Source organism: Hyposmocoma kahamanoa, unplaced genomic scaffold (assembly GCF_003589595.1).
Source record: "Hyposmocoma kahamanoa isolate Upper Pololo Valley unplaced genomic scaffold, ASM358959v1 78, whole genome shotgun sequence".
NCBI classification, from domain to species: domain Eukaryota; kingdom Metazoa; phylum Arthropoda; class Insecta; order Lepidoptera; family Cosmopterigidae; genus Hyposmocoma; species Hyposmocoma kahamanoa.
In genome coordinates, this window is record NW_020653945.1 from 17,794,548 (window position 1) to 17,859,104 (window position 64,557).

The 64,557-nt window shown below is 35.5% G+C and overlaps 4 protein-coding genes across 8 annotated transcripts in view; 3 read left to right on the forward strand and 1 right to left on the reverse strand.

Annotated features, from left to right (window-relative positions):
- LOC113233413 overlaps positions 1–12,194 on the forward strand; it is a 24,164-nt gene extending 11,970 nt beyond the window's left edge. The window contains exons 8-14 of the mRNA XM_026468543.1: positions 77–317; positions 1,258–1,398; positions 2,779–2,947; positions 10,162–10,299; positions 10,523–10,679; positions 10,829–11,015; positions 11,117–12,194. Coding sequence (XP_026324328.1) covers positions 77–317; positions 1,258–1,398; positions 2,779–2,947; positions 10,162–10,299; positions 10,523–10,679; positions 10,829–11,015; positions 11,117–12,056 — 1,973 coding nt within the window. The 3' untranslated portion in view covers positions 12,057–12,194. The remainder of the gene's footprint in view (positions 1–76; positions 318–1,257; positions 1,399–2,778; positions 2,948–10,161; positions 10,300–10,522; positions 10,680–10,828; positions 11,016–11,116) is intronic.
- Positions 12,195–18,766: 6,572 nt separating this feature from the next.
- LOC113232988 (homeobox protein aristaless-like 3) lies at positions 18,767–24,897 on the forward strand. Its single transcript, XM_026467914.1, has 3 exons — positions 18,767–19,650; positions 23,110–23,233; positions 23,409–24,897. The coding sequence occupies exons 1-3, from the start codon at positions 19,289–19,291 to the stop codon at positions 24,036–24,038; spliced, it is 1,116 nt and encodes a 371-aa protein (XP_026323699.1). The 5' UTR covers positions 18,767–19,288; the 3' UTR covers positions 24,039–24,897.
- Positions 24,898–32,894: 7,997 nt separating this feature from the next.
- LOC113233414 (transcription termination factor 5, mitochondrial-like) lies at positions 32,895–46,061 on the reverse strand. The gene is made up of 8 exons (XM_026468544.1): positions 45,956–46,061; positions 44,209–44,455; positions 42,836–42,996; positions 41,059–41,399; positions 40,459–40,590; positions 39,540–39,658; positions 35,703–35,948; positions 32,895–33,160 (listed from the first exon to the last, which is right to left on the reverse strand). The coding sequence occupies exons 1-8, from the start codon at positions 46,059–46,061 to the stop codon at positions 32,929–32,931; spliced, it is 1,584 nt and encodes a 527-aa protein (XP_026324329.1). The 3' UTR covers positions 32,895–32,928.
- Positions 46,062–46,771: 710 nt separating this feature from the next.
- Positions 46,772–59,550, forward strand: LOC113233132 (transmembrane protein 43 homolog). Of its 5 annotated transcripts, none has more exons than XM_026468129.1 (9): positions 47,920–47,972; positions 48,377–48,530; positions 48,679–48,783; positions 52,176–52,402; positions 52,672–52,865; positions 55,013–55,188; positions 56,052–56,280; positions 57,743–57,848; positions 58,526–59,550. In XM_026468129.1, exons 2-9 carry the CDS (start codon positions 48,525–48,527, stop codon positions 58,671–58,673), a joined length of 1,191 nt encoding a protein of 396 aa, XP_026323914.1. In that variant the 5' UTR covers positions 47,920–47,972; positions 48,377–48,524; the 3' UTR covers positions 58,674–59,550. The 5 variants fall into 5 exon arrangements, with proteins under 5 accessions (XP_026323917.1, XP_026323916.1, XP_026323914.1 ...); XM_026468128.1 differs by having other exon boundaries at positions 47,932–47,972; positions 48,455–48,530; XM_026468130.1 differs by having other exon boundaries at positions 47,953–47,972; positions 48,250–48,530.
- Positions 59,551–64,557: the final 5,007 nt, after the last annotated feature.

Here is a 64,557-nt window from a genome sequence, read left to right on the forward strand (position 1 = left end):
ATAAATAATATGTTACCGGTAGCTGTATAACTTACAGAAACCACGTTCACGTCTACATTAGAATTTTCAATTACAGAAACTCACGTTACGCCAACGAAAAACGTTAACACGGAAAACGAAGCTAGAATTACAACAATAGATGAACTTGATGAATTAGTAGACAGAAGAGCATTTAATCCTTTGACGTATGACAAAGAAGGGACTTTAATACCTCCAAATATAGATGTAACAAGTAAAATAGTGACTAAAGTTACCACTATCAACAACTCTACTTTTTTACATGTTACGAAAAATACAAAGAAGTCTGATGAGAAGAGGCAAGTAGACATATTTCGTACTAAAACATTTAGTTAACACTCTTCGGATTGAATTAAAATTCAAAGAATTGTTTTAAATATTTACGAAGAAATGACTCTTTAAATAATTGAGTTATTCTGTTTTCTGTAGCCTGACAATAACATACCTTTAATGTTTTTGTACAAATAGTTTACGTGACGGCAGTGTGCCGAATATTTTATTAATAAATAAGACAATTACAAATATTATAAAATTAAAACTGCTTACTTCTTGGTGCAAGCTTTCCTGTCATATGGTTTTCAAAAGCATTAAATATTGACACACATGCAGTCCATCACGCCCTTCTCCCTCTGGGGTAGACATCTTCTACTCATATCAATCTTTTCATATACATCCGTTTATTATTGATACTTTTGGCCCGACCTTTTTAAGAACATTCTAAATTTGGCTGAAATATGTACGCCTAGAGCGAGCTTTTCGTCATGTCCCTTGATGTATTTGTCCTTAAATTTTTTTTAGTTAGTCTGTTGTATTCAACTGCTGGGAAAAAGCCTCTCGACTTCCGCAGCTCCCGGTCTGACGTAATGTTAGGCCCGTCCTTTATAGATGCATCCAAGTCATCCCATTTCTTCTTGGTCCACCTCGTCGTCACCGGCCGTTCTCTGGCATCCACCAAGTGGCTGTATGAGCCATCGCTGTGGGTGCTTGCGACAGACGTGTCAAGCCAAGTCCCATTTCCGCTTTGCAGTCTTTTTTCCAACATTGAGTTAGATAGCTTGTTAGCTGGCCGAGTATTTGCATTGTTAACACCATTCTGTTATCTTTGAAGCAACAATTAAAAACAGTCCTAGTTGAGAAAGCATCAAATGAGTATTAAACGATTTGATTGTCCAAGAAGCTCTAGGAGCGAATAGGAATTATTTTACCTACACTATTTTGTAATATTATCTTTACGTTTAGACAAACTGGACCAATGGTAGATCACAAATCATTTGAAAACGTGGTGAAAGCAGCGCCAGTAATGGCCGACATTTTGGCCACCAATGCTGGATCAACCACACCCTTCGATCAAAATCAAATTCGGAGAAAGAAAAGGCGCGGGTAAGTTAGAAATTACCTACAGCTTCTACGTCACATTACAACATACAATTCTGAACAGAGCTACGCAGACCTCCTTGTCATAACTAACGCATTTGCATTTTGCTAACTTTCGAGATATTACCTAGAGTTTTTTTATTTGTAAAATATCATTTACGTTACACTGATTTTGCTTAACCATAAAACAGAAGCTAAATAAAATACAAAAAACCACTTATAAGAGGTTGTAGATCTCGTTCCGCAGATTCCATAACATATGTCAATGACTCAATTTCGCCAAAAATGTCGGTACGACTCTGGAAAGGTAAAACGTCTTTTTTTAAGAAAAAAAAATTATGACTTATTTTACTTCTTACATGGAAAACTAGGTTTGCCATATAACAAAAAAAAATTAGAGATTTTTCTTTCTTAAAAATAATATTTTAAAGCGCTCTCCTGTAATATTTTCATAATGCACGATAGACGTTTTACCTTTTCAGCGTAGATTAGCTAGTTGTAATAAGGAGGGCTATACATAACATTTTACCATCGTCATTGTTTTTTACGTCCATTCACGCTAAAGAGGATGTTTTATCAAATTCGGTCAAAAAGTTACCGAAAATATACATATTATTGTATCATATACAGTAATTGTAGCGCGATTGTTCGTAGTATAATCCGTCAAATAAATATACCAGGCGCACGATTTTTTCGTCTCGTTACTTGATATTATATAAAAAAGTTCGATGTTGCTACATGAATTATAAATTAAAACTAAAATTACACTCTTGGTGTAATAAGGTCACATAGGCAAAAAGATAAATTTTCAGGAGAGAGGTTTAAAGATTTTTCAAGCGAAATTAGTTGATAACTTTTTATGCTGAAATAGGAGATTATTAGAGACTTAATCGTGTATAAAAAAAACATATTTTATTTACCTCGACGTTTCGGACGTAATGCAACGTCCATGGTCTCGAAGGGACTGGAAGTAAGGAAGGGATCTTCCTTACTCACTTGATGTCCCTTACGTTGCCGGATATCGTCAGTGTTGTGTGTCGGTCTAGTGACGACCCCAGTGCACAAATATCAAGTGCGGATAGTTAGAAAAACTCGCACAGCTAGAAGATGTTGATACCCGCCTCTTCAGACCCTTCGAGACCATGGATATTGCAATAGGTACGTGCGAAACGTCGAGGTAAATAAAATGTTTTTATACACGGTTAAGTCCCGAATTTAAAATCAAATAATGTGTGAAAGAATAAAATTTCACATAAAAATAATTTGTTTAACGTAGTTCGTATTCTTTTTTTAAATTTCATGAGATAAACGCTCTTTTGACGTGGGCACACTTGACTTTATATTAAGAGTACGAAATGATTAAAATTGCTCTCTCCCATGTTGAAGGGCTACAAAATCTGCGAGACCAAAACGATACGTGAGTGTGATTCCTATCGAGGGTGCTCGTCCACATAGCTTGACTCAGGGACCCATAAAAGGTACCACCATGGAGTCGGTTTATCATTTCTACGATCGCCAGGATTTCGAACAGTTAGTCGAGTTGCAGGATGATGGGGTACGTGTTTCTGTCTACATTAGCACTTAGTAATCTGATGACTTGTTCTTTTAAAAAGATGAAGAAGCGTTTATATATGGAGTTATATCCGAACGTTTTGCTTAAAAAATATTTTGTGAAAAAATATTTTGACAATATGTTGTCATATTGTATTGTATGTTTTTTTTTTAAATTTTTTTATATCATCAAGTGACGGGACGAACAAGTCGTGCGCCTGATGGTAAGCTACACGCCTGTCCATAACGGTTGCAGTGCCACTCAGAGTTTTAAATTGCAAAGATCTAAGGGGCACTACCACTGCGCCCGTTCATCCTGAGACATAAGTTGACCAGTCTCATATGCCTGTAATTTCACCAGCACCCTTACCATTCAAAATCGGAACACAGTAATGTTGATATTACTGCTTGGCGGCAGAAATAGGTAAGGTGGCACTACTACCCTGGATGAACTCTTCCACAAGGAGCTCTGCTGCTACTAAATTTTATTGAATACCATGATGTTTCTACTAACCATGATTTTTTTTTGAAATTAATAATAACGCACACACTTATAGCCCACATATACATTCAACATAGCCCCGCACTAGGGAAACCCTGTGTCGCAGGGGCCATGGACACACACATAGACAACCACAAATTACACCGAAACTCACGAGAGAAATAAATTATGTAGGCCATACAAACATTTATCCCGGTCCGGGAATCGAACCCGCGACCGCGACGATGGCAGATCAGCATGGTAACCGTTCGGCCACGAAGGCAGTTATATTCCACTATAGTGCATTTGTTTAGGTTAGCGATGAAAGAGATTCAGTCTTTTAAGGCGTTTTATAACGACTCGACTCCATTTTACAGTACTCGACTCTAAAATTAAGACTGGAGGTTCGAGTTCTTATTAATAAGACTCAGTCGTTATACCAAAAGACTTAAAAGACTTATACGACTTAAACGACTTGAACGACTTAAACGACTCGAGTTGTTTGCAATGGACTTATACCTATTTTATGTCTTATTAAATCCGAAGTTTATGAATAAAAATGACGTAGTATGTAGTAAATAATCATGTTTATTTACTTATAATAAAAATTAGTATTAAAAGAGTGATTTAAGCACTAGGTACAAGATTTTAAGACCTAAATTATTAATTATTGCATACAATACTTTTTCTGCGAGTAAATTAAAATAATGAAATACATACATTCCGTAGACTTTTAAATATTTATATTTAAAAGTCTACGGAAATCCAGTTCCGACGTGCTCTTTTTTTTATTTAGTGTAATACTGGTCTGTAACCAATTATCTTATTATGAAGTCCTGGTATTTTTGTTTAAACTTCTTAAGAAATCCGTGCACAGTAGTGCGATACAATTTATCTGTAATACATATAACAAATATATACATAAAAATCTCGCCTGCCACCCATTCAGGGGTAGGCAGAGACTGTGGACCTCCACTTAATACGTTCATAAATAAATACATGTTTCATTCGTTATTTTGGTCAAACGACAGTATCAGACACTAAAATTTGATAAAATACTTTGACTATTGGGTTCTGTGTCCACTCATTTTTATATTAAAGAAACAAATAATTCCCAAAAAAACAAATTCTTGAATTGGTTATAGTTAACTGACTTCTGTGACCAAAGCTACGTTAACGTCATCCATCAAGCGTAAAATAAATATCTTGTGGGTAGAAATAAAATCACGCCATACGGCTCATGACTCGCGACTCCCCAGGCTATAAGGACCAGTAGTTTTAGTCGTTTTAGTCCTATAAATCTTTTAAGCTTCCTAGGGTTTAGTCTTCAATTTTAGTTTTATGACTCAGACGTGAGGGTTAAAAGACTAGACAAGTCGCGAGGCGTTAAAAATTAGTCGAGGTTTTTTAAAATGCCTTAAAAGACTGAGTCTCTTTCATCGCTAGTTTAGGTACTTAACTAAATGTAAACAATCTTGAGATGTCTATTTAATGAAATATACAATAATAAAATGATTTTTACTTACTTTGAAATACAAAATACATCTTAGCTTCATATGAAATTGCATGCCTATTTTTATATCTATTGATTTGTAAAGCATATGATTCATTAAAAAGATGTATCAAGATTGTTTACATTTAGTTAAGTACTTAAACAAATGGATTATAGTTTTGAGTGATTATTGATATGAAGATTGAACAAACACAAAAATACCTTCGAACCGATTGTGCCAAACCGAGTCTAACTCAATTAATTATGAATATTGATATCCAATTAAGTTTTTATGTACTGTATTAGGTTTAATGTCTCGTACATGGTTATATACGAGACGAGACATATTCCTGGGCATACTTTTATCGCAGGGTCAGTGTTTTAAAAGTCGTTGTTTACGAGTTATGCGACCTATATGACCACCGCTTGCCATCCTACGCTTCCGTAGAAGTTAAATCCACACCTAGACGCAAATGTTCTACATACAGAAGTTGTGTGATGATTATTATTGTACCATTAGTAAATGGTGGTTGAGAGGTGAAACACAAAAACACAATTTTTTTAAATTTTATTTTGTACAAAGTTAAAAATTTCTTGAAAATATTATTATAATATAATTATAATATATATAAAATAAATATACTTAATTTACTTTAATTGCTTAACCTCCTAAGATTCAGACAACTACAACGAGAAAAGTGCTAAACGCCCAGAATGTTTAAATGATTTAATTTAATTACATGCTCCCGACACAAGCAAGTATGCCCTCAGTTTTGTACGAAAAACTTATTTTTATAGACACCCTATGGTCATACACAATATATTTATTTATTTATTCATTTGCATTAAATAATAAAAAAAATAAAGAAATAAAAATCATTTATTTCAGACAATGTAGTCCATATACAAGTTAGTAAGTTAGTAACATGACACCTTATAACTATGTTAGTATTAGGATTAGTAGTCAATCACAAAAATAGTACCTAATAATTAGTTACAAATATAACAAATATAACAAACAGGACGAACCCAACCACCCAGATGGTCCACTGACTCACACGTAGAACATGCAACTGAGTGAACCTCCGGAACATAGCTGCATCCATCCTGTCTGCTATCATCTTCAGGATGTCGTTGTTGCTACCCCTCACCCTTCGTACTAACGAAGTGGACATTTTGCACATGATGTCATAGAAATCATCCATGCTAGCACGCGCAAACATGCCAGATGCGCTACAGAAACGGGGAAGCTTCAACAAGGCCCTGATACTGGACTCGCAATGTGCCGTACGATTTCAGCGTAAAGTTGGACCATAGAGCACATGTGTAGAAGCTTTGGCAGTATGCTCTAAAGAGTGTGAGCTTCACTCCAGTCGTACACTTTGTGAATCTATGAGCCAACATATTGCCTCCAACAGACAACGCCCTGCGCTCCCTCTCTGTCTCCCTCGTCTTTAGGTCCTCTGTCACAATTACTACGACCCAGACCCAAATACCTAAACTGTGCAACACGCCTCAAAGGTACCCCATTTAAAAGTATTGGTGGTATATAGGCTGGTTCTTTAATTTTACCCTTAAACAGCAAGAACTCACTCTTTTTCTCGTTGTACTTTAAACCGTGTTGCACAGCATAGGTCTCACAATGACATATAAGTCGTCTTATACCACTGATTGAAGGGCTGAGCAACACCATATCGTCCGCATAGCTAATGTTATTAACGCTTGTGTTGTCAATACGGCATCCGACATACAGCTCCCCAATCAGGTTATTAACAAACAAATTAAAAAGTCTAGGCGAGGTTAATCCCCTTGCCTAACGCCACAGCTCAAAACATACTCATCAGATTTAGCATTTGCCCATTTTACTACATTCTTTTGATTACTATACCAATGTGAGAAAATACCAACTACTTCAGGTGATATGCCCGCTTTCTTCAATTTTGTCCAGAGCATATCATATGACACTATGTCAAAAGCTTTTCAAAGGTCTAAAAAGCAGGCATATACCGGGGTTTCTCTTTTGATCAGCATATTTTAGTGACAAAATGGCAGTCTCGGTTGATAAACCCTCTTTAAAGCCGAATTGCGAGTCGTGCAATAGTATTTGGCCATTTAGGTGAACATCTAATATCCTGTCCAGAAATTTAGCTGTCACTGTCGCTAGTGAGATTGGTCTATAGTTGGATTTATCAGCCGTGTTACCAGTACGGTTCTTAACAAGCGGGATAACTACAGTCTTCATCAGATCCGGTGGTAAATATGAGTGTCTTACACAGAAAGTAAATAACAAAGACAAAACTCTGTTAATGTGTGGCCCTGCATGTTTCAGGTGCTCAATACTGAGCTCATCATATCCCGGAGACTTGCCTCTTTTCATATTATTAATTGCCAATCTCACATCTTTGGCAGTGATTTTGATAGGCTGCTCCACATGACAGGGCTCAGCATCAGACACCCCAGAGCTTGGCAAAAACTGTTCAATTTTAAAGTGATCTTTAAACATATTCGCAACACTCTTTGGATCGCTTATGCTTTCTACACTTACCGGTATTCCACCCTACCATTAAGGTTTTTTGTGCTTTTCCAAAATTTGTCAAACTCTTTAGCTGAGTGCTGCGATACAAGTATGTCCATTTTGATTTGATCTTGTTTTTGCTGACAGTACCTAAGCTTTGATTTAAATATTTTACGACTTAATATCATTTTTTCAAATATGGGTCCACTCTCAGGCTTCCCATAGAGGATATACACTTGAAAATCCAATCGAGCTTGCTTATGTGCTGTGTCAACGTTCGTGCGGGAACGTTGTTCCACCCCAAAACACATTTATATTTATTACAGTTTTTTGCCTCTCCATTACGACTAGTCATGGATGCTTGTCTTATAATAGAAATAATATTTTCTTAGAACTTATCTATAACATGTCTGTGACTGACTCACATTACACATTCTGTCTGCACATTTTTGAAATTCACAGGGAAAGTCTACACACTTTAATTGAGTATTACAAATGTCTAAATATTTAGCAATTTCTTCTGGGCTCCTAAGCCCCCATCTAACACTATTTGAACTCTCATAGGTTACATTAGGTCTAGATCTAATTAAACCAAGACTACATTCTATTATTAAAGGGTAATGGTCGGACCAGTACACATCATATACTATATTAACACTTGTAACTGTAAGTCATGCAGCCTGATTAGTTAGACAGTGATCCAACCACCTACTGCTACCTGTGGCCTGACAGACAAAGTGTGCGCGTTCAGTACACTATTTAGCTTTTCCTTGTCCGCAACACCTATTGTCTTTCAGAGCAAAAACACATAAGTTCCCTATAAAATAGTGTCTTTGTGTGAGCATTAAAATCGCCTAATATTTAAAAATTATACATTATACATTAAAATCGCCTACTATATTTGTTAACATTCCGTAAACACAGGCAAATTCACGGCCTTATTAACAGGCATATAAACACACACGAACACAATGTCGCGAAGATCACTTGTAGTTGCTTTAATAGCAATAATACGTTCACTATTACACCAATCGACTGACACATATTGAAACGCACATTTTCGCCACAATAAAGTCACGCGACCACACTGACGACCTTGTATTATGCCCGCTGTTGGCTCCATCCCGGACTTTCCAGTATAGCTGAAATCTCTGTCAATTAAGAAATGGTAGATTCTTCGGCAGCAACCAATGTTCCTGTAACGCCACCACATCGGCATCCTTGCACAAAGATCTTACACATTCGGCGCTACGTTTTACGTTCTTACAATTGTAACTTACTATTTTAATGAGTTTTTTTCCATACAGTAGGTATTAAAATGTCACTCACTGATTCCGTAGTATCCTGTGCTGGCGGTCTTCTCCTACTAAGGTGAACGAACTCTCTAAATGTCATCCCATCTGGCCAGAAAGCATTGGTAGACTCGTATACATTTAAAATATTACATGCACCCAGTAAGGGTGTAATAAAGGATAATTCTTAAGAGCTAAAATTAAAATTAATAATACAATTTGGTTACAAGTTATTTCGGTGAAGTAAATAATTGTTAATATTACTGAAGAGAGTTATATAAACTCGCGATTGCATCGCTACATTTGTGGTTTATAAGATTACATCTATGTGGGTAGATTTAAAAGTTTAGAGAGGCGGACAGTAATAGTTTTTCATACTTACTTTGCAGACTTTGGCCGTATTCGTTTTCCAAGCATGTTTGAGAAAAAGAATTTACAAATGAAGCTATCGCAAAATGGATGTAATGCCTATGCGTTTGTCGAGTCTTTGTTATGTACATTCAAGGACGAAGTTAATGAAACAAAAAAATTAGACTCCCCGGAATTCCTAACACTGTACGATAATTTATTACGTTTCACTCCGTGCTTTCACGATGCGACGTCGTCTCGTGGAAATCTACGACGAGCTACGTAAAAATAAACAACACGATATCGCAACGTGCCATGACGCACGGCCCAACGTCGTATCGTAGAAACTCACGGTGCGCTCCCCAGTACCGCATCAATTTCTTATTCAATATTCAAAGATGACAGATGATGCAAACGCCTATACATCGCAAGTGTAGTGATGTAATTTTGCGTTTGCATCACTGCTAAAAGTCACCGTGTGTAACCACTCTTAGTTGTAGCAGAGTTCTTGTGAAAAAGTTCGTCCAGAGAAGTACTGCCACCTTACCTATTTCTGCCAATTCCGTTACGGTTTTGAAAGGTAAGGGTGCTGGTGAAAACAGGCACATGGGACTTGTCTACTTATGTCTCAGGGTGTAGAGCGCAGTGGCAGTACCCTTCAGATTTTTGTGATTTGAAGCTCTGAATGCCACTGCAACTGTTATGGACAGACGTGTCGCGTACCACCAGGCCCACGACTTGTTCGTCGCGTCACTTGGTAAACGTTACTTGGTTAACGGGTAATTATGAGATTAGTTTTCTCTACCTCATTTACGATGGCAATTTTTATAATTTGAATATTCTAAAATATTATCATGAAATATTATTTAATATTTCAATATAATTTATCATGAAATAAAAATATTATCGCGAAATATTAATTAATATTTCAAGATAATATACTCGAATACTTAAATAATGAAAATAATAATTGCCACCGAGAGCAGGTTCATTTTAGTAGTTTTAGTAGTAATTAGAGCAGGAGATTTTTGTGTTTGTAAAGTTAATTTTGTTGACATTACGTACTTAATGCGTTGGTATTCGTCATCAGATATACGGGCACATGGTTCTGCGGTACATGCGCCGCTACGTTGGTGCTGTGCTTTTTAACCTATGCAAGGAGCACGCCGAGTTCAATGTATACCTTTTCAATGCTTCGAGGATTGTTCTTGCCATTAACAATTTTACGGTATTGTATTTAAGATGGATTTTATTAAGTAAAAAGTGAAGCGATGATACTAATACTAGTACAATCAAGATAACAAGAAATAATGGTTTCGGACTGGATACTGAATTGGTTTGTTTTGGGTTAAAGTATGCTGGTGGTACATTCGCTGTATGTGTACATTGGTTTAATATTTTATAGATCCAGGTTACGTACGTTAAGATAAACTTCCTCTGTTTATGTCCAGTTGAAGCGCATGACGGTGGTAGCGACCCCTGCACGTACAATGGTCAACAGCGGCGGACATTGCCCTGATCTCTATCTAGAATGTCAGATTAAGGGAGCTCGCGTATGCGTCGATACAGTGACGGCCTGTGACGGTGTGCCTAATTGTGGTGCCTGGGGTAAGAACCAACAGTTAAATTATTGTACTTTTATGATTAAATCGTCGCGTTTTATGGTTACTTCACGATATAAACGAAAGGTAAAATATTATCGTGACATTTCGCGTGTTCTTGTCGTATACTTTATTGGAAGTAATTTTATTTCATAGAAATTTACGACGAAGACAGGCTCTACTGTGGAGCAGACAAAGGGAATCAGCAGAACGTATACCTGACGGCATTAACATTTCTTGCCGTTATGATGACATCATCGTATACGGTGTACTATTGGCTGAGGCGGTGCGTGCCGAAGGTTTCTGATGCCTTCTTTATTTACACTGATGGCATCGAAAATGTGTAAGTAAACGTAGTTATTTAAGTTTACAAAGCATTTCATTTTAGTTTCAGGTCGGGGTATAAATTTATGTATATTATTCACCAAAATTGATGATTTTCAGGCTCTATTTAGATACAGTGATGCGGTCCCACAATGATATCGAAAACGCCTCAAAAATAATGCCCAATTTCTACTATTACACCGATCTCGACATGGTGGGATTGAAACCAAAAGAAACAACGATACAGAAAATAATAAGCTTTTTCAGAAACTGCTGTAGGAAGAAAACAACATTTCGTGACTCTGGGGCAGTCGTCCGAACAGACTCTTTTCTGTCAAGACAAATGAAAATGTTCTCATTTTCTGAAGTTGAACTTAAGAAAATGAATACAAATTTATCTGAAATAGGCGTACAAACGGGAGATAGTTTGGAAATGCAATTGAATTCGAAAGCGACGTACGGAAGGTTGAAACGCCAGCGTCACATCTCACTGCAGCCTTACCAAGCGCCCCCAATTATGACTGCTAAATGCAAAATGGAACCTGTTTGTTCTAAAATGAGAAGAAATAAAGAAATATTTAACGAGGATTTCGAAACAGGTTCCGAACATTTAACGAGTATAACGGAAGGGGTGCCACAACATGCGAGTCAAGTCAGTGAGTTGAACATGATGAAGTTTTTCAAGGCTGTTAGGTCTGGGTCTATCCAGGGGAGTATGCCATCGGAGCCGTATGATTTGCGGCTTGGCAGCGTTGCATTTGATGCTGAGACTGAGTTGAGAAACACTATTTTTGACCAAATGCAGTCGATACGTGATGATAAGCTCGAAAAACGTAAACAGCGCTTACGTTCTTCATTTAGTTCCTTCACGCAAACCGAACCAGTTGCCGGGCCATCTGGAAACGTTTCCAAAAGATTAAGGTTCGTAGAGCAGCAGCCCTCTGATCAAGAGCACGACGATGAAGATCACGAGCACGGAAAAGATTTACCGAGGCGATTTTGGGGTGTAGGGAAACCAAAAGCAAAGAAGAAAACAACTTTGCCGTTTATGCCTAGATAATTGAAAAAATGGCGGCTGATTGGCTAGTAATTATACGAGTCTTTTACACTTAATTGTATTTTTTAGTTCGACATTGTACCTATACTATTAAGGTGTCATTGGAATTTAATAAAAACAAGAAAAATCTTTATTTCATAGGTACGTTAACAAATTGAAATAGTTAAATTTACAACAAAAGATCATCATTAGGCTTCGTCAATAGTAGAAGTACTTATTATATACAAGGTCAACAGTAGTATCTATTAAAACACAAAAACTCTGATCAACAAGAGATTTCGTCAAATATTCTTATATAACCTAAAAAAATCCCGCCCTGATAGTGCCCGGTTCAAAAGTTCCCATTACGAGTATATTGGCAGTATTGCCTCACTGGATTTTATAAAACAAATTTCGAATGTTTAGGCTTTATTGATAAATTTCTGATCTAAATCGCGTATATTGTATTTTTCAATCAAGGCAAGCCAGCCCATTACAACTCTCATGGTCACAGCTGACTGGATTTTAAAGTTATCAACAAGTTATGGGTAATATTAATTAAAACCATCCTATTCTGAATCTATATTTATATTCCTTATTATTCAATTTAGCTTGGAATATTCCATTTACAGTATAAACGATTTCAAAATATTTTATCAGTATGAATTTTTGACTAAATTAAAATTCTAAATTCAAAGGAAAATAGAAATAAAACAAAATAAAATAAAACTAATAAGTACTGCAATCTCATGTCTGCTAGGGATTTTTCACCAGAGGATTAAAAGCAGAATTTGTTAGAGAAAGTCATAAAATGTTTACTGTTGTGTTAAGTTTAGTATATTGTCTGGTGTTCTAAAACGATACGAAGCTGATAATTTAAAATTTTAATAAAATAACTATTTCTAAAATGCATTTTTTTAAATTTTGATCTTCTAAGACCTAGCATATTACTATGAAAAAAGCGCTAAACGCCCAATGTACAATGTCGTAATATACCTGACCCCTGAGTAGAAACATAAAGAAAAGTGTTAAACAAACTTAACCTATGAGCCGTATTCATTTTGGTAGGACTTTCTCTGGATGATGAGAATGATTGGATGTGTAAGAAACAATGCTCAGGCTCAAAAGATATAGATTAGAATCAAAAGATCGGCAAGGGAGCCAGATATCTTAGAGCATCGACTGTACATTAAAACGCACTAAATACATATAATCACAGCCCCAGGCAAATTTGCTCACAATTTCTATTGCAATACTCCCCACAGTATGCGTAAAATAGCAGAACCTGTAAACACCCCTAAAATGACTAAGCTTAAACTCGATTCTGGCAAAAACTAAAAAGGGCATCACCAATAAGCAAAAAGAAGAAGATAAATGCCATGCATGGACAATATCTATCGCTTATTTGGTTTAAAAATTATTTATTTTTAATCTTACATATGAATTGCAAAACGGTGCAATTTAAAGACGCACCCCCCGCACCCCGTTCCTCGGCCATTTCCTAATTAAGCTCAATTGAGCACCGGACGCCACACGTGCCAAAATGTATGTCTTTTACGACCATGCAGTCATTGTGTACTTTTATAATTTATATCTTTATTACGTTCAATTATACTTTGTACCAGGTATCGTTTTAGGTAGGTATACCACGAATTTTGTATAGATATAGGTATGAAAAACTATAGCACGAAACTATGAATGAATACCAAATGGAGTACAATTGGTACTTATAATAAAGCCACTTGTAAACCTCTATTATACAGGGTTATTTTTAAAATACTAATAAGCTTGCAGGGCTAGATTGGCTAAATTGGTACATTTGAAATTCGAACTTGACGATGGTCTATGGTGCACCTAACTTTTTCTGTGTGTATTCCGCTTGACAGCAAAGTTGTTTTGCGTCTCGTGCCTTGAAACCCTCGCTACGCTCAGGAATCTATTTTTTACGCCCAATCGTTTCGCTCGGGGTTCAATCTTGGCTTCCTTCGCTTGCTCAGGTTTGAATACAAGCACTCGCACCAAACAACAAGAACAACTTTGCAGCCTTGCATAACAAATAACTATTGTTCCATTACTTTTGATAAAATATAATGAATGTACCTAAAATGAAACTTTTCTCATAGGTGACGCTACTCCTAAAAAGTCGTTGAAAACCAAATACAAAGATCCGACAACAAGCACATAGAAAAATTCATGAGGTCCGCTGGTTCGTTCCAAGGTTTAGCGTCTGACACGGTTTGCTAGAAGACGTCGGTTCGAATCCGGCCGGATCGAAGGGTTTTTTCTAAGTGTTCGATCTTTGTATTAAGAATTATAACAAACTAGTGAAGTAATTTTACAAACAATAATTGAATATCAATTGCCTCCGAGGCCGAACGGTTGACTATCACGAAGTGGTTCCAGTTCGATTCCTGGGCCGGGAGAAATATTTGTATGGCCTACATTTATTTCTCTCGTGAGTTTGGGTGTAATTTGTGGTTGTCTATGTGTGTGTTCATGGCACCCGTGACACAGGGTTTCCCTACTGCAGGGCTATGTTGAGTGTGTGCGTTATTATTATTATTATGATGGTTAAACATTCTAAAATTAAAAAATAATAATGAACTTTAAAATTTTTGTTTTTGTGTTGTACTGTCTGAGACTTTTTACATCTGTATTAATAAGTCGAACGTGCAAGCGTCCTCCCCGATGACCCCTACCCGCGCTTTTGCGTTTTACACAGAGTTATCACTGATTAGTGCGATCTATTTACAATTTTTATTTTTATATCGAAGTAAAGTGTGATGAATTCTAAAAAGTCATGAAATGTTTATGATGTTAAGAATATAGTCCTGTGAGGTTATTAGTATTTTACAAATTAACCCTATATACATACATGTCAAAGGTGCTTTTATCACATGGAATTCACAAAAATAATACGAAGTAGATAAAAAAACATATGTGAAATTTTATAACTCCAATTTTAGCTTAAAAAAAGTTAACGGCTGATTTAGTTCGTACAATCTTAAACCACTCTCTTGAGAAATTGCCATATGGCTAATGCGGCCTTTTTATTTTTATTTTTTTATAACACCAAGTGACGAGACGCATAAGCGACACGCCTATTCATAACAGTTGCTGTGCCACTCGGAGCTTTAAATCGCAAAGATTACTGATTACATTACTGCTTGGCGGCAGAAAAAGGTATGGTGGCAGTACTACCCTGGATGGACTCTTTCACAAGGAGCTCTACTCATACTAAAACCTTTAGTTCTATGCGACGTACATTTCAGGATGCCCCTGGTTTTGCCAAATTTGCCAATTTAATCATTAAAATTTGAAAGAAAAATAAAATAAAGATAATTTTAGGCAACGACGTTTTGTAATTGAAATATTTCGTAAAGTCTTATTGGGTCTGATACAGGCGTGAATCCAATCTTTACATTAGGAGGTGTAACGTATGCATAGTAAACAGCAGAACAAAGCCATGATGCCTACACCAGTCAAGGGCGGGCTCCAGCGTTTCTGAACGAAATGACACGTTACCGAACGAAATACAGTCTCGAAGTTTCATTTTCTTTTAATTTTTTTAATAACAAGTGACGGGACGAACAACTGTTACGCCTATCCATAACAGTTGCAGTGCAACTCGGAGATTTAAATTGCAAAGATCTTTGGGGCACTGCCACTGCGCCAGTCACCCCGAGACATAAGTTGACAAGCCTCACGCGCCTGTAATTTCACCAAAACCTATTAAATATTTTCTTACCAATGAAACCATTTTAATACTTGAAAACGATTGTGAACTTCTCCACTTTTTCCGTGGTGAACCATCAATTTTACTAATTTTCCCGGATCAGCTTGAGCAGTCACATTCAAAATATCTAAAGATTTTTTTTACGTACCTAAGCAAATTATACTTGAAATCGTGAAAATGATTAAACATTGCAAGTACCTAATTCGTATCTAAATAAGACTCCCTTTAGAAGCTTGAGTAAAAACCTCTAAGGTTTGCTTTTTTGTAAATAGACATTGTTCACATTCATGTCTATTATTCCATTCCATCCAAAACCATTCTAAATAGTTCAACGGATAATTCCATGAGTTTTTCGTGAATGGACACCCTGAAGTCATACCACCTGCTTTTATGTACAGCTGTTTTACAACAGCCTTACGGCAAGCTGTAGCTACGACGCGTTACATTTTGGTATCTGGCTATAAAAACTAGTTATAGATGGGCAATGGATACACAACCAAATTGATCGTTAACGCGTTTATGTCAGCTCCAAAAAAGATAGATGTAAAAGTGTCAGGCTAGAAGCGGGAGCGCGCGAGGTCATATCAATTGAAGTCAATTAAAGCCAATTGGAGCCAATTGAACGAGCGGCGGATTCTGCGTCGCCCGTCGTCGGCGGAGAGATTTTATGTGAAGCGCCTACGCGTCACATGACTCACTGGAATATGCCATGTAAATAAGATTCCAGGAAAATTCCGAGATGACTTTGAGCCTTTACAAATCGTCTACTATTCTCTATTTCGTGTTTGATGGTGGGCCAAAATCTACATTTAGGTTCATTGATACAGTAAAGCTAAAGGTGTGTACTGACTTTCCGAAGATATTTCAAAATAGGAAGACTACATGGATCGACGTGTCTTGAGAATGGCAATGACCAAACTACATTTCGTCGTGGATAGTGCAATAACGCGTAACTAGCATTTGGTTATGAGTCTCCATTTCGGTAATTTAGTCGACAAATCTAGTCCGCGTAAATGTTGTGTAAAACAAATTAGCGTGATTTACGGAAATCTATTATTAATAGTCCGTAGACAACATAAATAAATGCTTACTGTGCGAAAATGAAAGTCGTAGCCACTGAAATAACAAAGTAATAACGTTAAATCCCTCTCCTGTGAAATTTGTTTTGGTGCTTTTGCGCTTGCTTTGCGTTTGCGCGCTTTTTACCAATACAACATACGCGGATTTGCATTATCCCCGACGATTAATAATGCCTTTATGCAAGGTAATGTAGTATTCGTAGTAAATAAAAATGGGAACTTACAGGGTTCAAAATGACACGAAATAACACTTAGTACAAGAATTATGAGTATCATAATTAAGACGGAGAAAATTGATCTCGGCTAACGTCCACACCGGTATTTCCAAAGCCGACGGCATTGAAAAAAAAACATCGCAATGAGACTGCCTATTAAGGATATCAATAAACCAGCAATATGCGGTAAAAATTACTTACTTTATTTTATAAAAGGTAAATGGCACGACACAATGAATTTTGGAATAATATTTATAATTTAATATGAGATTACGTTGATCACAATCTTGCCTAACAGAAACTGAAGACAATATGAACGAGGAAGGCTTGCCGGCGACTCTTTCTAGTTCATATTGTCTTCAGTTTATTGTTTTGGACAACAGAACACGACAAAGCGTTACATATCCTAACTTTTCGCATGAGGGTAGGTATATGAACTCGTATACTGGACTATCTCAAACAAACATCTTTACAATAAAATGGTTGTTGAAAAAAATAAGCAGTTTTAGTTTTACAGATCAATGATCGGCGGCCATTTTTTAGAGTTGGCTCTCGTGAAGTATAATATCAATATACGCACCTTACGTTTCAGTAATGACCTCGGCCAATAAGACAATTGGTAGTGAGTTTTACGTAACATTAAAATTAATGAGGCCAGACGATCGTTCCGTCATAATGCCGCTGACACGACCTGCTGTCGACCGGAGGATCACCAGCGTCGCACACGCAACTTAACACGTATATGTTGCATTTGTTCACTGCACTCACTACTATTAAACACTATTCTTGCCTATAGCACTAAATCTTTCATGTCACCTCTTTTATGCTGAGTCAGCAGGATATAACTTTAAACCGCCTGAACATCGTATCGAAATGTTAGGACGCAATTTCCATGGCACAACAAACTGCAAATGCGTCGAGAAGTGCATCAGAGAGTGCAATTCGTGTTGTCTGAAAGTCACCAATAAGCCCAATGAAGCAGTGATCCCGCTGGCGAGCGCCAGCACCAACCTAAATAGACTCTGATCATCTAAATTGACTTCAATTAAATAACAACCGAAATTGTTGAAATGCGCCATTACTCCCTCGGCGCTAATCTAAGTGCCAATAGTGGAGGGCGAATGTTTTAATAATAATTCCAACAATAACTGTTAATTGATAATTAAGCGATCATTGCGGTGATCGGCGGCATCAGTGCGCGCGCGGCTGTGCAGGCGTGAGCTGCCATGCTGCACGCGAGCCGCAGCCTCAGTTGCAGTGAGATCCGCAACTTCAGCTGCAGGGTTTTCCTTCTTACGCTTGTAGAAGTGCATTACACCTACATATGTTCCATATTTAACGACTTTTGATTGGATTAATTGCAATCACGTAAACAATTTGGATATCTCGGTCATTTGAAATTTCTCAGTGAATCATGTTTTACCTAAATAGTAAAAATATTATTTTTAAATATCATCATAATCTTCTCATACCGTGATTCTAATCCAGAAATTCTCACGACTATAAATCACGGATCGGACATATGAGTGGTGTTGATACGGATTTACAATGAAACGCTATGAACTTTCGAAATAATGATGTGGGCGTTCGCGCCCTATAATATAATACCATACAGACAAACAAATATCGGGTGGATTTGTGGGAATCCCGCATGGTTGCACGGCGGCGATGACGGCCGCGGCGACCCCAGCGCTGCGGGTACCAGGCGTGGGGCTCAAAGGGCCGCCGCTACAGCGTAGCGCACTGACGAGAGCGCCACTCCCCTGTGACCCTCTCGCACTGCCATTGGCTCCCCGTCAACTCAGTGCCACGATCGTAAGCGCCCGGTGTGCTCATTCTAACATCCCGACTCGGCCGCTGCGATACGAATGAAAATAGCGTATTCACGTCCGCGTTTGACGTTTCTCGCCGCCCGCCCATTGGCTCGAATCCTGTGTACGGAGCAGTATAATGGTAATATAAATTGACCAACCGTAGAGCAAATTTGGTTAGTTCGTTAAAGTTGATTAAAGCCATTTAACCGGGACGGACACGACGATACGAACGGCGCGAGCGTTCGTCGATCCCGAGGGCTCGACTAAATGAAGTCAAATAGTTTAATATAGCAGATAAATTGTGAGCTGGGCCGAGCGGCCCGAGGTGTGCGGCCAGCCAGCGGCAGCGACGGAGCCGAGCGAGGTGCGCGCGGAGGTAGCGGGCCCGCACGCGCCCGCCGCCGACCACTACATGTACGTGTGCGGCGAGGCCGGCGGCGCGGGGCCGCGCTACGAGTGCGCCTTCGACGGTGGGCCCATGGAGCAGCCGCCTTTCGAGGAGCACATGTTCGGCGAATTCGGCAAGGAGCGGCACGTACAGGTGGTGGTAGGCGCTGGCGGTGAGTTGCAGTACCGGGACGATCTGCCGGTATTTGCGACCACGGCAGCAAATGCACCATCTGCTGATGTCAAGCGAAAGGACGAGCCGCTTTTACTACCGCCTGATGGTGCGCCGCCACCGCCACCTGCGCACTCCTCCACGCCTGTCACATCCAGCAAGAAGAGTGACAAGAAGAAAAACGACAACAACGGTATCAAGAAAAAGAAAACCAGGTAAGCCCAAATCATGTCTTTGCACATTAAATAATTTTTTACAATCTATATGAAACCTATAAGAAAATTATGTATAATAACTCAAAATGATCACGGAAATATAGATGAACCAATACTGCGCAAAAGTTTCATAATAAAACTGTGCTACGAAGACGCTTAACTTCGTAGCTTCTACCAAATTTATGTAGCAGTCCACGCGTAGGCTTCTTTACTGAGTTACTAACAATATAGAAAAAAATTCTTTTCGAAAAAGAAAAATGCACCACTTGCTCTGCTGCTGATGCTTATATTTATAAAAAAATGGTGTTCATAATATATTAAGTTGGTATAGTATTCGTAAAAAGCAAGGGCATTGTTTGCGTACAAGGAGAAACTTTAATTAATGAAAAAAATAAAACAAATGTGAATCGGCTCTTTTCATTCTTTTGGGGTATTGCGGCGCGGCGATACAGGTGACGCGAAGTTCCCCTGTGCACGCGCCGCTCACCCTCCTCTACAGGAATGCACTCTCGCGCACCCCACTTTAATATTTGCATTACTAATTCGATGATTCTCAAAACGCTATAACAACATATGGTTGTATAAGGGTTTTTAAATGAACAACTATTTTGTAGATAAATATTGCAATTGAATATCATGAATATTTATGGTTAATTTGGTTTTTATTACTCACTTAAGTTGTACAGATGCTAAGTTGAATCGTATCGACTCAATTTGTCAATAGTAGGTATATTTAGTCAATATTTGAGTTAGTCTAGAAAAATTGAACGGAAATAAATAATGGTGTGAAGGTTAGTAAAAATATTCCTAACTTTCTCATGACACCCATATTTGAAGGACGAAAGTCCAGAAATTTTTATATACAGGGTGTCCTAAAACTCAACTATAGGCGGGGATCAGGGTTTTGGGATTGTAATATTTATAATATTTTTGGTGAAATGAGCATTCTATTGAAAAAAAATTAATAATTATTTCCTGTATAACATTTTTAAATACACTACGATCACACATTTGCAAATGTTACTGTTCTAATTTTTGTAATGATTATCCAAACATCTCAGCTAATGAATAATCCTAAAGAAAGCCCAAACTGATATTACAATTTAGAGACAACCTGTGTGTATGTTGAAACAAATACCGCCATTAAACGAATAAGTCAACTTTGGAAAATGAATTTTCACGTTTCTGATGATAAGTATTGTTAAAAAAAAAAGAGATTTTGTTTAGTGACGTGCCATATTTCCAAGATTGAGTCTCTAATGAACTTTATGCGTTACGTGTTATTAAAGGTAACAAAGAAAGGTACTCTTCATGTAAAAGAGGTACTCGTTCTGATTCTGCTTATGTTAAAACATAAAGGTCTAGTACCACACGTCATAAGATAAAACAATTGATTCTGGCGCCTCCACTTCCCTCAGCTGAAAAGGCGGGTCGTATTATGTATCCATATCGTGCAGGATATTAATTACCCGTATGCCCGCGGGGAGTCAATTGCCTTATCGGGAGATCTCGGCACCGGCTACATTATGTCTTAGACTTTATCTCGAAAAGGGGGACATTTTGTGAGAATTTTAAAAGTTACTGTTTAATGTTTGCGCTTTATTGAAATTGCACGTACAATTTCATTCGACCATTATTTTATGAACATTTCTTAAGATTCGTTTAAGAGAATTCTGGAAATAAGTATGTCGATTACGTAGTTAGTTTTCTTGGCAAGATGCGCTAATGCAACATTTACAGCTGCAGTTACTTATAAAGAAATAATAAGGTCTAACCAAATGGTCGAGCATAGAGCTTGTGGTCCCTTGGTAAAATACTTTCATGCCTATTCAAACATTATCATTGGCCTATTCGCTTTCAGATCTCTTAATTTATAAATCAACATTTATAATTTAAGGCTTTACTCGAATTATGTCATAATCCATGACACAAACATACGAAATCTTTTGTTTGAAAATAGGATCGTGAAAAATAGAAGCAGTTTGTATAACGTCACTAAAATACACTGTGAAATTTAATGGCCCGTACTAAACGAGCATCGTTGCAACACCATCTCGTGACAACCCTAATTTTAGTCGGCAATTATTTCAATTGCGATCGTTTTATCTTGATTTCAAAACACTTATTACATATTTGCATGTTTATTAAGCACACTTTTATCTAGAGAAGCAATTAGCTAATTCAAAAGAGTAGACAAATGCGAAATTAAGTGCTGTATTAAGTGAGTTAGATTATATTTTAAAATTTTAAGTATAAACAGTTCGACTCTGCAGGAACAGCTTCAAAATAATTTAATTCTTCTTTAATTTAGTAGCAGTAGAGCTCCTTGAGAAAGAGTTTGTCCAGGGGAGTACTGCCATTTTGCCTATTTCTGCCTCGTAGCAGTAACGCGAGCGTGCTGGTGAAATTACAGGCGCATGGGACTTATCAACTTACGTCTCAGGAGGACTGGCGTAGTGGCAGTCCCTCAGAACTATGTGTTTTAAAGCCCTGAGTGGTACTGCAACTGTTATGGACAGGCGTATCGCTTACCACCGGGAGCATGACTTGTTCGTCTCATCACTTAATTGGTATCATCATAAAAAAATGTTATATTACTTTCAGTCCGGTTTGCTCCATTTTAGGTCGAGGTTTTGTTGATCAGACGCTAAGGCGTTAAATGGACGATAATCTTTGTTTGTATTTGAAATAACTTAGGTGGTGTTTGGTGTATAACTACATAAGAAAAAGAAAAGGAATATCGCCATCACTGATAATATAATTCACGTAGCTTTTAGCCTGAACGGACGTAGGTACCTTATGTTGTGATGAAAAAAAAGTTATTCACATAGTTCAGGATTTAATTTTCCACATTGCGTCATTAAATAAATTTTCGTTTTGAAATTATGTTAGTGGTTTAAGTATGAAAATGAAAATAGGAGGTTAAAAAAGTTAAAACTTCTTAAAAATAATGAAAAAATGTTCCTTCTAAATAACTAAAGTAACTGCTAAAACAATAAAATGCTAATAGCAAACAATGAATAGGTGGTAAAACAATTAATAAAATAGCGCCACTGGCCGGAGTCAATTGGCAGCCAATTAGAGTCGCGCGTCGGGGGTGAATTTCGTTTCACGCTCAATCAATTTCTGCGCACCACGCGCGCCCGCAGCCATATTGCACGCGTCAGATGGTAGATGCGCTGGCGCATAGTGATAGCAACAATTTATTTGTGAATATGTAATTGAGTATGTTGAATGAATGCTCGTGTTTTTAGTCAAAAATATTGAAGTCAATAAGTGAAACGGAAAAACAAGAACAATTTCCTTGTCTATTTATTACTAACAGTTAGTAGAAGCAAATGTAGAGTGATGCCATGTTTAGAAATAGAATTAGAAAGTGTATATGTTATAAATCCGTCTTCGTGTATAACGTCTATGTAATTTTTTTTCTTGTTTGTAATAGTTTTTATTTGCTTTCAGGACCACATTCACAGCTTATCAGTTGGAGGAATTGGAGAGAGCGTTCGAGAGGGCACCGTACCCTGACGTTTTCGCCCGAGAAGAGCTGGCTCTCAAACTCAACTTGTCCGAATCACGAGTACAGGTAAAAAATTTGGATTGCATAATGTGTAGATATTATGATAATCCATGAAATAATCTTTAGAAATTACTACAAATTATTAAACAAATAGCTTAATTAAAACTATGCGTCATGGCAATTCTTTAGGTAGTTGTTTTGTTTCGTACCAAATATATCAAACCCCATCCGTTACTTCTAGGTATGGTTCCAAAATAGAAGAGCAAAATGGCGCAAACGTGAACCTCCACGGAAAACAGGATATATTGGTTCCAGCTCGCCCAGTTCAACGACTCTTGGAGGTGGATTCACCGGAATAGGAGGTAACTTGCCAGGTTTCCCACAGAACGGCGGTATACCGGCACCTGCAGATTCGTGGTCCTACCAACATTCCTATGAACTTTCCTCACATCACTTACTGTCTTCCAGTAGCAGTAGTTATCCTGCTTTTAACGCTCAACCAGCATATTCTTACACAACCGTATTAAATGGCCATGATGGGCAAATGTTTGCGCCAAGACATTCGTACGAATATGGAGAAGGAAGCCCGCCACCCTTGGGGGTGAGAGATTATCCCATGATGGCTGCGCATTCGCCGCAAATGGATGGCCACGGACATGATGATAAGTTGGAATATAGGGCACATGAGCATGAAGATAAATATCCTCCGTGCGCGCTGCAAGAAGAACCCCCTCGGTACACAGGGCCTACAGAAGAGTACGACAAACATTACGAAATGGAGCGTCACGGGGATCTCGCCCAGCCAGTTGCCGTCAAAATGGAACCAAGTCCAGGTCAACCATATACCACGCTGCCCCCTTTTTTGAACTGAAATACTCCTTTTCAAAACTATCCTAACTATGAATAATTTCGAAAAGGAGTATTATTCTGTGTTTCCTCCTTAAACATTTAATTTTTCTATAAATACTTTTGGATTATGAAGGCGATGAAGACGTGGTCATGTTTAGTGAACATTGCAATAAAATGTAAATAATAAGATGATAGAACGAACTTATTAGCTACGTATTTATATAAAATTTGATCTGTAATGCATTTTATTAACATTACGAAGTACGTATACTTACATTATGTAATTAATTTGGATAAGATCTTCACTTCCAGTGCATTCCTTGTGCCTTATTACGGAGCCTATTGTAGGTGGACCTATTTTATAAATAATATAGCATATTTAAAGTATGATTAGTAAATAATATAGCAATTACGGTTTACAGTAAATATTTTTTCATCAACACATAAACGACGGAGAAGAAGATCACAGTGCGACCAAAATTTTAAAGGAAAATATAAACATATAATTTATTATTACAAGAAAAATGACTTCGATCCGGCGGGAGTCGAACCAAAAAAAAACGGCAAAGTCAATTAAAACAAAAAACAAAGATGCAGAAAGACAGAAACAAGCGTATAGAGAAATACGTAACGTCTGCTAGTTCGTACCGTAGCCGTAGATAGCTCTGTTGGGAGAGCGGTAGCCTTGGTTTGTTGGTTCGAGTCCAGTTATTTGTATCAATAATAACTCCAAACATAATTGGTAATTCTTTCATATTTTCAGATGAAATAAAGACGTATAAAGAAATGAAATATTTTGAATACACACTTAATGAGGTATAAATTTTGTTTAAATCCTTCACACAATTTTAACTCAAATATTGGAAACATGTTACGATTATTCGCATGTAAATTAAAGTTCTCATTCGTACTTCTTTAAATATTATAAATATTATAAATATTCAAAGACCAAATAATTTTACGTTAAGTAAATATAAAAGAGAAGGTAAATACATAACATAGTTTTATACAATTTAGTTTAGCAGTAATATTAACAAAACGTCGTGAATGCTTGTGCCAAACAACGAATTACTGTTACTGGGATATCAAAATATATGATATTTTTTATATATAAAGTAAATTATAAGCATGTTGTACCAAGGAACATAGTTATATAAATATTAGAGCAACGTACGACAATCTTTTATATAATGTAAGCTGTAACTATGGAAAACGTAACAAGTTAATGTTGCCGGTGTCTGTATAGTATAAAAATGACTAAATATTATTTTTAAATATACAAAAAATATAGGAAATGAAACTATTTTTCCGGATTTAAATCGCGTATATTTGTTTGACTGTGGAGTTAACCTTGACCATAGGACCTGTAAAGGGCCCGAAAGATCGGTTTGTTTGAAAAAACAAAAATACGCGATTTAAATCCGGAAAAATAGTTTCATTTCCTATGTGTAACAATCGCGAAAACCTAAGAACTCGATATATAATAAATATCTATAATTATCGCGTGTACGGTGGGCTACAAATACATATACACAAAATATCTTTATTTATTGAAAATTGTACCTAAAATGGTTTGTTCAGCGTTTATAAAGCTCGAGCGTACTCAGCCACTGATCAAACTACACTAAGCACGTTTGCGCACGAATCCGAGACTATACAAATGTAGAAAACTCGGATCCACTTCGAATGTCGCTTGTGCACTAAGTCCGTTTCGAATCCGAGGAAATACGAATATCGCTTGTACACCTAGAGATAAAATGATCCCTGTGACATTTCGGACCGTCATTTCTCGGATTCGGAACTGGGGGTCAACTCTCGATCTCCGTCTGACATCCGTCCGAAACAATTACTGTCAAATAAGTAATATTCGACAAAATCAAAAGACAAGTATCAAATATGAAGCTTCATTCGCATCACGCGTCTTTTCATTTGGTCAAGTATTGCTTATTTGGCAGTAATTGTTTCGGACGGATGTCGGACGGAGATCGAGAGTAGACCCCCTGATACGAATCGAACGTAGTGTGTAAACACTCTTAGGGCGCCTTCAAATTAGACGCTTGTAGAAGCGATGCAGTGGCGCGGCAGTCACGCGTCTGTAGCGCATCAATAATTTTTATTTCACTTCCACATTTAATTGTGACTACTAATGTAGCGCGTGTGTGTCACGACACTGGCGCTGCAACTGTGTTTCTAAATATTGTATAAAAGCAGTGGCGCGACTGCAAATGCAGAAGTCCCAGGTTCTATTCCCGGGCCGGGAGAAATATTTGCATGGCATAATTTATTTCTCTCGTGAGTTTGGGTGTAATTTGTAGTTGTCTATGTGTGTGCCCATGGCACCCGCGACACAGGCTTTCCCTAGTGTGGGGCTATGTTGAATGTGTGCGTTAAAAAAACACTTTTCTAAGCTGCACATTTGTATGCTGTAAAGCATGAAAGTATGGCGAATGTTTATAAGTGAGAGCTTAAAGTAGCTGCAGTGTTGCGTTTAAGGACAGAATGCCTAACAGTGTTGTGATGGTGTGAATGATGATGTAGTTATCGGATAAAAAAGGGAATGCTTCAGTAGTTTGATCATGTAGATGAGATGGATGTTATTAACTAATAACATGGCAGATGGCAGAAATTTATTGAGCGAATCTGGATTGAAATGTGGGGAGAGGTAGAGCTCGACATACATATCTTGATCAGGTTGGGGCTATTCTTCCAGGAAAAGTACCCAAAATAAACTACTATGTATGAAGAGACTGACATTAGTGAAGGGCCAACTCTATTTTTGTCAGGAGCGTAGCAAGCAAGTGGAGGTTCATGGTCTCTGCCTATCCCGGAGGTCTGATGGTATTTATGAACGCAATATACATGACCTAAGGTACAATTTTAAAGCAGAATTTTGCCTTTATGGGTGGCCTAACGTATGTTGACTCAGTGTTTATTTATATATATTTGCATGACTTTGTGTGAAGGAGAATCTTACACCGTATAATAATATTGTGTAGATTTTCTACTTACATTACACGTCTAAATTAATACTGTACCTAAACGAAAATCTCGTCTTGTAAAGAAATATTTATTTTCAGAAAAATTAAAGTTGTTTTCCCGAAACTTGACTTTTTCGGTTTGTGACAGTATTGGTTTCTACGTGCGATTTATATCATCAAATAGTTTTGTAAGTAAAGAACCAAAGCTAATAACCAAAGATTTGTTATTAAAATAATACTCATTTTAGTGAGCCGTGAATAGTGTAAATAGTGTGACGTAATAATTGTCCGAAAGGTTTGAAAGTTTCAAATTATTTTTCAGAAAAAAACAAGACAATTTGAAAAAAAATTTTTCTGAAAAAAAAATTCGCAAAAATTTATTTTTTGTATATGAATATTTCTCCATGATTCTACATTAAATGTAAAATAACATTACCCATACGAGTACATTTACGTTTTCAAAATATCATCGTTATAAAACCAGTACACCGGAGAAACCATGCTAAGCGTGCTTAACGGTAACCTATCACAAACTCGAATTTTTTTTCCGAAGTAACGTTTGTTCGAATTTTCATTACACCGAAAACCGAATTATAACGAAAGCGTTGTACTTCCAGGATATGTTGAATGTTCATCGCAAAGTCACGATTAGGCTCGGCTAGGTGAGGTTAAGTTAGGTTTAAAAGAAAAAACATTTTCCTCTCAAAATTACTTTCGAGGTTATGAAAATTCGAACAAAATGTCATTTCGGACTACTGATAGGTTACTCAAAAAATTATAAAAAGCATCCTATTGGTGCCCTTACCTATTGTAACTTTATAGGAATTAATTTTGTTAGTCTTAATTGAAAAACTTTTCGATACCTCCAATGAGCACAACGTCAACTTAATTTTTGGATCTGTTTCACAAAATTCGTTTTTTGTTTTCTTCTTAATTTTGTTTTTTGTTTCTTTATTTTTTTCCACAAAATTCGGGGAGCGTAATATTAGCTAATGAATATTGTTGGTTACAAAAATAACAGAAAATCACCAAAATTGGCGTAGTGTTCATTGTTAGTATCTTTTGTAAGTTAATACATACCTATATATATTTACGCCTTTATAACACCACTTCTCACGAATGATTTCTTAGAAAACAAACTTTTTTTGCTTCATTTACATTCATCAATCTTTTTTATACAACCTCTCCTTTTCATACTATTGTACTCACTATGCTCTCCAGTTTTAAGAACATTCTCGAATTGATTTGAAAAAGTTCTTCCTGGTCGTCCTCTTCCAATGGTACCTTCCATGTTGACTCTATTTTCATTCGTCACTTCACATAAGTCAATAATCCGATTTCAAAGCTTATTTGTATATCTAACTTAGTTTTAGACTTGAGCATGTATAGGACCAAGAGCACGTGACGCTTGAAATTTAAGATATAAATTCAATTCTATGATAATTTTATATCTATGATAAGTTTCAAATGCCCTTGATTTTATATAATATATCGTAATTGCATTACGGGCCTTCTTTATGTGAAGACCTTGCATTTTTTTATTTAAAGAATGTATAATTTTAATTTACTCTTGCTTAGATTCGTTAAAGGAAATTTTTCGTACGTACGTTAAGTTTTTTAAAAGCAATACTTATAATTTCGACTAAGAGATTTTTTATTATTATTAAGGTGAATTATTTTATAATTTCAAATGTGGATTTATCAATAATATTACATTTGTGCTTAATTGTGTATTTATTTAGATCCTTTGAATAATTCTTTAAATTCTTAATAATTTACAATTTTAAATCTTAACGATAAAACTACATCTAGACCACAAACTTTAGTATCAAAATACAAAAGTTCTGAAAGGCTAATAAAATATAATTCGATCCTGTGTTTACCTTTTCATACCAAAGATCAAATCCCCCCCTCAATAATAAAGTGACCTAATAAGACAAGTCGCATATTTGGGAAACTAAACGAGTCGTATACACTGTCGTTAACGCCCAAATGCATATGAACTCATTCACGCGAACTCTAAATCCAAGACGTTATGACCTACTTCGTATCAAAAATTGAGAATTACCTTAATGCATAAAAATTGTCGCATCCAATCTCCGTAGATGGCCAGCGGCCTGACTGGCTACAACACCCACTCGCCAATTTCATTATCACACTATACTCCTAAATTTACATTACTAAACTAACATAGTATTAAGTATCTTTTAAACGCACTAATTGTTTTTGAAACTCTACCCTTTCTTTTCTGGGTCCAAATGAACAGTTGTACTGTATTTTGGGATGTCAGAGTAAGCCATATTGTGTCAAATATGGTTGATACTGACCCGTTGAGGGGACGACAGTACTATCCGCTAGCACAGGTTGAATCTTTTTATGGGGTCTGGATGTTGTCTGACTGGTCAACAATTAGTTACTGTTAAATTAAGCACTATGATGTAAGTTTGTTAACTATGTTATGGCTATGAATAAAAAGCTTTTTTATTTTATTAAAAAACAGATCAGAGTACTAAAAAACCGACCTCAAAAGTCATTCTTCGTCTAGTTTGCCACTCATAGAGGTGGAATATTTTCTTCAAATGTAAATGGGGCTTTTTCCATCAAACAAGAATATTCAAAATCGGTTCACAAATTATCCGGAGTTATCGAGTAACATACATACAAAAAAGAAGATAGAGTCGAATTGGGAACATCCTCCTTTTTTTGAAGTTGGTTAAAAAATAAAGGCAGACTGACTACACTGAAACCGGGTTTTTACTATACGAGTGCGCTCGGACCGAGTTCACTCGGATGACTACTTGGACGCCACTCGCAACGTGTCGAATGGATCACGCGTTTACACGTTACGAGTAGCGTCCTAGTAGTCATTCGAGTGGACTCGTTCTGAGCGTACTCGTAGAGTGGAACGGTTTGACAGAGATTCAAAATTAGATCGATTTTCTTTTGGACATAAGACGATGAGAGCAGTCTTGACTAAACCTCTGAAAAGGGAAGACGACTTCCAGTGGACGATCTGAGAAAAACCTTATCCTATTTAAAAACCAATCATATTACGTAATTTTGTTACATGCCAACTTCAATTGAACCTGTGTTTTCACAAATAAATAAATTATGAGTAAGTAAGTCATATTTGGCATCAACAAATAATATAAGTATGGCTGGCAACACGTACTTTTTATTTTAGTCTAAAATAGACTAATTTTCTCAAAAACGACTTTTCGCATTGTGCCACTTTATTATTGAAGGTGCGATATTACCAGTACATGAATATGTTTTAAATTCCGCTATATTGCCAGGGTTCAAATTAGAGACGCCACGAATAGTGATTTGGCCGAATACCGAATATTCGGCCACGCTCTCGGCTGCAGCGCCGAATATTCAACTGCCGAATGTTCGGCGTAAGATCTGTGCATTTCACGCGCGACCTTTACGACCTGTCTCATTGTGCTGCGTGCGGAGGTAACGGGGGTGGGGAGTCTTTGTTGAAAAATGATAAAACGATAGAATCAATACATGACAAGTTTCTGGACCTGTTTTGAAGAAGTCGCTACAGATAATATGTAAATTGATGAGGATGTGGAGAAAAGTTCTATTACAAATGAGATTGATTTTTATTTGAAAACTGTTCGCCTTGATCGGACGGCAGATCCTTACAAGTGGTGGTCAGCAAACGCAATGCAGCCTGTCAAAATTTGCTTAGATTTATGTATTGTCTCCTGCCACGAGTGTTTACAGTGAGAGGCTATTTTCAGAAGCAGGAATTATTTATAGTTTGTTACCAATCAATGCTGAAACAATTGTTTTCATTCTTCACAAACAGCCACTGATTGATTTTAAGTATTAAAGCAATAATTTTGTGATTAAAATACATACGACACATTTTGAATAATATGTGCTTTTTTCATTATTTGATATTCGATATTCGGCTGAATAGTCATAGTAGGTGTACATTCGTGGCATCTCTAGTTCAAATCAATATCGTTTATTTTTAGAACTACAACCGATACAAACGTTATATACAATCACAATAAAACATTTTAAGTAGTGGTTATTTATATTGCCCGTCGGTTTACTGTATAAAGGAGTCTCCACACTTATAGACGCCTAATCGATGCGGATGGTCGAAGCGAAAGGCAGAACGGCAATTTCGCTATTTTTCCATGTAGGGTCGGTGCCATCACTTAGGTATCCACTATATGTACTAAGTATCATACAAATAGTGGATACCTAAGTGAGGGCACCGATTGTACATACAGCTCTTTAGCCGCGTGAATAATTTTGTCGATTCTCTGAGGCGAACAATAGTCCTGTGGCATAATATCAGTTTTGCCATATAAAACAACAATAATCTATTAATTTTTGATGATTATGATGTTTTAATGTGAATTATTAGATTATGATGTGTTCGATCTTTGTTATTAATAATTATAACACAAATTGAGGCTATTTTGAAGTATATATATAAGTATTAATACTTATATATATATATATAACATATATATATATAAGTATATATATATATATATATAAGTGTATATATATATATATAAGTATTAAAATATAATGTAATATCATTTAAAGTAATATTGTAGAACAAAAAAATTACGCTGGTAGCATTGACCTACCAATAAATGGACATCGGGTTCGCGCTTAAAAGTGTCCGCATCTATAGGGCGTTAAAATCGCTTACAGAGCGTCAATCGCGCAACAGTCTTCGTTTGTTCGACTGTCAGCGCGGTTGTCAATAATGCAGTACCTTATAATAATAACTTGTAACAATTACTGCAGTAAAGTGTAAAAACAGGGTTTTGTGTCATATTTTCACTAAACAAATATATTGTGTTATCATAGTTCTCATTTAAAAATGTTATTTTGTATAGTTTTATAGTATTTAATTTATATGTATATAAATGAATCGTAAATATAAATTACAAAAGCACACAAAATAATCAAATAGCTAACTGTCCTTTTTCTACACATTGCATGCGCAAAAGATGGAAAGAGATCCATTGTGTAAATTTCAAGAAGCTTATATATAGACCCCTTGGTTATTTTCAATTGTTCGAACCACAAGCGATTGAAATATTTAGAACAAAGAAACTATAGAGTCGCTTTGATTTTAATCTTATTTTTAAAATGATTTTTAATTAAACTTTAGCAATATGTAACAAAATATTGTACTCGTTTTACGGCTTGAGATTACCTATTCGAAGTCAGAAAATACATTTGCCCAAAATAACGTTAGCTCGAATTTTCACATTGTCAAATGTATTTTTTAGGAAGATTACAAAACAAAAGCTAATTTTGTCTTTATGAAAAGCATCAAAATTACTCGAAAGCGTAACGGTTTATTATAAATCGGTTTTCGGAATTACGGCTATTTGAGTTTACGTTTAGTTGGAATATCGGTACATTTCTTATAGTACAAGCTTATTTTCACATTTGTAATAATATGTGTATGTATGTATCTGCCCAACTCTTTATTATTTCTTTGAGTGAATTTGTACAAAATTCGACATAATATTATATATGAAAATTAATTAATATTTACGATAAAGGCATTATTACTCTTGTGTTCAAGTAATTTTCAGTCGAAGCTAAATATGGTGCATTTTGTTAAATTTCCAGTAGAAGTTGAATATGGTGTTTTTGGGCCCTTAAATTGTTGCAAGCAAAATTAGGCAGTACTGCAATGACGTTACAATTTAAATTAAATGTTTTAGTTTTTTATATTTCGTTTGTATAGATTAACTTCGGACATTTTTTTCGTGGTTTTTGTATTAGACCCGACATCCATTTGTTGGTAGGTCAATGGCTTATAGCCTAAATTTTATTAATTATTTTTGATTATTCATTATCTGCCATATTTACTACAAGTTCTTCTTCAGTTTATACGAAGTCGCTAGGATTCCTTAAATTGATTTAGTGACGACATCAGACATTTATAGAGTCGACTCTGACGCCATCTTGTCGCGCCCATATACCGTCTCCACTGAAGTGGTACTTCTTCTCAATTTCATACAGAACTAAACTTAAGATTTGTGAATCACTGAGTTGTGCCAGTACCAGGTTGTTATAATTGGAGTCTAGTTTGGTATCGCTATTTCCTGTTTCTCTGCCAGCTCGCTTTTGCTGGAATATGTTGATATATTGCTCTACTTCCGCGCTGAAATAAAAGAAATGATACTTTTGAAAATAGTGAAGTGACACCTAAAACCTACTGCACCTAATGCCTTTTTAAAAAAATAAATAAAAAAAAATCCACAATTTGTTAGTTATATTAATAATAGGAAAAGTGTTTATAAATTTATGTTAGTAGAATATATATAACTTTCTCAAACTCTTTTGTAATCTGCTAATTTTGCAGGCTGATTTCACATCGCATTTCCTTCATATTCACACACCGGCTTTTACCTATTCTTAAAGTAATGCATCAAAATTAACACCCTTGATAAGATATTTAATATAAATAGAAAGTTTTGCCATCTCCTGAATAATCCCTCTTTAAAAGATACGAGTTTGAAAAAGTAAGGCATCGACATGTGAAATTATTCTGACCCAGACAAAATCATTCCTATGATCACGTAAACACACAGAGTGCATTATAACGAAAATATCGCTTCCAAATTTAGTTAACATATGCATATGTATGTGACCGTATATTCTATACGACCACAGGGTATCTAGAAAAATACGTTATTCGTTTGGGCATATTTGCATGGGCCTAAAGCAAGTAATTATATTTAATACATTTTAATGTACATTGCTCGTTTAGCGTTTTTCCACTTGTAGTTTGCTGGGTCCTAGAAGGTAAAGGTGGAAACTGAAAACCATACCCGTATTGCTGAAATTTCATCTTTTCATTAGCATTAGAGTCATATTTTGAAACAACTTAATGGTTTTTTAAAATTTGTATTCAATTGATATTCAATTATTTTTTGTGAAATTACTGCACCGGTTTGTTATAATTGAATATCAATTCAATACAAATTCAAAAATACAGTTAACAGCGACATCTCAAGCCAGGGCTGGTAGCTGTAAAGTTACCTAACTGGATGACGAAATACTTAAATAGATTTGTCATAGATGGCGCTACGGCTAAAAACTCGTTGAAAGATCCAACTACAAGCACATAGAAAAATTTGTGAGGTCCGCTGGTTCGTTTCGTGGCTTACGTTGGCATAGCTTCGGGCACGGTTTGCTTGTAGACGTCGGTTTGAATCCGGCCGGGTCGAAGGATTTTTTTCTAAGTGTTCGATCTTTGTATTAATAATTGTAACAAACTCGTGTAGTAATTTCACAAAAAAAAAAATTGAATAACAGTTCAATACAAATTTAAAAATAATAATTGTAGTTATCGTTATTTCAGCTTTCCAGTATTTGAATTAATCGCAAGTGCTATAGAAAAAAAAAATCCATTTTGCTTTACAACTCCTATAATATTACCTTTTGTACTCCTATGTTTATTATCTCCACATTTCAACTGAAGGATTTGAATCAAGGTCATGAAATAAAAAACAATTAACAGTCGTATAATTTCTTTTTCTATAAATTACCATAATTATTTAAACCTAATTTATTTTTCTTCAATTAATAGTGTTCGGACGGAACCTACCAGGGTACAGTTATTTGCACAGCACATTTATATTTAATGTTGGGTGGTTTCAATCCGTTTTGTCGGAACCAACATATTTTTTGCCGCGTTGATTTGTCTGTTTGGATTTTATTAAGTGTTTTCATCAAGGATTTTATCAAGTGTGTCATCGTCATAAAAAGTTCACTGTATCATAATAACAATCACATCAGAGCTTAGTACTGAAATGATATCAACGTCATGCCAAGCGACGAGGCGACTGCGCGGGCGCAAGCAAGGGCGACACTCGTAACACAGCGGAAGTCTTAATTGAAGGTACAATGTACGCGCATTCAGATGTCAGGGCATTGGTCACATCGTATGATTTCATTGTGTACAGGGTGTAATCATTTAAATTACAAAGAACTTCGACTTACATTCGGAATATTTCATTAAAGATAAGAAAAGATCGGTAAAGCTCGGCTGCATGGAAACAGTCTTACCCTGGTAACCTATTAGAGAGAAGAGTCACGTTCAAGACGAGTAAAGGCCAAAACAGATGCCTATACCAGTGGACCAAAATAATTATACACTTTATCTCCGCGTACAATAATTTTCGTCGACTACCAGTTAATTCAAACAAAGCAATATATTATGCAGCAGAAATAAATATACACACATCAAAAATGTTTAGGGATCAAGGCTTTTTTAATATTTGATTACGCTGCTAAAATTAAATAAAACTGCCTATATGTAAATTTATTCCATTATTTAATTAGTTATTAAATTATGTACCTAATTGACCAAAAATATTACTAATGTAAAAAAAATTAAAATGCTCGATCCTTAGACAGTTTCGATGTGTGTATATTTGAGAATTGCCAATAATATTAATTACAAAAGTTGTCTTGCTCGTGTTCAGGTAATATAGCTTCATTTATATAATATATAGAGATAACTAGGTAAAATAATCACATTATTCGCCATTCAGTTTTTTTTTCGAATTATCAAATTGTGTTGTCAATTCTACAATTTTGAGTTACGACAGTATTTGGTTTCATGTGCGATAAATAAAGTACCTTGTCTACATTTTATACAGGCAATAAAGTCCATAATAACGATAAAAAATACTTACAGAGGATACAAAAGGAGTAAGCAATTGTCCAATATAACATCATCATTAAAACTGTTCTTGAGATACTGTATATTTTCATCAATGACATTTAACGCGCAGTGCAGCCAAAATTTGTGCCTTTTTAAGTGCGCGTGCACTTGTTTCACGAGCTCATGTTCGGCTAGATTCTTGTTTACCACAAGAGACGATGTAATTAATATGGCAAGGTCCCTGCCGCATACTTTGTTGCCGAAATTACTTATGTAACTGAAACAAAATAACATGTTGAATCACGTAACACGACTCCATTCGGAATACAAATTGATTTCGACATCTACGCGTCAATGGAGTCGCATGCTGCATTCAATGTAATGATAATATTTTAGTGGACGTGTAATTACTAGGGTTGGGTCGAATTTTCGTTCTGCACAGGAAATAACTGTTATGATTTTTTTTTCTGTTCACTTGAGGTCGCACGCATGGTAGCATAGCAGGGCTACGCATGATAGTCGCGACACGCGCGATAAAATTGAAATATTATAAAATTGAAAATCAATCAGATCTAATTTAGATAGCCAATAGCGCGCGCTTATTTCAATTTTATCGCGCGCGTCGCGACTACCATGCGTAGCCATGCTACGGAGGCTGTAGGGCAAGCATGACAGGGCGCGACTTGCGCGGCAGCGACATAAAGCGCGACAAACTGCTATATTCCCATAGATAATAGTATATAATAATATCTAGCCTTCTATGTCACTCTCGCGCAAGTCGCGCCCTATCATACTAGCCCTTCTGATATTTAATAATAATTATTATAATTTACGAATGTTGGGTCAAGTTGATCGAAAAAAGATGACATGATAATAAAAAAATCATTGATCATTGTACTGAGTAGACAAGCCAATTGGCACTTTTTTCAATAAACTTGTTATTGAAAATCGTCAGAAAAATCTTGTTGAAATTATGCCGTGTGCAGTGTGACATAACTGTTACGTAAACTGTCACTCCTCCCACACCGCGCAGCTACCTCGGAACCATCGAGTATATAACCCAGAAATAGAGACGAAATAGGGGCCATTCATCCCTGGCAACTCGTTAGGCAAATGGGCCTTATATCACTTTTAAATATCAACTCTCGTTTGCACTGAAATCACAAGTTAGAAAGGTGAAATAGTACAGCACCAACAACTGACCTGTGTGTACGTCTTCGTATTATTCCAAAATTTTCTGTATTTATTGTAATAAAGATAATATCTCTAACCATGGAAGGCTGTTCCATTCGGTGGTGTGGAAAAAAAGCAAAACATCTAATTACAAACCAAACGGAATAACATTTCATCGGTAATTAAATATGTAATTTTTCAATTTTCGCCCATTATAGCAAAGTTCAAGTTAAACTGGTCACTTGAAGTGAAACAATTGACGACACCCGTCTATTGTTTCTAATTCGGGCTGGCCAATCGGAGCGCAGTTGTCACTGTAATGATTTGGTGGAAAGGTATTCAAACAAATTAAATGATATTTCGTCTCTATTTTTGGTTATATACTCGATGCTCGGAACCGACTCAGTCAAGCGGTAGGCCTTGTGGTTTAATTATCACATAAAACATATCAAAAAATTTACATATTTTAAAGATATTTAAAAAAGTCGCTTACAGGGGGTTGTAGATCTCGTTTCGCTGATCCCAGATTTGTTAATACATCAATTTCGCTAAAATGTCGATTACGTTAGTTATGAGAAGGGAGAGGTTCACCCAACATTCGTAAATTATAATAATTATTATTACAGTCAATTCGAGTAACTTTGAATCGTGGTGTAACTTTGAACGTAGTTGCGTAAAAGATTTAAAAATTTATTTTATGTATAGCAATCTTTTATTTTTAGTATTGAAGCTGTGTAAATCGGAACAAAATTGTTAAACGACAGTTATGAAAGAAAAAAGTAATGTTAAATTGTATTTTTTTAAACTTTCGCGGTTATAAAAGCGAAAGTAGTTTGGTGTGATTTGTTGCTCAGTTTTAGAATCGGAATTAAATATATAAATCTGAATATTGACTGGTAAGTTTTGGTTTCCACACTTAAGTAGAGGTTTATATATCGCTTTTTTTAAAGAATAATTTAATTTGGTTTTGTATTTACGCGTAAAACGAATTAGATTTTGACGATGTTACCAAACAGAGAAATTTGGGTAACTTTGAATGTGTTTGACTGTGTTTTTAAAGAAGAGGGTAGTCTGTTTCCAGGGAGAGTTCTAAAAGTTACTCCTTTGGAAATTACTGTCTCAGTGCTCCAAAAATGCTTTTTAGGAGGTTGGACTTGGCCCTCTAACGTTGAGACATGTCAAGTTAATAAAGCCGATATTGTGAATATTATAAAAGAGCAACAGCTACCTAGAAAAGGCGGCCGTATTTATATTGATGACGACATTTTATTCAAGGAGTGGAGTGAATAGATTTTTGTTATGTATTTACTTTGCCTAAAATAATTGTTATAGGTGATTCATTTTGATCTCGTTTGATAGCTAAATAAGCGTAGAATTTATTATTAAACAGAAAATTTTCATTTTTATTCGCATTAATTAAAAAATCTAAAAAAAAACAAGTTTTTCATTTCAACTAAATTAGTTCGTCACGTTTTATTACGGCAATACCAAGTCAAATGTCGTTTTTGAACGCACTGTCAGGAATATTTGGGCAGATTCACATCTAAGAAATGTAAAATATCTAGAAAATATACGGTTTCCATATCGAAGGCTAATCTTATTCAAAGTTACCCAAAATTCAAGGCAACTTTGAATGTGACTTTTGGAGCAAATCTAGAACAGTTTTGTTGAATAATTACTAAATTCCTTCTATAAGAACGAAAAAAGGGCTTAAAAGAACACTATTCAGTTAATAAAGTAATTGTTAAGAAACATAATTAAATGCGAAATTATTAGAAAAACGCAAAAAATGTTCAAAGTTACCCGAATTGACTGTAAATAATATAGATGAGGAATAGAAAAGTGAATACAAAAAATGCGTAACAGTTATTTCCTTTTGTTTTTTTTTATAATATCAAGTGACAGGACGGACAAGTCGTGCGCCTTATGGTATGCTACACGCCTGTCCATAACAGTTGCATTCATGTTGCATTGCTACTCAGAACTTTAATCGCAAACATTTGGAAGGCACTGCCACAGCGCCCGTAACTCTGAGACATAACTTGACAAGTCTCATGCACATGTAATTTCACCAGCAAGCTTACCCTTCAAAACCGGAACACAGTAATGCTGACATTATGAGTGGCATTGCAACTGTTATAGACCAACCATCTCGTGACAACCCTAATTTTAGTCGGCAATTATTTCAATTGCGATCGTTTTATCTTGATTTCAAAACACTTATTACATATTTGCATGTTTATTAAGCACACTTTTATCTAGAGAAGCAATTAGCTAATTCAAAAGAGTAGACAAATGCGAAATTAAGTGCTGTGTGAGTTAGATTATATTTTAAAGTTTTAAGTATAAACAGTTCGACTCTGCAAGAACAGCTTCAAAATAATTTAATTCTTCTTTAATTTAGTAGCAGTAGAGCTCCTTGTGAAAGAGTTTGTCCAGGGGAGTACTGCCATTTTGGCTATTTCTGCCTCGTAGCAGTAATGCGAGCGTGCTGGTGAAATTACAGGCACAAGGGACTTATCAACTTACGTCTCAGGAGGACTGGCGTAGTGGCAGTCCCTCAGAACTATGTGTTTTAAAGCCCTGAGTGGTACTGCAACTGTTATGGACAGGCGTATCGCTTACCGCCAGGAGCACGACATGTTCGTCCTGGTATCGTAAAATATATATATATATATATAAAATGTTTACTAACTTGTTGAATACTTTACTGGAGGAAACAAGATGATTAAGACTATAGCATTGCTTCTTAGCTGCCTGCATTTTTTCCAATCTATTCATCATTTTCCTTTTATGAACCACCATTGAGAGAACCTGAGCCAAATAAAAATAATGCTTTGTTTAAAGTGTTTTTAGTTCTTATAAAATAGGCATTGTGTAATATAGCAAGCAATAGCCAGTTGGGGTGCACGAAAGGAGCCTACCCGCGCGACGTACCGTTATTTTCCTATACGTCTGGCGCACCCTAGATTATTATTTAAAAAAAACACCGGGGCAACTTTCAGGCAACAGGCAACTTTGATTGGCAAATCCTTTCAACACGACAGGACGGCAAGCATTATAGTGTATGCCATCGATACGATTTATACCTCCAATGAACACTACATCAACTTGATTTTTTGGTCATTTTCCATTGACTTACAATTATATGGACGTCGGGTCCGCGCTAAAAAGTGTCCGCACTTGTAAGGCGCTAAAATCGTATACAGAGCGCGACACTCCGCTTTAGTCTTCATTTGTTCTACTGACAGCGCGATACTGCGATGAAATTACAATTTAAATTTCGAATAGGTTGACTTGGGACATTTTTTTCGTGGTTTTTGTATTAGACCCGTCGTCCATTTATTTGTAAGTCAATGTCATTTTCTATTATTTTTGTAAACCGTCATATTTATTTACTAATTTTATGCTCTCTGAATTTTGTGCAAAAAAATTGTAAAATTAGAAAAAAAACAACACAAATAATTTTGTGAAAAAAAAGAAACAAAAATTCATTGGAGGTATCGCGATAAGAAGAAAAAGATAACCATTTCAAAAGAAAGCAGAAGCAGGTTTTTTAAATTACGCGGCATAGTAAAATTATTTATGTGTACCTAGGTCAGGGGTCAACTTACTCTAGGATTTGTTTTTAAAATTTGATATTCCTTTAAATTCCTAAGTTCGTCGAGCCGATCTTTTACAGTGTCGGGACGCATGCAGTACACTTTCAAACATCTCCTTTGCGCTTCTAACGGTATTCTGTATTCCTGTGAAAAAAGGACGATTCGATTTTACAAGGAAATTTTCGTACAATGTGTCTTTAACAGAAATGCTGGTAAAAAAGAATACTGCTCCATATTTGAAAGGTCATGTGCTTTATGCCACGGTTCCCTTCCCGTAGCTTTCCTTCCTTAACGAAGTATTCGCTTTATTCAGTGGGGGGATCATTCAGATCATTCAGATCAGATCAGCGGGGATATTTTTATTCCTCTGATACGTCGTGGTTCCCAGGATCTTTATTTTAATATATTAAATATTAGACAACATCACATACGTTGCTCTAATCCCAAAGTAAAGCACTTGTCTTATGGAAATCGGAAATACCAATGGTACTACAAACACCGCAGACACCAAAATGTCACTACTTTCTTTGTTCCGTAGTGCCTATATTGATTCAATATAATTATTATAATCTAGAGACTTGAGTTTTTTTTAATTGCAAAATAAAAACTTACCTCTAAAATATCTCTAATCTGCAATAGAGCATTGTAATTGTTCTTCAAAATAGCCGGTTCAATCTTAATAGCTTCTCTGATATCATAACCGGCGACCGTGTGAACATTTTCTACAATAAGTTTAGTGTTCACTGGATCCGAAGAAATAATGAATCCGTTTCTTTTTATACTGCTTACGTCAAATTTTATATCATTCAACGCTATGTCCAATGATTCCTGTATGTCAGACATTGGTTTGTGTTTTAGAGGCAAATAATTTCGGCAGTATTTGTTGAAATCTTCGGGGGTCACTGACAGTCTCCATGTCAGGTATTTTTGTAGGACACTCATGCGAATGGTCACTGAAATTTTAGTTTCAGAATTGGAATGAATGAAATTAGGTATGAACAAACGAATATATGTATTTCAGATGCAAACACATCATAAACAAGATTATTGATGAAGAAAACTATAAGTACATTTTCTTTGGTGTTACTCACTCCTCGTAGGTTTTTGTACTGTGGCTAGCTTTCACGAGCGTAAGTCTATTGCTGCGTTACGGTATAACCCCGAAACTTTCGAGGACCTCAAATGTGGAGCTGATGACTCATCCGCCATACAGCCCAGACCTTGCACCATGCGACTTCTTTTTATTTCCAAAAATCAAAGACAAACTTAGACGATTACGATTTACAAGCCCGGAAGCGGCGGTGAATGCGTTCCACGAAGCCATTGAAGAGGTCCCCAAGGAAGAATGGTCCCACTGCTTTTTCACAATGGTTCAAACGAATGCGAAAGTGTGTGAATAGCGAGGGCATATGCTTTGAAAAACACTAGGTCTATTATAATCATAATATCTGGTCTTACTTATCAGAATCCAGAAACTTTCAGTATGGCCTAAGTATTGTAGCCCTTCGCCACAGTCTTGGACGTGCTCACGCTTTCATCGGAATAGAGCCTATGGCCTACAGCTCGATTTACATTGCCGTGTCATTTACGAACCAAAACAACAGGTCACGCGTCTTCCCGAGAATTCTCGAGCTGTCTCGGGATTCCCGCAGCTACCGTACCGTAACTATTAAATTTTGTACGTTACTATATTGATATGAAGTTCATAATGCTATATAGAATTTCGTTACATAAACTGCCTTCCATTCTGTTTCGTGGCAATATAAATTGAGCTTAGGCTGCCTTACTTATCATAACTAACGTAATCAAAATTTTAGCGAAATAAGACTTATTTATATTTTATGTAAATATGTAAACACCAATTGTTATATTACGTACGTAAGTTGCTACTTAAAATTAATAATAACTGATTACGTAATGTTTATTTTAAAGTAATATATAATTTAAAGCATTTGTTTTTGTTATTTTTTTTTATATTTTCGTCTGTTTTAATTTAATTTTGTTACTTTAAGCCCCGTTGATATCTATTATTTGTACTTGCTTTGGTTTCCATGAGACAGGCGCATCCTAGGGTGGGGATCATAGTTTAATATGTAACATTGTTAATCCTAAGTTATGTCGACACCCTCTGTCTACCCCAGTGGTAATCCAAGGCCGTAAGTATTATTCATGTGGACGTTTGAAAGGCAAAATGGGATAAGCGACACTTCTGGGTCATATTGAGTTATATATACCGTTGGCGTCAGGAATATTAGCTGATTCCAACAGTATATATAACTCAATATGACTAATAGTGTCACTTATCCCGTTTTGCCTTTCAGGCGACGATATATTTTGATGTTAATATGTATTTTATGGTTTCATAATTTCCCTCTTAAGGGTTACTCACATATACAAGTGGTGAGATCTGGGAAATACTCTAATCTTTTGTGACAAGATGGCCAATCTTTGAAATGGCTGAATATTAGTTCTTCTAAATTAGAGTCTTCTCTTACAAGTCCCTCTTTCTTTATCCTCGCTATAGTCCGATTTCTCACTAGTGTGTGATACCTGTTGGTAAAACGGATATTTATTTTAAACTATCGCCTCTCCCATGGCCTATTAAGTTGTGTCATAAAATTATACATTCATAATTTTACTGTACGTCACTTTTGACAACAATGTACATCAATTAGCTCCTTCAACGTAATTAAGAATTAGGTAATACAACTTGATGAACGGACAAACGTCAAAACGGCCATCATAGCGTGCCGGTACTGTTATTATGTGGAGGTGTTTCTGGGAAATTATTATTATACTGCCCAGGTCTTCAATATTGCCACCAGTATTTTTTTATGTTACCAAGCATCCAAAAAAATAATTTCATGTCTAATATGCAGCAATAGCCAGTGGCGGATTGCAGTCATGGCCGCTCTAGGCCCCAGGCCATGTAGTCAGTACCAGTATCAGTAGTTGGGTTTATCGCGATCAGACAGACAGACGTAGTGATGTAGTGATTATATATTACATTATAGATATGTAAGATGTATATTTTATACATAAAATGTAAGAAAGTGATTTAGAAATATTATTGTTATACGATGCGGTGCAGTGCGGCCCGTCATGGTGTGCGTGAGTCTTTAGAATATTTAGGTATGTACAAAATTTGAGTTATTTCTTGTTATAATCAGTGAATTTTTTGTCACGATTGGCCACCCCTAAAATTTAGCCGCCCTAGGCCCGGGCCTACTAGGTCTTAGAGCAAATCCGCCACTGGCAATAGCAAAAACCTACCTTACGTCCATGTCATAACTAAGGTAATTTTTGACGAAATTGAGTTATTAGGATATCTGGGATCAGCAAAACGAGATTGGCAACACCCTATAAGCGTTTTTTTAAATATCTTATTTAGTTTCAGCTCTATAGTTAAGCAAAATCTGTGTAATTATAATTTTTTTTATGTGCCAATATCTCGGAAGTTACCAAAACGCAAGTGCATTAGTTATGACAAGGAAGGCCTAAGATCTTAGAGACAAGGAGGTGGCTGAAAAACAGCGCTGCCTGCGACAACAACGGTCCCAGATAGCACAAGCTGAGCCCTTCCTTTTGCCCTCTTGACATGATTGGTGTACTGTTTATTGTTTGTTTATGTTTTGGCTTAACATAGGTATTATTTATGTCCAAAAACAGTCATTGTTGCAATAAAGGATTTTTGTATTGTAATGCAAGGCAGAATTCCTGTTATGTTCAACTTTCATAGTGTTTTCATTTTATTTCACTTACTTTATAATATGTCCAGGGTGAATTGTAATAAACCCACACTCCTTTAATATCTCTCCATAATTATCCATAGTAATAGGGTTCATGGTAAATACATGGACATTGTTAATGTAACTGCAAATATCCTCAGTTGTGATGTCAAACTTATGCAGGATCTGAAGTGTGCATTGCAGACGATCATGGCTTAGTAATTCTATGCCTGGATGTTTTGCCTTTAGTTTTTGTAACAAATGATCTGATAATTGTTTTCCTGAAAAAAGTATCAAAAAAGTATCTTAATGTTGCTCAAGTAGGTCTTAGTAAAACAACAAATCATTAACAACCACTAATAATTTTAGATCAATTTGTAAAGAACAAAAAAAGTGTGATAAATTTGATTGTTAAATATATTTACCTATTCCCACTTACACCTTTTTGGATAATGATAGATTATTTATACAAATTTCTTAAATATTATATATGTATATAGTTAAGTAGGTATGTATATAGTAAGGATACAGTTTGCATAATGATGAACCTTAATGGTTTAAAACGCGACTAGAAACATTGTTGTGGATGTGTATTAAGTTTTATGTGGTATATAAATAAAAAATAATAAAAAAAATACTAGCAATTAAATAGTTAATTTCAGGTTAAAAACTTAGTGAAATATTTCTGTATTTTCATAAAAGTAAACGACAGCTTATACTGTTAAGGCTGATTGAAGCATTTTATATTAACACTATGTCACAATATAGAAACACTTCCTGGAGTTTTTAGTGGAATTTTCGTATTGTTTTATAAAGATGTATACAGTTTACAGTTAATTAATTTAATCAATTAATTAATAGTTACTAAGTAAAAATATTAATAATACAAGAAATATCTTTTTAACTGACTAATATATGTAGGTACATGAAAACAGGGTTGCATGGTATAAAGCCTAGAGCAAACAGAAAAGTATGAGAATTGTTACTTGTGTAGAAGTTTCTCAATACACATTTACAAGTAGTATTATTACTGTAGTGGTATTAACCACTACAGTAATAATACTAATTTTTAAAAAATCAATTAAAAATTATAAATTTAGTGTTCCTTTAGTATTAAACTACAATTTGATGAATCTAATGCCATTGGAGGTGCAACATAACAGCATAGGACACCTACAGCAGTAACATCGACACACATCGTGATTCAGATGAATGTATTAAAATAGATTCAGTTAAAAGTCTGTGGTTTCGACTGTGATCTTCCAACCATCCTATTGTTATGTTTAAGCAATTTAAACATAGTTTTTGATTTTTTAAATAAAGTTAAGCTAACAGACCTGCAACATCAGAATTAAAAATTTGATAAGTAAGCTTTTTTAGTCTTCAAGCAAAGTGCCCTCACAAAACCAAAAACCCTCAAAGTATTAATTGAATAAAATAATCTACAGAAACTCATAAAATAGTAGTAGTAGAGCCCCTTGTGAAAGAATTAATAGATTCAGGTGTTACTTTGCGTAAGTCCATGTTAATAAAAATGAAAGTAAATTAATTTGCTACTCCGTGAACCTTGTGAAGGCTAAATCGTGCAAAATAGCTGCACTTGTGTTTTTTTTTTATTAACTGCATGTCACTTGGTAACAGAAAAAAATTCTAAGCAAAAAACTTGATACTGGCAAAATCCGAAAGGGGCACCCCTGATATGTAAAAAGAAGATTTTTTTAAGACCGATTATATGCAAATTTTTCTTATAACACACGAACTTTACATGTTTCTTAGAATACTGTTGTACTGGCGAGGAACAGTGTTGTAACGCCGCAACTCGAAAAGCCAGAACGGTATTGTTCTCACCTGTTGTTCTTTGGTATAAATCCACGAATGGTATTCCATGGTAGTTTCGATTTATTTTCTTACTTATAGAAAACACTGTTACGCATCCTTTCTTCAGATAATTATGTAGATTTAGGTACATTTTCGATTATAACCATACACAAAATAACATCAAGGCGATAGTTTTTGGATGAGAGTTTTATTATCACATATTTACTACATAAGCACTGTAAAAGCTAACGGCTAACTTTTAATTACTAAACCTAAACGAGAAAATACTACTAAATGTAATTAAACAGAAAAAAAACAAATAAATTAAAAATAAACAATCCTTTAGGTTATGTTATCGTCGTTTTTTTTAATATTAGTTTCACGGCATCGGAATAAATACATTAAGCCAAATCTTCAATTTTTTTTTCTTCCTATCTTTTTTTTTAAGTAGAGTTCCTATCTTTTGGTTTGACATTGACAATGATAATTTCGTCGTGAATATTTAGGAATAATTGTATCGTAGTCCGAATTGAATTAGGTTTCTGTGTCAAAGATGCGTTCATGATACATTACCGCTTTCGATACAACAAAAGTAGATGACCTCAATCTTTTCAAAATAGTTTTGTTAATTAACGTCCTTATTAGTAGAATTAGTCGATTGATATTATTGTGTGTTCTTTTTTTTGCGATTTCGTTGTTTAAATTCGGACCGGTCGGTAGTATGGGTGATTTATAAACGAAATTAATAATTTCACTCACTTCAAATATCTCTACTCTCCCCCGATTGGCTTCGGATTTTCTTAAATTTTCGCATATTATAACTATTTTTATGAATCAAGTGTTTCTTGAAACACCTTGGTGTTTAATGTGTGACAAAATTGGAAACTTGTTCATGGGATTTGATGTTCATAGATCACAGATGTAAAAGGTTGGTGATACTGATTGATAATTAAATATTATTTTGTCTTACGGTTATTTCAAATAATTATTATAATATAATTATAATTATCATTAATTATATAGATTTCACTTCAATATTTTATGAGACCTGTATATATATGTATTTATTTAGAATCTACCAAGTAGGAGCTGTTGTAACAAAGGCTTAGGCAGATTGCAGTTGTCTAAAAATCTGCTATATTTTTAGAAAAAGTTTGTGATGTTATAATTTTGGGCACTTACATTACAAACACAACAAGTGTCGATTGCCGCTTTCGGCAGACTACTTCGTTTTGCTGAAGGTGCCGCAGTTTACTCACTGCTTACACCGAGCCGGCTGCTGCCTTTGTCGAAATTGCGTCATTATAAAAATATAATTTTACACACAAGTAGACACAACAAATTGGTCAAGTATGTTGGTATAGCTCGGCCCCCAGCGTATCGTGATGGTATATGGTCGTCGACAAATTGGAATCTTTTTTGTTGAATGTCACTTACCAAAGGCGACCGAGTGGCCCTGACAGCGATTACACCTAGTACAGTCATCAAATAAGGCTGTTTACATTAAGTAGATTGCCGCCTTCATTGGGTAAGCATAGGCAACCTGTCAACCTAGTGTAAATGCGCTATTAGTCACACTAGCCTTTCAAATTCTAAATACAGATGTTTCATAGTTAAGCAAAATTTTCTCTGAGTTGATAAATTTAATAAATAGGTACCTACTATCACTTATTTGGAAGGAGAGTCCCCTGAGAAGAAACATTTAGACTATAGTAGTAATGTGTAAATAGAATTATATTAACATTTATAATTTAAAATGTGATTGTGGAGACAACTGTCAAAGACAGCTAATATATGTTTTTCCTTTTGTTAATGTAGTAAACATTATTATTGCCTCTTTTATTTTAGGTGCCAAAAAATGCTAAAATACACATATATTCCCATCTGATCCCCTAAACTGATCCACCGACAATATTAAATCTCAACTGATCCCCTTTATATTTTGCAACTCGTAATGGATCCCCTCATTGTATTTGTAAGGTAAGTACAGTCAAGAGAAAAAGAAGTTTTGAAATCAAATCAACCCCTCCTACTTAAAGTATCGTATGTCGAAATTGCCAAGTTTATATAGTAAATAAAACAGAAATGCTAAAGTCACGTGTTATACTCATTTCAGAGAATTAAAAACTAAAAATGCTCCCTCGTAAACTTGGCAATTTCTTTATAATTAAATAATTAAAATCTAATTTTACAGCAGTTTTTATTACAGCAGTCAATTAATGTTGTTTATTTCTAATATAAACTAAATAAAACACAGTACAGCTCTCAAATAAATACATCTTCTTGTTGTACTGTACCACAGTACCTACCAAAAATAATTTGTATGTAACTGGGGTATCAGATCAGAATAAAATATTAATATTTATTCTTGATCCCCGCACTAGGGATCCAACGGGATATAAAATAAAACGGATCCCCCAAGGGGATCGGTTTTAGGGGATCAAGTGGGAATAAACCCTCAGATCAAATCGAGAATGTTCTTACAAAGGAGTGTGTAGTGAGAAGAATAGGAGGGATTGTATAAAAACATTGATGAATGTAAGTAATGCCTATTAATATTCTGTTTACCCTATTGAGAATGCTCAATGGGAAGGTGTAAGTGAAGTGATACTACAGTGAATATTACAGTGGGGTGATAACCTCTCTATCCATGACTATTATGTATTCAATTTGTATATTTTCTCAGATGGATTGGGCATCAGTAAGGAACCAATTCAAGCAGACATGGCTGACAACATTAATGAGCCTCATTCTTTTCTCTGGAGTTACTTATTTTCTTATTTGGACTGAAGTAAGTTCACTCAGCAACCGTTTAAGCTACATAAACAGTAATTTTTTAAACACACAAAGGTATACAATCAAATCATATATTTTTGTGTGGCCCATGTGATGTGGGCGCTATGTTAGTTTTCTGTCTTACATAATAGCAGTAGAGCTTGTGAAAGAGTTCGTCCAGGGAAGTACTGTCACCTTACTTATTATTGCCGCGAAGCAGTAATGTCAGCATTACTGTGGTTATTAAGGGTAAGTGTGCTGGTGTAATTACAGCCACATGGGACTTGCCAACTTATGTCTCAGGGCGACGGGCGCAGTGCCCCTCACATCTTTGCAGGTTCAGGTTCTACAAAATGAATACCTTCTTCAAAAAACGACATAATAAGAAGTGGACATGGACATCACCTAACGAACAGAAGAATGAAAGAGATTTTATATTAACTAACAGAAACCACACAATTTTAAATACAGATATCGTAAATAATAAACCTTAACTCTGATCACTGTTTGATCCGAACCGAAATCGTTTCAGCCCAAAGTTATCCCGAAAACTCATTAACAATGGCAAGATAAAAGTTCCTCTACTAATCCCAGAATCTATGCAAAATCAGTTGAGTAAAGAATTTTGCAAAATGAAGGACTTCAAAAGTATCCAAGAAGAATACGATTTTTTCGAGAAACAACTTACAATCAATCAATTATCAATAATAATTTTAGACATATTCCGAAAAATAAAGATAAGATAGGAGAAGAAGCTAGAAACTTAATTAAGCAAAGACAGCAACTACTTCAAGATAAGAAAAACAATAGGATTGAAATACTAAAATAAGCAAAAATATAAACGAAAGCATAAGGAAATTCAGACGTAAGACGAGAATTGAAAAATTCAAAGATTATATCAAAGAAACAGGAGGTTTCAAAAAAGCCAGAAAAGAACTTGCAGAAGGAAAAACATGGATACCATCTTTCAAAGGCAACAAACAAATACAAATCACAAAGCGCCTGAATATTATGGATATTGCTACTAAATTTTACAAAGATCTTGACGACGACAATGAGACAAATAATGTAGATATGGTGAAGTTGGAAGATGTCGGAGAAACCGTCCCCATGTTCCTTAAGAGCGAAGTACAAAAGGCTGTTTTAACTCAAAAAAATTATAAAGCTCCTGGAGAGGATAACATTACTAATGAGCTACTAAAAGGTACTCTTGATGCTATACTAGACTATCTGACAGATCTGTTTAACCACATTTTAGATAAAGAGGTCATTCCAGACCTATGGACAAGACCACAATCACACTTCACAAAAAAAGCGACAAACCCCAGATAAATAATTACCGGCCCATTAGTCTAATGACTAACATATACAAAGTTTTCTCAAAATTAATATTGGCACGCGCGACACAGGCTCTTGACGAAAATCAACCCAGAGAACAAGGTGGGTTCCGAAAGAACTTCTCAACCATAGATCATATTCTAGTAATAAAACAAATAATAGAAAAATTTAATGAGTATGGACAACGATACTATGTAGCCTTTATAGATTATAATAAGGCCTTTGATTCACTTAAACATAATAAAGTCTGGAAATCTCTCTGTGAGCAAGGATTACAAAAGAAATATATAAGACTAATCCAACAAATATACAAAAAAGTAAAACAAAAATACAGATAGAGACTACAGGACAAGAATTCCAAATCAGAAAGGGTGTCCGTCAGGGAGATCCTCTATCGCCCAAAATATTCGCTGCTGTCTTGGAAAGTATATTTAGATATCTGGATTGGAAGGAATATGGGTTGAGTCTTCACATAATAATACATGGACCACCCTTACGGTTTGTAGACAGGCGAGGGAAGCACTCCCAACGCTCAATGCCAGTCTATCTCGAATACTAATTAAACTTAAAAGGCAAGAGCTTCGCACTCTAACTGCCGCCCTAACGGGTCATGGTCCATATAATAAACACCTTTTCAATTTAGGTATCACAGACAGCCCTCTATGCAGAGCGTGCATGGAGGGGGAGGAAACGGCTGCGCACATCCTACTTCAGTGCTCCGGCGTGGCCAACTACAGGGCAAAATACCTTGGAGTGCCAAGGTCGCTCCCCGAAGTCTTCAGCAAACCAAGGAGGCTGCTGAGATTCCTGGAGGAGCTTGGGTGGCACGAGTAGGACCCTGCACCCACCACACGCAAAATAGGCGCTTTGTCGTCGAGTTGCGGATACCAGCCCGTTGCACCAAGTACCAAGTACCAAGTATGGGTTGAGTACCTTAACCACTTGAGATTCACAGATGAACTTATACTCTTGGCCAAAAACCCAAAAATGCTACAAACTATACTTCGAAAATTTAACACGGAAAGCAAATATGTAGGACTCATTATAAACACCAGCAAAACAAAGTTGATAACAAACAATATTAAAGAACAGGTTGCGATAACTGGAAATATAATTGAATAAGTGGACGAATACGAATACTTGGGCCAAATAATATCCACAAAGGACCAAACAGACAAAGAAATTGAAAGAAGAGTCACAAATTCGTGGAGGAAATTCTGGTCACTCAAAGAAGTCCTGAAATTAAAAGAAATTGATACAAAAAAAATTCAAAGTAATAAATATGTGCATTGTACCCGTGACCACATATTGATGCCAGACATGGTCACTTACTAAGAAACATTACAAAAAACTTGATGTTTTTCAGAATAGTATGGAAAGAACTGTGTGCTCAACATAAAATTGAAAGATAAAGTAAAATTGACCACAATTAAAAGCAAATCAAAGACTAAAAAAGTCACACACAAAATAAAACAGCAAAAATGGCATTGGACAGGATACATGATGAGGCAAAAAATTGATATGTGGACAAGGGATATTGTGGAATGGTACCCAAGAGAGGGAAAAAGGAAGAAATGGAGACCATACTTTAGATGGGAAGACGATTTTAAATATGTTGCTCAAGGAACATGGAGACAGACAGTAAAAGATAGGGAGAAATGGAAATCTCTGGAAGAGGCCTATATCTTAGGAGGACAAGCCGAAGTCAACAAATTGAGTAATAATAAATAAGTAAAATATAATAAGTACGCATGTCATACAATGTGTTAGATAAGTTGATAAGTTATCAGCAATAAAGGCTATAAATAAATAAATAAAATACAGATCCATTTCTATTAGGTTAAGTTTGACTACTTCTTACAGATAGTACATACTTTATACCCCTTTATACCAATTTTAGTTTAATTAAGGTTGTACAATTTGCAAAAACCATGTGTGTCTGTCATTGTTCTGTATGTATATTGCTTTTTATTTCAATAACATAAATAACGAAGCATCAACGTCGGTCATTTTGGCAATTTCAGCTTAAACTTCATCAACATTATTTGAAACTTATGAATTTCCTTCCAGAGTCAAACAATTCAAAGCAATCTAATGCTTGAAGAACTAGTGTCTGCAGCTGAAAGTATAGACGTACATACGCCCGACGATTCTGCAAGGTATGAAGGAAAAGTCGTCCATGTGGTTGGCCCACTTCAAATATTGGAGCCTTTGTCGGAGCCAGACTATAATATTCATGTACAAGCTGTCAAGTTAAGGAAGAGAGTGCAGATGTATCAGTGGATTGAGGAGTCGTCGTAAGTTTATATTGTACTTCGTATGATTTAGAATATACAATTATGTCTGAATGCATTTAAGTTTGCATAATGTATTTAGTAAATTAGAAAGAAGACAATACATTTACTTTACTATTTCAAATAACACCACTCAAGTCAAAAGAAACAAAAGAGAAAAAGAAAAAAAATTATATTAAAAACTAAACAATAATAAAAGCAAGTCATGATAAACAATGTTTAGAGCCCAATTACAATCAGACATATTGCAGTTATTGTTTCTCATTTTATAGGGAACAAGAAACCTTTCTAAGCGAGCCAGCGGAAGAAACGCACAAAACCTACTCATACTATAAAGACTGGCGAGACGACGTAGTAGACTCCAACCTGTTCTATATCAGGCCCGGTCATCACAACCCGACCTCTATGCCAATGTTCAGTGAGACGCATATAGCTGATAATGTCAAGATTGGATGGTTGTATTTGGGTGGGTATTCATTCTTTTGTTTGATTTTCATCATGTTCTGTCAGATTGAAGGCATTTTTCTTTATGTTCAAACTAGTGGAGTCATTATACAAAACATAAATTAATATTATGGTAGTAAAACATTATAGTATTTATTACAATTAACATTAAATTTTATTAATATTTATAATAAGTTCTTGGAATATATATGGCTGCATCTAGAGCAGGGTTGGCATGATAAAATTTGATTATTTAAATCATCAAATTATTGATTTTTATTATTAAATTAAGTGTTTTTAATTTCGATTTTTTAGACTGATTCACTGTTAAAAATAAAGTAAATCTCATCATACTTTGGCATTCTGTAAGTCTGCCGTCAATCAATCCCATTAAATGATTTAAATATGAATACTGATTTTCCTGCTTTTTCTGTTCCCAATCGGTTGTATAAATTTACGTGAATAATGTTTGAAGCTGAAAAGGTTATAGCTCTAAATAGTCGCCTTAATATTGGTTAAATTTTTAATTATTCCTCTCTATCATCAAGACATTTTTTTTGTACCATCCACCACTCAAATAGGCGTCACAGTTCTAAGCTGGTTTGATTTAGACCCACGTTTTACTATTAGCGGTAAGTAGTAAAGCAAATCCATCATATCAAGCATGTGCTTCCACAAATTTACGCAAAATTCAGATAAAATAACAGGTATTTGAAAATATTAAGAAATCATGATTAATTTAATTTTTAATTAAAATCATGCGTCTTCGGAATTTTAACAAAGTTTGCGTGATACGTGAAAATTATTTACTTACACTGTATATTTTATATCGTCAAATTGATAGATGAAATTTACTCTAACATTAATACGATTAACGTATATTTAGGACATAATAAAACAGAATACTTAGTACATATTGTATTATATAGTGCGGAAAATAGTAATGAAATAATTTTGACGCCACTAATATAACACGCGACGTTTTTCAACAATATATTTCAAAGAATAGCGGATTTTTCTTAGTTCACCCCAATAAAATCATAATTATTAAAAGTCGCAACATCTCTAGACTTCGGCGGCAAGATACTGCCTTTCGGAACTTGAGCTTTACTCTATCTGTTGGCTGGAGTTAATACCCTAATATCCGCCTAATAATATATGTAATCTATGTGTATTAGAAAGAAAAGCATAGAATAAAAATGGTGCGTGACAAGTTTACGAAAATGTTGGGATTTCATTATTAAAAAAAAGTTAAAAGACAGAGAGTCGAACTTAAGTATTAAGGTTTTTTATTTTTATGATACCATGTGATGGAACGAACTATCTATAACAGTTGCAGTGCCACTCAGAACTTTAAATCACATCAATCTGAGGGGAACTGCCACTGTGACTGTCACCCTGAGACATAAGTTGACAGGTCCTATGTGCCTGTAATTATGAATAATATGTTGAAACAGTTGGTCGTAAATTGTTAGTAGGTCAATGGTCGTAAAATAAATAAGATGTATATCGAGTTAGCAAATTTATTGCTTAGTTTGTTTATTTATCGATTTTACTACATAATTGAAGTATTCATAATTTATTCCAGACATAAAAAAGACTTTTTAATTATTTTTTTTGTCATTATGCTTTAGGGCGCGTTTCAATTATGCGACGACGACAGGTAGTCGTGCAGTTTAAAGTGTCGTGCCTTGTATATTTCAATGAAGTTGTTCACACATAGAACTTATCTATGTCGTTCTTAATTTTTTTGACGTTGCGACGACGGACTGTCGTGACAATCGGAAAAGCTAGAACGGGAGATAAATAAAACGTCACGATAAAAATGTGACGGCAGATAATCGCAACTTCAAACGATTCTGTCGTACCGACGACAATGTGAAAGTGAACCGATAAATTATCGTCACAATGTAGTGGGAAGAGCTAGACACGACAGTTGTTTAACGATAAAATAAACGTCCACGACATAATGGGAACGCGCCCTTGCCGCACTAAGGTAGGAAAAGTGCAAAAGAAACACATTTCCAGACACAAAACACAGTATCATATTCAGGTACCTGTATACTAAATCTATGATCATATTCCATGCGCATGTTCGTAGCAGTGATGCTACAAACAATACAACTTTTCCGAACAAATGTATAGACAATTATATGTATTTAATTTCAGGTTTAGATGTAAAACGCAAAGTAAATGATTATTACGAAATTTGGTCCGATTCACGGCCTGAGAGGGGCGATATCAAACTTCATTCAGGCTTCTATTACCACGGCGAAAGTGCTCTGAAGCATGAGGTTGGGGACTTGAGGATACATTTCTCATATGCCGGCCGGGAGGACGACATTGTGAGTTGACAAAGCGAGAATACAATTTAAATTTTTGTTATTGTACACTGAGAAAAAACTTCGTTGACTGAGTGCCTCGACAGGTGTTTAGATCCCATAATAGTATTCTATATACAGTGTTTTTTTAATGGGAAAATCCGAAACCATAGAAAATACAAGGAAACTGTCTTAAGAACCATTAAGTCCTTTTTTGTGAAAACAATTTTGGCATAGTAAATTTTTTGGTTAGGCGTGCGTTGTTCATAAAAATGGAATAAAATTGATCAAAATTTTTTTATTGCTAATCGACTCAGTTTTATCTAAGGATCATTTCATTGTATGGGGCGAAAAAATGGGACTGCAGAAGTTGGTCAGATTTCTTAAAATGTTTTTCATACAAAATGAATAAAATAGACAATTTTTTTTATGCTGATAGTCTCAGCTTCTTTTAAGGATTATTTCATTGCAGAACTAAAAATCGACACAGAAGTTGATTAAATAAAAAAAAAAAACTTTTTATCCTTATGTGAAACTGAGTCGATCAGCACTAACAAAAATTTGATCAATTGTCAACGCCTTTAGCCGTAGCGCCATCTATGAGAAAATAAAAATATTGATAAATTTTATTCATTTTTATAGGCAACTCACTATAGACCAAAAATTGACAATGCCAAAATTGTTTTCACAAAAAAGTCTTAATGGTTCTTAACACAGTTTCCTTATCTGTGGTTTCGGATTTTCCCATACTGTCCCATTAAAAAAAACACTCTGTGTAGTGTACAAATACATATACAAAATGATATTGAAATCTGAACCTCTATCGTATTGCTTGAGCACTTAATCGATGAATTACCAAGATATTTAATAGTTTTCTTATTTTTCAGTACACAGCAGTCGGAATAGTAGAACGTTCTACACTGCAACCGTACAGCCCGGCGAACTTCCCTACAGTCGATCCAATTTCGATCTTACGCAAAGGCTCTTATAGTTTGAAACAACTCCACGACTTGGAGAGGCGAGAAGGAGCCATTCACACGTGGAAATATCGCTTGTTGGGTTTCGTTCAGGTCTTCGCTTCGGCTATGACTTTACATCCAGACTGGCTTACTATATGTAAGTAGTATGTAAGTAGTGTGCCGTTTGCGCATAAACCTCAAATACAAAATTACAAATACAACCACACATTCTTATATGTAAACCCACAAATACCATTACATATGCAATTACGAGCTCTAGCTAATATCACTATAATATATATAAATAATTATACTTATTCTTGTTTACGTCTCGCTTATTCTTTTTCTAGAGTTTTAACGGCGTTGACGTAAAGCTGAAAAGCCCATTCTTCATTTTGGTTCCACTTTTCATTTAGGTTTTTAATTTTCATATGACATGAAAAGTGGAAATTATGAAATTGTAAGTAGCTTTGAAAGCTTTTAGTAGCAGTAGAGCTCCTTGTGAAAGAGTTCGTCCAGGGAAGTACTGCCAACTTACCTATTTCTGCCGCCTGTGTTCCGGCTTTAAAGGGTAAGGTGCTGGTGAAATTACAGCACGGGACTTGTCAACTTATAAGTTGACTGTGAACAGTTAGAAAAAAATTGTTTGCGTCATTTATATTACATCTGGTGTATTAAATACGTAGTTTTTAAATATTTTTATTACGTGTATATACACTACGTATTTTTATTTCATAAACCAGATGCTATATAAATGATTTTGTCTTCTTCCTGTAAAGTTGTCAAAATTGAGATAGTACCGTTTGCCTGTTCACAATCGTATGTCTCAGGCCGACGGGCGCAGTGCCAGTGTCTCTCAGATCTTTGAGATTTAAAGCTCTGGGTGGCACTGCAACTGTTATTGACAGGCATGTAGCTTACCATCAGGCGCACGACTTTTCGTCTTGTCACTGGATATTATAAAAAAAGTTTTTTTTGCTTACGCGTGAAACACACAGAGAGCGGGTGCGGGTCGGGCGCGGGTGTGGTCGGAACCGCGGCGGGTCTAATTTCGTGTATGTGTACGCGGGTCTAATTCCGTGCGCCCGTCCCGTTCACGCGCTCGGTGTTTTTATTTATATTATAGTCGTATTTTAATTATTATTATTTTTTAACCGACTTCAAGAAAAGGAGGAGGTTCTCAATTCGACTGTATGTTTTTTATATGTATGCTACGCGATAACTCTGTGTGAATTTGTGAACCGATTTTGATGAATCTTTTTTGTTGGGTGGAGGGTACCTTAGATGTGGTCCCATTTACATTTGAAGAAAATATTCCATCTCTAAGGGTGGCGAACGAGGGGATGAATGAAAATCAACTGCCTCGGTGGCCGAAAGGGTACCATGCCTGACTGCCACGCAGAGGTCCCAGGTTCGATTCCCGGGCCGGGAGAAATATTTGTATGGTCTACATTTATTTCTCTCGTGAGTTTGGGTGTAATTTGTGGTTGTCTATATGTGTGTCCATGGCACCCGCGACACAGGGTTTCCCTAGTGCGGGGCTATGTTGAACGTGTGCGTTATAAATGACTTTTGAGGTCGATTTTTTATAGTACTCTGTACTGAGATTATTGTTTCAGTTCTCAAATGCAAATGGATATCGAGTACGTTGCGACGTTGCTCCAGACTATGGGCGAACTTGGTACTCTCATTTTCTTACACTCTCGTCGTCATATCAATTCCTTGGTAAGTTTTACTACGTCTATTGTTATGCGTAAGCACGTCCTAACTGGATAAGTAATAAAGTACGCTAATCAACATTTATCTAAAACTATCTAGTTTTCGAATTGGTACCTTGTAAAAAAATTACGTAATTTTTGTGTAATCTCCAATGAATCTTCGCTGATATAGCCTTCTTAGCCTTTGTGTCAAAATCAGAAATCATAATGTACGTAATACGTGACGTGATCTATTTATTGAATATACCATTGGTTACTGCTGGCTGGTTGAGCTCTGAGTATGGCGCATCCCTCAGCATAAGTATACCCCGTAATCTAAACCCTACCACGCGCCGCAGGCTGGGGCCGGCCCCACCATACGGGGTAAAGGGCTCGTTATTCCTATAATCAAGTAAACCAATGAACATTACAATGAAAATATTGCGTTCAAATTTAGCGTTATTAGGGTACATAGAAAAGTACTTTAAAGAATCTCTGTTGAGTTTTTCATACAAAATTCAGGGCATTCTTGCTTGGATCTGAAGCAAATAATTACATTAAGTAGTATTTTCATGTATATTATTGGTTGTTCTTTCGTCAGGTATCATCACTGTTAAAACAGGTGGTAATTTGTACCCCCTACCCAATTTAGACCATGTATTGTCCCAAATGGACTATCACTACTTAATCGATATGTTCCCACAGGTTAATCCACAAACCAGCCTTCGGAGCACTGGTACTCGGCTTTGCAGCGTTACCAATATTACATTATTCTACCATCCTGACGCGTCAAGAAGCCACATCGGAGCCTCCGCCCCGCCCGCTATACGCTCGCTGGGACGACATTCGCTGACCTCTACACACACGTTACTATGTTTCTGTCCCGTAGTTCCTTTGAGTACTCTATTAGGTTTGCCATATCTTGTAGGTAGAGTACTTTAGCTCCTTGTTTTAAGTGCCAAATTAACAAATTAAGGTATGTAATATGAGGTAGTTATAGTCAATGAAACTATGGTTTTTTTAGAGTTTTTTGTTTCTGGTTATTATTACGTTAAAGATCTGGATCAAGTCATTCGGGGAAACTAAATGTGATAAAGAATCTCTATAGTATTTTATTTGTTGAGTTATGACCTGTAAAGGTCTATCACAGTAGAGCGTAAAAGAGCAGCATTTCAATAATCAATGGTATTTCATTGTTTTCATGACTCCACGCTGATTAATCGATGTATGAAAATGCTATGTGTCACCAACCAATAGTATTACATTATTTACATGTCTCTACGTTGATTAGTTTAAATATCGAAGAGTTGCATTTTTTCCAACCAATGGTATTTCGTTATTTTCATGTCCACGCTGATTAAAAAAAAAATCAACATTCTGTTGGTTTCTGTAGCATAGGTCTTATCCACTTCGCTTAGGTAAATGACTTCCCCCACACACAAATAACAAATATACGAATGTGATTTAAACTACATACGCAATACCTAGACTAGTACTTCTAGAAAATACTAGAATTTTAGTAATGTAGGTCTTAATTTTTTGCTAAAAATTCATCGAAAGCTATAATTCTAATATTAAAGTGCAAACTTCAACATAGCTTTGTATTATACAAATTTAAATTTGGAACGACATCTGTGGCGACTGGTTAGTCATTTAGAGATTCAAATTTTATTTTACAGGTCGTAGTAAGTTCTCGTTCTTTCAAATACATATGCTATTATTATTAACAGAAGTGCGAATTCCAAGAAAAATTATTTCTATCTGACATAGCGTTGCGTCATGGAAAAAAATCAATTTTGAAAAAATCATATTTTTTCAGAAAAATAAATATTTTTCCGGATAGGAAATGAAACTATTTTTCCGGATTTAAATCGCGTTTATTTGCTTTTTCAAACATACCGCGCGATTTAAATCCGAAAAAATAGCTTCATTTCCTATGTGTAACAATCGCGAAAACCTAAGAACTCGATATTTTTCCGGATATTTTTCCAATATTTTTCTCTTAATTTTCCACATTTGACGTTGACACCTATAAAAGTTGAAGTTACTAAACGAAAACCAATAAAAACAAAACGTTTTTTTTCGCTGTTGTGAAATAATTTTAAATCTTGTTTTTCTTTAGCTATACAAGTTTATTTTACACGCCAAATAAAACTTCAAAAGACATTTCTAAACGTAGAACATAATGAGTCTTCGAAATTGTATTTTTCATATTTTTCGGGAATTTTTCCGGAAAAAATTGCACTACTGGAAATTTTTTGGAAAATTACCCAACAGTAATCCGACAGGATTCAAACTTGCGTCTGTATGCTACGCTAGGTCCACGGCTCTACAAGTGGGCAGAGCTTACGAATTTTTCTATTACGAATTTGTTACAGATCTTTTGATTGATGAGATTTTTTTTTAATTCGTTAGGTTGGCCATCAACGGGTTGCTGACGGCAATAAAAGCCTAAAAAACCCAATACAAAAATCTGTCACAAACGCTTAGAGAAATTATAAGGTCTGCTGATTTGATCTGTAGCTCAATTGGTGGAGCGGTGGCTCTAGTTTGGCATATAGACGCAGGTTCGAGTCCTGGTAAATCGAAGGAATTTTTCTTTGTGATCGATTTTTGTATTAAAAATTATAATAAAGTATTCATTTAACTGCCTCCGTGGCCGAACTGTTATCTCTCGTGAGTTTGGGCGTAATTTGTGGTTGCCAGTGTGTGTCCATGGCACCCGCGATACACGGTCTCCCTAGTGCGGGGCTATATTGAGTGTCTACGTTATATATAATTTCACAACAAATAAATGAATGTTACTTTAGTAAAACATTATGATGTTCAATAAAATCAATATTACAAATGTTATCGAGTTTTTAGGTTTTCGCGATTATTACACACAGGAAATGAAACTATTTTTCCGGATTTAAATCGTGTTTTTTCAAACAAACCGACGTTTCGGGTCCTTTACAGGTCCCATGGTCACGGTTGAATTACAAATGTTATTTGTTAGAGACGATTACTGATTCACCAATTTCAAATTGCTTGAGAGATTATTTTGCTCGATTTTTGCTGATTAGCGACAGTTGCGCATGCTACGTGCCCTTATCTCATTTATAAAAATAGGTAGAATGACTCTTGAAGATAGTAATGGTGTGTCACTATACATAAAAAGTTATACTTTTTACCTTATAAGGGCTTTTATAAATCGTGCTATTTATTTTTGTATTTCACGTTTAAAATGTACACGTATATTTTAAAAGTAACATTAAATATTGAGTCATAATGTGAGTGTATGCCTGTTATTAAGATTGGTTTACTTTGAGATATTAGCTTATTTCATGACACATTCACGAGGTGTCATCATGGTTTAATCGGGATGACTGGAGAACTGTCAGTAGTGTTAACGGAAATCCAAACGTAACCGACTGACAGTTTTTAAACATATATCGCACTCCACATGGAGGGATGGCATAAGTGGAGTTACGTCAAAAACGTTTATTATACCATTAGATACAGAAAAATATAACCAAAATTACAAGAATTGGAGAGGATGTCTTTCTAATTCTTGTAACTCTATCGACTAATAGTGAAGGAAGACAGAGTTATAAGAATTGGAGAGGATGTGGGTTATATTTTTATGTATCTACTGGAGCAATAAACATTTTTGACGTACTTTCACTTATGCCATGTTTCCATGAGGGGTGCGATTTGTAATTTCACAAAACATAATTAATTATTTATTACAAGTAAAATTATTTTTTCGAGTTTATTTTTCACGACAGACTGACGGGATGGGACCCATAAGAAACGTTGGTTTGTTTAAAAAAAAACTAATATATGAGTTTACCATCCCAGTCAGCCGTGACCATGCGACGTATATTGGTTTGTTTGAAAAAATTAATATACGCCATTCACAACCGAAAAAGTAGTTAGATTTCCTATGTGTAACAATCGCGAAAACCTAAGAACTCGAAATATTTTTCTGATTTTATAGCGAAATTGCAATGTAATCAATCTTTGTTAACTTTCATTGAATTGTTATCGTGCTTTGTCTATTTTGAAAAGTTTTAGAGAAAATTGAATACACTTTCATTAAATCGTTTCTTCATCACGCCAAAAGTAAATATATAACTAAGAAAAACATAAATCTTGCAAGTTGTGTGTGGCAAACTCAGCATACACTGTGTAGAGTATATGTGCATGTGTATGCATACATAGCGTTATGTAGAGCATGTGTGTATACACTGTTCTGAGTTCACAGCTCGTCACTGCAGATGTGGATAAATAAATATATAATTCACGCGCACAAAAAATTTATAAAAGATTTAAAACTAATGCTATTCACAAATACGAGTATTGTTCCACACCGTTTAGTAATATATTTCGCATTTATAAGTATTATTTCATTGCCCTTGACTCTTAATGTACAGACGATAGCACAGCAAGCTACACATTGCTGGATCTTGTTCCTTGTTGTTGACTGTACGAAACAATAATTGAATATAAACCAGTAGATACTGTGTGCATAAATATGACAAAATCATCAGTTCCCTGAACAATTACAATCTTAATTAAGTATTTAGCCAAAATTTAAGTAGTATGCTGACCATATCTCAAATAGTTATAAGCTTATGAACCAATTAATTCCTAAGGACAAAGTAAACTTGGAAACTAAGCACGAACGGTTATTATAATAAGTTGTTATATAAAAATAAATATTCAGGATCCTAACGCGTAAGACCCCTGAAGTATATATTAATAAATAAAACATAATAAATCGATGTTATATATGTAAGTCGCATTTCAATTGAAGAATTGAAATAGATTTAGAATAAAGAAGATTAAAAAAAAAACAGATTTATAAATGGTACTAGTTATTAACAAAACCGAGGAGTATCAGCCGGCTATACTGTAAGAAAGACAGTCTGGAGATAAAAAGTAAAACTAGTCTTTCGGACTCAATGTAACCCTTTGATAGATTATTACTATAATATGAACCATCATTATAGTCCATCGTTATAGTTTGTTGAGACACGTAACTAAATGTAAACAATATTGATACATCTTATTATTGAAACACTTTACTTATCTATACAAATCAATAGGTATAAAAATAGACATGCAATTTCTTATGAAGCTAAGCATTTGTATTTTGTATTTGAAGGTAAGTAAAAATTATTTCTTAAATGTGTATTTCGTTAAATAGACATCACAAGGTTGTTTACATTTAGTTAAGTACTTAAACAAATGGACTATAGGTGTCCAAAATGTAAACAAAGGGGATAACCGAGCAAAAAATATATTTTAAATGGTAGTTACCTATTTTTGAAGATGATTAACCTTAAGAACTCTTTTCTTTCAAGTTCTAATCTAATAAAACACATTTTGCAATATATATTTTTACTTAATTACGTTGTACACAATGATTACAATAAAAAAATATGATTAAGGTCGTAAATAATTTTAGACACTGGTAACACGATCAGGATCAAAACCATTTTTTGTGCCGCCATTTTGTAGTGTCATAGATGTACAGATGTCATTCGTGTTTCGTTTCTCGAACTCGAATGTTTTCTTGTCTCTGCGTAGTGCGTTTGTTAGGCGATTATTACACTGCACCGCGCCCCGCGACGGAGCGAGGAACTGCGTTTTTTTAACGTTGTACTGAAGTACCTCAGTTTGTATGGAAAACACGCGCCGCCGAACACACTGATAACGCTCCCCCGCGCTGGAGTGCTGCGCGCGCGGTTTTACCGCGACCCCGCGCGGAAGGGCGCGGCGAAGCGTAGGGTATGGCACACGGCACTCCGCACTACCGCGTAGATTTTTAAGCTTATGGACGTTCAGTTTTCTACAGTAGATCACGACGTCGATAAATTTATATTTGCTATTGAAAATCGACCAATTTTATCTTCATATTTTCTTAAATCTTTGTAATGAAGTTGAAATTATCCATTTATCGATCTGGTTCGTAGGTGGTGTCTTTTTATTTGAATAAACAAAAACCAAATAAACAATATAACAGCAGCGTCCTGAATGAGTTCGGTATTATTAACCATTCTTGTCAAATAAGGATCTCTGCTACATATACAATCACTACGGCGATCAACTGCGAAGCGAGTACTTTAAGTGACGCGGGGCCGCTAGACCACTGCCCCCGCGCAGATTAAACCGCGCGTTGACGCAGACGTCTCCGCCACTGCACGCGTGATTCCGCGTCTCGCGCGGTGCAGTGTGATAATCGCCTTAAACTATTGTGTTTGTTGTTAAAGTTTTTGGTTATTGCTATTATTTTATAATAGATAATTAAAATTGTAGAAAATGAGAATCTCCTCCTTTTCCAACTCTGTTAAAAGTAGAATTTTTAGCACACCGGCATTAATATTTTGACAATGACATTTCGTCGCCTTACTTTCTCAAACTCGCATCTTAAAGCACAAAGTTACTGAAATGCAAAAAATGGATTGTATATACAAATTATGTAGACTGATTTCATACATTTCCTTCATATTCACATAGGTACTAGCTTTTACCTGTTCTTAAAGTTCAATCCATTCAAACTAACACCCTTGATAAGAAATTTAAAATAAATAGAAAGTTTTGCCATCTCCTGAATAATCACTCTTTATAAGATACGAGTTTGAGAAAGTAAGGCATCGATTTCATGACATTTCTTTATTTCCGGTTAGGCTTAATTGTCACAGACCAGCGGCAGGTGATAACTCTAAGTACTGAAATATTAGTCTATC

What these genes read in the sequence shown, in the direction of transcription:
- LOC113232988 (XM_026467914.1), top strand. Translation starts at nt 19,289, where the DNA reads ATGTACGTGTGCGGCGAGGCCGGCGGCGCGGGGCCGCGCTACGAGTGC. An exon ending in ATCAAGAAAAAGAAAACCAG is followed by an intron (nt 19,651 to 23,109) that starts GTAAGCCCAAAT and finishes ATTTGCTTTCAG; the next exon opens with GACCACATTCACAGCTTATC. An exon ending in TGTCCGAATCACGAGTACAG is followed by an intron (nt 23,234 to 23,408) that starts GTAAAAAATTTG and finishes CGTTACTTCTAG; the next exon opens with GTATGGTTCCAAAATAGAAG.
- LOC113233414 (XM_026468544.1), bottom strand. Translation starts at nt 46,061, where the DNA reads ATGGAATACCATTCGTGGATTTATACCAAAGAACAACAGGTGAGAACA. An exon ending in TGTTCCTCGCCAGTACAACA is followed by an intron (nt 44,456 to 45,955) that starts GTATTCTAAGAA and finishes TACTTTTTTCAG; the next exon opens with GAAAACAATTATCAGATCAT. An exon ending in CACCCTGGACATATTATAAA is followed by an intron (nt 42,997 to 44,208) that starts GTAAGTGAAATA and finishes TTTTACCAACAG; the next exon opens with GTATCACACACTAGTGAGAA.
- LOC113233132 (XM_026468128.1), top strand. Translation starts at nt 47,947, where the DNA reads ATGGATCCCCTCATTGTATTTGTAAG. An exon ending in TCCAGACTGGCTTACTATAT is followed by an intron (nt 56,281 to 57,742) that starts GTAAGTAGTATG and finishes TTATTGTTTCAG; the next exon opens with TTCTCAAATGCAAATGGATA. An exon ending in GTCGTCATATCAATTCCTTG is followed by an intron (nt 57,849 to 58,525) that starts GTAAGTTTTACT and finishes ATGTTCCCACAG; the next exon opens with GTTAATCCACAAACCAGCCT.